General features: G+C 40.6%; 2 protein-coding genes across 2 annotated transcripts; one reads left to right on the top strand and one right to left on the bottom strand.

Annotated features, from left to right (window-relative positions):
* Nucleotides 1-5,943: 5,943 nt before the first annotated feature.
* LOC139461327 (multiple epidermal growth factor-like domains protein 10) lies at nt 5,944-8,966 on the bottom strand. The gene is made up of 4 exons (XM_071242945.1): nt 8,918-8,966; nt 7,257-8,345; nt 6,828-6,939; nt 5,944-6,682 (listed from the first exon to the last, which is right to left on the bottom strand). Exons 1-4 carry the CDS (start codon nt 8,964-8,966, stop codon nt 5,944-5,946), a joined length of 1,989 nt encoding a protein of 662 aa, XP_071099046.1.
* A 27,303-nt stretch (nt 8,967-36,269) lies between these two features.
* Nucleotides 36,270-42,001, top strand: LOC139461326 (uncharacterized). Its single transcript, XM_071242944.1, has 4 exons — nt 36,270-36,327; nt 38,447-38,506; nt 39,314-39,505; nt 39,955-42,001. The coding sequence occupies exons 1-4, from the start codon at nt 36,270-36,272 to the stop codon at nt 40,128-40,130; spliced, it is 486 nt and encodes a 161-aa protein (XP_071099045.1). The 3' UTR covers nt 40,131-42,001.
* The last annotated feature ends 30,088 nt before the right edge of the window (nt 42,002-72,089 follow it).

The following is a 72,089-nucleotide window of genomic DNA, read 5'->3' as shown; positions in this document are numbered from 1 at the left end:
CAAACTATTCAGCAGCACACGCTATTTGACATGTTCTTTTTTTTGTATTCTGGCAGTTTTCGCTAATGCCAGCTCGCTTCGAGTTCAAAGTTCACAAAACGTTTTGCATTCATGAACATGATTTTAAATGAACATTTAATACACACTGTGAGGCCCCACATTACCTTCACGATAACCGTATCGCATAGTCCTTGATACATTGTCGTGATCAGTGAGTATTAACGCCGGTCATGCAACAGGGGAGACAGCAGGACTGGCACAGTCTGACATTTGGGAGTAATTTTAACTGGACAAAATAAGACGAATATACGAGTCGTAGGTATCCACGTGAACATACGATAAACTGACCTTGAAATATCAGCTATGTGTACCTGGCAAGTTTCATACTTGGAACGTTGTTTGTCATCCGATTTGAATGCTTTGTCATTTAGAAGATGCACTCTATAACCTCTTATTCGATTGTTAGAAGTCAAACTGGATCGAGCTGCCTGCTGTGTGTGATCTTGTGGCTAGTCTGCTACACACTTGTCTTCAGACAGGAAACTAGTTAATATGACGAAACTAATGAGGGGCTCTGATCAATTAATTAGCTAAATTAAACTTTTCTCATTTATGATGAGGCCTATCTGCATTGACACAATACAGCCTTTCATATTAATTGACAACAACATGTCGGTTTGTGGTTTAAGTACAGGAGGGAAGTGAGCGGGAAACATTTTGTTTCAGAGCGTCATGACATAACTGACTTTCGCTGTGGTTTGGTGAATAAACGTTGTAACCTTGACCTTTCATTAACTCGGTACATGTATATAGACGATACGGAAACTGTTTTGTTTGCTATTCCTTTTCTAATTGGGTCTGTGGTAATAAATGAAAAACTACACATGTTACAATGTAATGTCAATTGTATGCCTCTCAATAAACGTTGGGCAAACTAAAAAGTATTTCTTGGCATAAACTTGATATTGACTAAAGCATGTGTCTTATCCTGTAAATACATTTAACAATACAGATAGCGTTCAAAGTCAAAACCACACAATGCAATATATCTTCAGACAATAACATTATCAATATTAGATAACGTATCTTATATCTTTATCTTTGGTTACATACATAAACAAAATGAATTCAGACAATAACATTAACATCATTAAATACAGTATTTTATATCTTTATCTGTGGTTACATACATGAACAAAATGAATTCAGACAATAACATTATCAACATTAAACATAGCATTTTATATCTCTATCTGTTGTTAAATACATGAACAAAATATTTCAGACAATAACATCATGAACATTTAATAAAGTATGTTATCTTTTTCTATGGTTTCATACATGAACAAAATGTATTCACACAATAACATTATCAACATGAAATAAAGTATCTTATATATTTATCTGCTGTTACATACATGAACAAAAAGCATAGATGTAATTTTTCGGTACGACATAAAGATATGCAATATCTGATCTACACATAGTAGTTGTTTCGTCATATACAGTATATACAGTCCAAGATTATTGCACTTAATGCTACCTCACTGAGATACCATGCCGCATTTTAACATGAATACCCCACTCAGACACAGTATACCACAGGGCCACGGATAGCCATACTATACTGACTGTACTGATTACATTAAAAAAAGAGAAGGGAGGACACCTCCGCTGATCGAAAACCGAACAATGTTTCCATCGAAAACTGTCCGATGTATTTCGTTTTACAACTGACTAGTAGTTTGTCAAATATAACTTTAACAAGAGTTTGCACCCGAAAAAGTATTTACCTTGTACATAGTTTAATCACAATTTCGTCTAAAAAAGTAAACGGCAATCAACGAACATCGAGACGCCCAGAAGCTGTACTCGCCTCACATACCACTCTCCAAAGATCGTCTCCGATTGGTCGAAAAATAATTGCTAATCGCCGTTGGCGTTTTTTATAACTTCGTCTGCTAAGCTTACCACTACATTGAGAAAATGGCAAATCCTCCGTTCTGCAAGATCGTCAGCTGGTAAAAATATTATTTACTGTTAGATTATAGCCCAATGTTTATGTCTAAATGTCAGTTGAACCAAATAAGTGGAGAAATATTATTGAACTCTGGTCTAGATAAGGGCACACATGTCATGTTTTTAGCATGATTAATCTTTGGTTGGGGAAATACAGCAATACATCAATGTATAGGGTTATGGGTTATTGCAGATTCATAATAAAATATTTATACATATATGTGTATATATATTCCACTTCAATCAATTAGATAAAATATTACTTTCATAGTTAAATTGTTCCCACCTTGGTGTTCAATGCAGCCATCAAGAAGTGTTAAATGTGAATGAATTGCACTAGTATACTATTCTACTCTTAATTTAGTAGCTCGTCATCTGTTGTACCCAATTACTATATCATGGAATTGAGATCACTGTGTACACAGGCCTACAGATTGCCAATAACAAGAAGCTATTCATGGCCCAGTGACTGTAAATATGACAGCTTCACATATTTTGACTATTTCTTGCATCATCATATCACAACACAACAGATTTATGACACATAAATGAGATATTTTATTAACTGCAAAACAATTAACTCATCAATATCACATCACACAATGTGAATTCATGTAAATTAGGGATAATGTAAATCACAGATACAAAAGCATCAATCTAAAAGTAAACTGTTATTACTTTAAGAAATTATGCAGAAATCCATTATTAAACAAATATTCACTCTCAATAATTGTCCTCATTATCAATCCATCAATAAGATTATTTATATAGCATGCCTGAAACTTTTGTATACCTTCACAGGGCCATGGATAGCCACACTATACCTATAGTCAGTATAGGCCTAATAATAATTTCATTTCCATCCAAAATCCCCGCGAAACGATGAATTTTAACACCCGGCAAAAGCGATGCCGCCAAACCCGTTGATGCACAAAGTTGAACGGTCTTTCCCTCATTTCCTAGTACAGATGCAATTTTACTTAGCTCGTGACTCTTGCCTGCCCCTGCCTGGCCGAAAATAAGGAAATTATGCCCAGAAACAGCCGCATTTATGATTAAGTCGCTTGGATCTGTCGCCATTGTTTTCGCATGTTTTAGTGAGTAACATACGGAGCAAGTAGCACTTCCGGGCGTCTCGGTTTTCGTAACGACAACATTGAACTTTCACATGAATTATAAGTCAAGGAAAAATAAATGTAGCAATAATTTGATATTTAACATGAAGTTAAAACACTTTTGTTTTAACCTAGCTTTTGTAAAAAAAATGTATTAACAGAGAAATGACTGAAATAGCGGTTGCAGCATAGAGGGGTAGAACATTGTTCGGTTTTCGATCAGCGGAGTTGTCATCCCTTCTCTTTTTTTAATGTAATCTGTACAGTCAGTATAGTATGGCTATCTGTGGCCCTGTGGTATACTGACTCCAAGCCGACCAGTCCTTGTTTTAGCCCCTTAATGCCGAGCGCCAGACAGGGTAACAACAAGTACCATCTTTTAACGTCTTTCGGTATGACGCGGCCGGGGATGAACCCCGGACCTTCTGCTGACGCGGACGCTCTACCACAAGACCACGGAGACGGTCTATGGAATAAAGATAACATTATACTATTCATAGCGCATGTAAAATAAGAAGGGGAAATCGAAACTCGCATTCCTTTTTCTTTATGTGATAACTTAACACCCAGATACATCAGTACACAAGACGATGGGTTATCAGATTTAACACTGTCATTCATTGTTATGAAAACTCAAAAAACTGTTTCAGATACACACCACACCACTTCGTCATTAGTTACTGTGCAAATAACAGTGCAAACACTTTCTATCATTCAGCATTGTCAGTACTGGTATTTCGGATTGGTACTAGTCAAAGTATTGCAGCCAACACAATTACCATTTCACCGGCTACGTTATAAATATGTATGGAATTCATTTGGTTAATGACATTGAACGGAAGGCCCTGGATTACACCCAGATGACATTGGGGAGACAGATGTAATGCAATGTCTAAATGATGATCACATTACACCCAGATGACAGTGGGGAGAAAGATGTAATGCAATGTCTGAATGATGATCACATTACAACCAGATGACAGTGGGGAGAAAGATGTATTGCAATGTCTGAATGATGATCGCATTACACCCAGATGACATTGGGGAGACAGATGTAATGCAATGTCTGAATGATGATCACATTACACCCAGATGACATTGGGGAGTCAGGCGTAATTCAATGTCTGAATGATGATCACATTACACCCAGATGACATTGGGGAGACAGATGTAATTTAATATCTAAATGATGATCACATTACACCCAGATGGCATTGGGGAAATATGCGTAATGCAATGTCTGAATGATGATCACCTTACACCCAGATAGCATTGGGAAAACAGATGTAATGCAATGTCTGAATGATGATCACATTACACCCAGATGGCATTGGGGAAATATGCGTAATGCAATGTCTGAATGATGATCACCTTACACCCAGATAGCATTGGGAAAACAGATGTAATGCAATGTCTGAATGATGATCACATTACACCCAGATGGCATTGGGGAGAAAGATGTATTGCAATGTCTGAATGATGATCGCATTACACCCAGATGACATTGGGGAGACAGATGTAATGCAATGTCTGAATGATGATCACATTACACCCAGATGACATTGGGGAGTCAGGCGTAATTCAATGTCTGAATGATGATCACATTACACCCAGATGACATTGGGGAGACAGATGTAATTTAATATCTAAATGATGATCACATTACACCCAGATGGCATTGGGGAAATATGCGTAATGCAATGTCTGAATGATGATCACCTTACACCCAGATAGCATTGGGAAAACAGATGTAATGCAATGTCTGAATGATGATCACATTACACCCAGATGGCATTGGGGAAATATGCGTAATGCAATGTCTGAATGATGATCACCTTACACCCAGATAGCATTGGGAAAACAGATGTAATGCAATGTCTGAATGATGATCACATTACACCCAGATGGCATTGGGGAGACAGATGTAATGTAATGTCTGAATGATGATCACCTTACACCCAGAAAGCATTGGGGAGACAGACGTAGTGCAATGTCTGAATTGTGATCACATTACTCCCAGATGGCATTGGGGAGACAGATGTAATGCAATGTCTGATTGATGATCACCTTACACCCAGAAAGCATTGGGGAGACAGATGTAATGCAATGTCTGAATGATGATCACATTACACCCAAATGACATTGGGGAGACAGACGTAATGCAATGTCTGAATGATGATCACCTTACACCCAGATGACATTGGGGAGACAGTCGTAATGCAATGTCTGAATGATGATCACATTACACCCAGATGGCATTGGGGAGAACATCAGAACATCCAGAGGGCGTCATGGAAAATGATAAATATTTTGTTTTTGGAATAACCTCGTTTACAGCCTCAGACGTATGACTCACAGGAAACTTTGTTTTTTATAAGTTAGCAACCTTTTCATCTGCATCCGATTGCATACAAAAGTCGAATATCAACGTTTCCTGATACTAAAGCACTGTCACATACAATTTAAGATGGTTTCATTAAGTTGTTTTGTGATGTCGCACCTGTTTTCATGTAACAGCAACAGAATGGCATAGTCGATGGTTTCAAAATGACCCGGAATATAAATGTGAGAAGACGTTTTCCCGCACGCGTGATTTTGGATGGTAAGTAACCTGAATAAGAAAAAAACCTTGTAAATAGGGAGCCTTGTAAACACTGAAAGAAGTACCTTCCTTATCATTCATATTTGCATCTTTATCAGTACATGACCCCAACGGGTACCGTGTTTTCCGTTTACTTCATTCTGTCGGGAAACCTACCAAATATGTGGTAAAGAATATCACATACATACAGTGATATATGAAATGCAATTAGTCAACAACTGGCGATATATAGCTCACGACTGTCTTGGGGTCATCTACAAAAACATCACGCAGGAGGTGGGTGTAGGATTGTGTGTCACTGGAGGAACTCTGGGATGTATCAGGATCGCTGTCTGGAAGATCCCGTGACATATCAGTGTAAGACTGGTTATCTCCGGCAGAACTTTGGGTTGCACCACTGTCTGCAACATCTTGTGACATATCAGTGTAGTACTGGTTACCTGCGGCAGAACTTTGGGTTGCACCACTGTCTGCAACATCTTGTGACATATCAGTGTAGGACTGGTTACCTGCGGCAGAACTTTGGGTTGCACCACTGTCTGCAACATCCTGTGACATATCAGTGTAGGACTGGTTACTTGCGGCAGAACTTTGGGTTGCACCACAGTCTGCGACATTCTGAGACATTGGAATGTAGGACTGGTTATCGCCGGCAGAACTCTGGGTTGCATCATTGTTCCTGTCTGCTACTCCACTTGCTGTAGGAAAACATTCCGCCAAAACAGGCATGGCAAGTCCGTGTCCGCGTTCCTCTTGCTTCACAATTGGCGGAACACAGGCCATGTCTATATCTTCATCTCTAATCAGCCAATATCTCTTTATGGCTTGACATTCTATATCTTCATCTCTGATCTGCCAATATTTATTTGTGGCCTGGTATTCTATAGAATATATATCATCCTGAGCTCCTTCATCGTTGTGTTGAACAATTGATGATTGTTGTGCTCTGCAATAGGAGAAAGATGCGTGTCAACACAAGTTTCGAGTATAATGAATACATCATAATACTATTCATGATCAGTCTCAGCATAAAACGTACACTCAAAATCTACTGAAAGAAATACGAATATATCCGACTCCGACATACGTACCTTATAGCTCTCCTACGTTTGATTACCAACAGATATGCAAGAATCACAATCACAATGACCACTGCTGTAAGGCCAGTTGGTAGTCCTATTGTCGTGTTCATCTCACTTTCATCTGGAAAGTCAAAGCCATTTCAGCGTAACCTATTCAAACTTTCTTCTAAATAAGTTCAAATAAATACAGGTAAAGTTGATACATGTACCTGGAATTGCTACATATGTTGGTACGAATATCAGAAGTACAAAGGGAGCTGGATTATTGTTACAATTACACAAGCAAACAACATCTCAACTTATTCGCCTGGCGTAAGTGTAAAACTTTACATAATAACTTAATCCTTACCTAAACGTACACTAACATACATATTAATCAACTGCTGAGAGAATGCAATGGACACATATTTGATTGCCTTTCCCTTTTGATTAACTCACCTTGACATGATTGGCAATCGTCAACAGTGCAGTTGTTTCTGCAGATAGGTGTGCATTTATGGCCGGTTGTGTTGCAGCCTTTGACACACATTCCTGTCATTTGGTCACACTCTCCATCAAGGCAGAATTCACACGTGTTGTTACACGACTGTCCATAGAATCCAGTGGTACATCCATGAACACAAGTTCCATAGCTTGTATGACATGTGTGGTCGATGCAGTTGTCAGGGCATGGTATACAGTTTCTTCCAAAATGATGAGATAAACAACCATCTACACAGTCGCCTGTATCATTGCATCTCCTATTCCTACAATTAAGGTTACATCGTGAGGAGCAGCGTGGACCAAGCCGGCCATCTACACATCCATCTACACAGTCACCTTCATCGTTGCATGTCCCATTCCTGCAGTTGACACTACACTCTGAGGAGCACTGTGGACCAAACAAGCCATCGACACATCCATGCAGACAATCACCACTGTACTGATCGCATTTAACTGTGTCATTATATACAGGTCGTGTGTCAGCAGTTTTATTGTCTAACATCATTGGGCTCAATCCACAGTTTGTACTGCATTCCTTCTCACAGGCAGCACCATAAAAGCCAGGTATACAGCCATCCAGACATCCAAATGAACACGTATCCCTACAGTGTTCACATACATACTCGCAGTTCGTCCCAAAATATTGTGGAAAACAGTCCTCACACATCCCTGTATAGCCATTGCATGTCTTACATCTACTTGAACAATGCTTACAGTCAGACCCATAGTAGGAACCACTGCATCCTGACACACAGGTTGAACTCACCTCGCAAAATGTTCCAGCACAACCACCAACACATGCTGTACAGTTACCTCCTGGACTGTCACATGGTATGTTGCACCTACCGCCCTGATACCCTGGGACACAACCGTCTGTGCATACTTCTGTGCCACCGTTCACGGATTTACATTTCTCATTTTTACAGTTCCTGCTGCAAAGAGACTTACACTTCAGGTCGAAATAACCACTGTCACACTCGGTCAGACAACTGCCAGTGTCGCTGTCACAGTCTCGGCAGTGTTGGTCTTCACTGCAAATGGCAGCTGGAAATCATCCAAAGAATACATCAGTAAACTAAGACAGGTATCAAGGATCTGAATCTCTACCAAGTCAACCCTAGAAGGACAACACATATATAGCTGGCCTGGATATGTTCATTGTTTTAAAAATATGATTTTAACACAAAAATATCATATTTAGAACAAGTCTCAATGAGGTATGATTTTTAACCATTTAACTAATACAGCCTCCGTGGTCTAGTGGTAGAGCATCTGCCCCGAGAGCTGAAGATCCGAGGTTCGATTCCCGGCCGCGTCATACCAAAAGACATTATAAGATAGTACTTGATGTTACCCTGTCTGGCGCTCGGACTAAAACAAGGACTGGTCAGCTCGGAGTCAGTAAACTGTGTCTGAGTGGGGTATTTATGTTAAACTGTGGCATGTCATCTAAGTGAGCTAGCACCATAAATCGGCATCAGTCCGGACTAGTACAAGCAGCCACACAAACACACACGCTTACATGCACGTCGCTGTATAAGTGCAATAATCTTGGACGCGACGTTAAACCCCCCTTTCACATCACCTCACGATTTAACTAATATCAGAATGTTTACCTGTAGACATGATCAGATAGGCAATGCGCACAACCACCAGAGTGGACATCTTCTACCTGTAATACAGAAGAAGTCATGAAATACAAGAATATACATCTGACACATACACTAATGTTACGATGCTGGTTGTATGTCACCAACGTAATTTAACTCACGTGTTTGATCAATGCAGCCAAAGCGAGCAATAAGTTCATCGGCCGGGTGTATGAATCTAACGAAGCTGATTCGTGATGATCTAATTTATATAATGGCCTTTTTCCTCATTACACGGAAAATAAAATTAACAAACTGAAGGGCAAATAAGAATCACATTTTTTTTAATGTCAGTAAAAGGAAACAAAAACAAATGTCCTTGGTAACATGAATGTGATTAATTAGGTCATCATCACACTCCAAGCACGAATTAACACGGCAAAGTTTGTTTTAGTTCAAAAGTGTTTTGATAGAGGGTTTTCATAGACATTTGTTATGAAACTGAAATTGTTCCTGTTAATGTTTATGCCGGGTGACTAAGAACGTTTTGTCCGCGATCAGCTTTAATGCAACCTCCCACGCATCGTCACCTTGATGTCGTCAACCGCTCGATTACGTCATGCGAGAATCTCCCCTACTCCCCTAAAACAGCCTTGTCGATCTATTATATGTCTGTTCATGTCGTCTCACACGTTTTCAATTCGATTCCTACCCGGTGAACATGCTGGCCAAGGCAAGGCCTGCACATTCCTCTTGTTGAGGCTGTCCATGGCAGTTCATGCACTGCGTTGTTGTTTTCCAGAATTTCACCTGGGATCGTCAACGTGAAATTTGCATTGCAACTGTCTGAGTAAGTTGATCTCTATATCCTTGAACATACAAGAGGCGATAGGTTGATATGATGGTGGATAGTTTGTACGATCTGGTCTGATATTATTATTAATTTGAGTGAATGATATTGACTGTGTATTTCTTCATTTTGATCGATTATGTCTGAAATGTCACTAAAACTGAGTTGCAATTGCGCCATTAGGTCTTCCTTTTAAATCAATTTATAGTGGCAAAAATGTTCAGGCCAATTGACATTGTGATATGTACTCGGCAGACGTTTGGCACTTTTTGAGAGAATATTTGCAGAAAAAAAACAAAATGTAACACATATTTTCTTTTTGTCCCAGGATTACAAAAAATATTGATGCATATCTCTCCCATAAGTGTTCTACTATCTCCAGAAAAAAAAGTGTTTTTTCTTGTGTTTTTGATTTCACACTCAAACTAAGTACAAGCACAAATCAATTTTGTTATGAATTTGACCTTGCCACTACCTTCAGTAAACTGAAAAGCAAACTAAAAACATGGGAGTTTATGCACTACAATATTCCTGTTGGATTAACATTCATTAGAACGTGTACACGTCACTGTAGGAAGACAGTAGAAAGTGGGAAATATATATCTGAGTGATAAGGACATTTCATGAATAGTCATAGTCAAGGTTTACCCTGCAAATTAAACACATGAAACACATAGAACTAAGTGGTCCTTCAGGTTTAATAGTTATATCACATAGTAAGTAGTTGACCGATAACAGCTCGTGTGAACTAATATTAAAATTGGGGAAATTAATATACCATACTTAGTCGATGTTTCCTTATGAGGCAATACTAGTGAGGCAATAGCAGTCATGTCCTCAGTATAGGGAAAGGAGCCTTAGCTTTTTAGTGTTATCAACATGCCAACAACTATGACCCGACGTGAAAAAGTTGTTTGGCCACAGGAGTTCAGGTCACTGACCAGACTAATTGAAATTGATGACCCAAAATGTAATTTAAGATGATAACGCTTGTACTCACTGCACACGTATTGATAAAGGCCAATTGCTGCATTGGCCAAACATCTCGAATTTACCTTGATGGGTTGACTCTGACCATGCAGAATTGCATAAACGAATGTTTGACCACTATTATTGCTGAAGCCACATCAAACGTTTTTTTTACTTCACACCCCTGTCGTCTTTCTTTGTTCTTTTTAATACACAATACAATGTTGTGTTGATGCCACTCCCTTTTCTAATACACACACTACCAACACTCAATGTGTCTTTACATTTCGGTATCACTTATTTTTCGATTATCTCCTACTTTTTTGGAGAATACATGTGTAGATATCCCAGATCGCCTGAGTTGTCAAGTTTTCAGTATATGGGACGGCTTTACGTAGATAAAATGCGTATCCTGACCCGACAGTGGCACCCGTCACCTACACATGCAAATATATTCAACTGTTCACCTTAAAAAAACATGGGAACATACAGGACAAGAGACAGTAGACAATGTATCGAACATCATACTCGTCACATGTGTCAAATTTGGGAAAGTCTTCCACGTGTCTGCCATACAACATTTTAAAAGCTTTACTGAGGCCTTGGATGTTGTAATATTGATAAAAAAGCAAATAAACAATCGCCTGAGCAAGAGTCACATGTAATTCAGTTATTTTGTTTTTTTACTGGAAATTATTTACTATGACCATGACATTGGGAAATATTATCCGGACGTTGATACACTTACAGCTCAAACGACCACTGTGAAGGAAGTAGTAAGTTCAAAGTACAACCGTGTCAGTGATTAAACATAGTTGTGTTATTGTAGAAGACACAATATAGAGGGTGGACACAGGGCGAGATGACTGATTTATAATGCAAATTCGCACACATGCGATGTCGGCATACATATACCATATATAAAATGTGTGTTATATGCCAAACTTATCTATGTTTTTATTGTATCCAAGCTACAATGAAAACGGACCCAGCACACATTGGATTGCAACTGACGGCGAGTAAAGTGTATGCATGTTACAGTCAATGTCAATTGTCAGGCAATATGCATTTTAACTGAAAAGTTCAGTCAATACGTGCATTGCCTGAGAAGAGGCATTGACTGTGTAATCTTGTCAATCTGTAATTTGATCTCAAGCAAAATTGCAAAGTATATACTTAGTAATAGTTCCTTCATGATGTATCACAAGTCTGGAAAATACAAGAATGCAAAAACATATTTAACAACGAAATACAATTTGTAACGAATTATATGTTTGGGATAGCATTTTCTTTGTGAAGTACTTTTTTGGTTAAGACCAAACTGGGATTAGAATCCACACTACCAGAGTTACCCAGCTAACACACGACGTTGTCACAACGTTGTTGAAAGGTTGTGGATTGGTAACGTCGTGATATAACGTTGTCATAACGTTATTTTAACGTCGACCTGCAACGTTATTTCATAACGTTATAACAACGTTGAATATCCACGTTGTGAAAACGTTGTGCATTGGACATCACACAACGTTTTGTAACTACGTTTCTGAAACGTCGGTGAAACGTTATTGAGTTTGCTTCTCTGTAGTCATAAAGGAATAGAACTGCTTTATCAAAATCAACATGAATTTGTCAGAATACCAAGGTAGTAATGCATTACCTTTCTATATATTCGGCATTTGAATTTTCATCTCTTAATACTAACATTTCCAGAACGTAATTGCGTATATCTATGACAACGTTATTCCACAACGTTACAACAGCGTTGCAAATTAACCTTGTGATAACGTTGTGCTTTGGACATTACAACACTTTTTGTAAATGATGTTTAGGAAACCACTTGTGGATCTACCATCTCTTAGTGTTATTTTTTTAAACATATATATCTATTAAGGAAGTTATCTGTCTACTAAATGTTGTCACAAGCAATATTACAGTTAAAAACACATTGGCGCGTATTTTTTGCGGCGTGAGAGCGACTGCAGAAAAGTTTAGCCTGTTGCCTCGTGAAGTGACGTCAGAATGACGTCACATTGTCGCGGAAGATTTGTTGTCACCAGCCATCTTAGCTCAAACTCACTCTGGACATAATATATTACAAGCAAATGATTGTGCAGCAACTGGAACTGGACAGATGATCTGTGAATTCGGATGAAGTAAGTTATTTTTTCAAAAGTAGTCTCCGCTTGTTGATATGTTTCTGTACATGCAGATCGTCAAACATGCAGATCGTCAAATGATTTAAATGTATCGACCGCCGTCGTAATGCTGGAATATTGCTGAGTGCGGCGTTAAACAACAAACAAACAAACAAACAAACAAAATGTATCGTATTGTTCAGAAGTGGCAGGGTTTAGAATGCAGTTTGCCGGTCACTTTCACTGAGCGTCAGTGTTGATATAAATGTGATACACAGAACATGATGATAGAGGTGAAGGGGGTCCAAGACTTTTTTCCATATTATTATTTTATGGATACCAAGGGTAATTACCAAGGACAAGCGGTATATGTTTGACCAGATTTCAGTCTGGCGGCGTTTTGTGGCCGTCATATTATGTTCGGGTTTCGATCGTAAACGTGTAGGTCTGTAAATAGGCCTAACTTATGCATCGCCTACTGACCTCTGACAGTTATCGCCATTTCTTCCGTGTTATTTCTGAAATCATTACTATTTAAAGTTTACATGTACTAATCTTCTGACTTTGATGTTTGTGAAACAATGTGGCTCATTCAGGCCATGGGAAAGGTTAAGTAGATGCCGATTTCTCTTATACAGCGAAAAGAGGGAAGCAAAACAATGGAAATATTTTCAGATCGACTCTCTGTAGGCTGCTAGTTATAGCCCTAGTCTAAAGCGCTGATGTTATGAAAAAAAATGTATTTTCGGGAAGAGACAGAAACATACTTGTTGTTTCCGAAAAGGCCTACGCCTAATTAGCACTGACTGAAGTAGCCTAAATGGGGATCATCAGGTTGTTGGTGCTGTCTATACAGTTTATAATAGCAAGGCGCTTGTCATGTGTATTTTTATTATTTCCAAAAAGAATCAATTCATCATTTTCCGATAACTAGATCTATGTCCGACTCCCTTCTAATGAAAACGAGCAAAAGTAAAACGAGTCTCTCGTCGTGCGCTATAACGGGGTGTTTGCGGTATTGTCCTCGTTGGTGATGATAAGCTAGTCGATAGACAAAAGTTAAATATCACCATATATTGTCAGTGAGTTGGTCATCGTTTGTTGATTATTAAGGTGAGATAGGTGTAGCCAATGTGCACCAATGAAAAATACAATGGAATTGATAGCAACGATATTCGTTCGGTTTTCGATCTCCATATGTTGCCATGTAGGCTACCATACTACAGAATTATATTTAACGATATTTAACTGTATTAGATCTATGTTAATAAACGTAGTGACAAATAAATTTCAATAAATATTTAGGGCTGTTTCAACTTCGTCTGGTATTGTATAAGCTATTACATTTTGTTAATTTTGTTTTGTTTCTAATCTTTGTAAATGTTAGAACATATATAACTATCCTGGAATATTAATATGGAAAATATTAAGGTAGATCTAAGTATTAAACAAAAATAATCACAGTTTTAATTAGGATAAATACCCCAATGTGTTAACACTTCTATCACTTATTGGTGGGCCAATTCATAATTCATATTCAACATTCTTGCTTCAAATATGGGAACAATTTATTTTATTTGGCAATATATATTTTTCATTTATGTACATATTTTTCAAATAAGGTTTTAGAAACTTGGCCATGATATTCACTTGAATCACTAGTTTGTGATGTACAGCAGAAAGGTAAAGTTACTGTTTTTGAACAACTACAGTTAATCTGTTGACTGATAAAACTATTTGCCAATATTACCACCAGTTACATCATACTCTATTAGTCTAAGTAAATGGGATTTATCTATACAGTACTGGTTTATTTAAGAATGTGATACTTTGTGGTTTCTGTTTTTCTTTCAGGTGGAGAAAACAGTATTGTGGGAGCATATTTGTTTAAAGTACATCACTGACAGAAAGGTATGTCTGATGCAATAATATATACAAACATCTTCAAGAATCAAGACTTAGATGATTCTTATTTAATTATTCCCACAATCTAAAAGGGCGGGTGTATAAAGTTACACCAATGATTCAGTGCTAAAAGCTTTTCTGCTTATGTGTGATCCAAGATATCATGGTATTACTGTCAGTGCCTTCGGACTTTCAGCAGTTTTTAACAGCTTAAAGACTGACATCAGACATCAAAACATTAATTTGGGGAATGCAACCATTATTTTGTTATGTCAGAAATATGTCCCTTGTGTCATTTTTTATTCAGTTACCAAGGCATAAGGAGAGACTATGGATACAGTTGAAGATCATCCCTGCGACTTTTCATTTTAGGACTGAAGAGGCTCCTCAGCCACTCAGCCCAAGTTCTGACTTGTCATTTAATAAATAAATAAAGGACAACCAGAATTCTATTGTCATTTCGTTTACTGGGGAATCGATCTTAGGACATCAGATGCATAGACTATTCTGTTTGTCACAGTGTTGCTCTCAAGGCTGAATGTATGATATAAGGCCAAGAAAATTTAAATGATTCAATTTGTGCAGGGCTTATTATTTGATGGTTTTTAATTTGCAAATTCGTGGGAAAATCAAATATCTTTTAATTGTGTTGAAACATTTGTGAACAATTTGCACATAGCCTTGAAAATTGTTTGGGAAAATAAATATTATATAACCAAATTGTACATGTAATTTAAAACAGTTAGAGTTTGATCTTGGCCGTATTTCAAACTCTGCCAAAAGAGAGTGCATTTCATTGACTTGCTGTTTCATAGATAGGGTTAAGTGAATTCAGTTTGCAGAATGTATTTCTTGGTACCTGACGTCTTAACTAGATTGGTACAAACTTTTCAGGCTGCGTGGGAGGTATTGAGGAATAAAACAGGCGTTAATCTACATGGACATTGCAACTACGTGCTGCAATGGCTGTAGTGTCGCCATTTGTAAACAGTATGCGATACCTACGTTGTTGCGACGTTTTGGTTAAACGTTATAGCAACGTAAAAAAATGGACGTTGTGACAACGTCTTGATTTGGTTGTATTTTGGTTTACGCACAACGTTGTAGCAACCAATCTGGGAGTCTACAGATTTACGTTGTGACAACGTAACATCACAACGTTGTAGCAACGTTGTCACAACGTTGTCACAACGTAGAATTGTTTGCTGTGTAGGCACTTCATCGCCAGCACACAAAGTTAGCTACCTAACCCACTCAACCATGTAAGCCGTGTCATGTATACTCGTCAGATGGGTACACAAAGTACGTGACCTGGACTACCAACTGTCGGACTTTCATTTTTGTGGAAGCCTCTGTGGCAGAGTGGGTAAGATCGCTGACTTTATGTGTATCGAAGATATGGAAGAAAATCAGAATACTTTCACCAGATTCTCCGGAAATTGTTGGCCAATTCGGTTGCCACAGACACAACGTTGTACCAGATCACATTTAAGACCATGTTGTGTGTATGACTTGGAATGTATGATAAATACAGATAGAATGTCTAAGAAGCAAATAACTCTTAGTTTCTATTAGCTACTCTCTAAAATAGCCCCCCCCCCCGTCTGCAATGTAATCAAGGACTTCGTTCGGTTGTGGATACTTACCTCAATGAACCGACAAAAATACACAGCCGATGCGTATAATTAAATTCAACAACGAAAACATGATTACTCGCCCGTGAAAAGATCACCAGTTTAATAAGCATACAGCTGTATTACACATGGTATAATACCAAAGCCGTGCTTATGTACTGTGGGAACAAGTTTCACTCACACATATTGAAAAATCACAACATCCCTGGTTTTTTTCAATGACAATGTGTGTAGAGATGACAGATCACTGAAAGGAGCTTATACGCACACGATGATCCCAGCATCCCTGTTGCTAGGCTGTCGTCACATTGCATTGTTTTGTCGCATAGGACATTGTGACTTGTTCTAAACTTTGTGGTGCAGGTCCCCGTTCGACATGTCAATCGTAGGGCAAGGCCAGTCGTAGGTCTCTGTTATGGTATGGGAGTTGTGATAACGCTACAACAGCTCAGTGGAATTCTAAAGGTTGTTGCATGCTATTAAATGGATACTTGTCAACTTTTGACATGCTTGAACTCAATTTGAATTAGCTGTGGATCGCGTAGATGTCTGCCAATTACACACGACAGTGGAATTAAAAACATTTAAATATCATAAACGGCAAGTCCTAAATATCATACTAAACTCTCTCCCGTGTAATACCAAATTCATGAAACTCGTGAATAGTTCTGGTATCTCATTCACTTTAGCTCGTCAGGTGCCAGGACTATTCTCTCGTTTCATAAAATTGTATCACACGGGAACAAGTTTAGTACTCTTTATATCTAAAGTCTAGTTTAACCAAAAAAGGTTGTATCCATCAAAGCAGACAAAAATGACAAGCTTGATAAACATTCAAGGTGTAGGAATACATACTCTGGCGTAATATTAAATAGGTGATTGTTTAATTAATACACACAACTTAACATGCCCAGTAGCCAATCAACGGATCAAAAACAATGTCCTTAGGACCTGTCAATCAAGGCAAGAGGCGAGAAGAAGTGCATCAGTCAGACTGTTACCTGAACACATATATCCGGGAGAACGTGGCTGTTTCAAATGACATGGTCAGAATAAAATCGGATACAATAATATCATCGCTCACCAACATCACGTCAGCTAAGGCAAGAGTAAATTCGCAATTTATGCTATTTAGCAGATAAACGTACTGTGTCTCGTATAGAGCTAGGTTTCCTTGGACATGCACAACCACCATAACGAAATTAATCGTGAAGTTTTTATTGTTAGCTAATATTTTGATTTGTATATCAAATGTTTCCAGTGGGATGTCTTTCTGAATTTGGGAAACACCACAACTACCTATCAAACAAAATCTGCTGCTGGTTAATCTCACAACTTTCTTTTTTATTTATGTCATATACTGGCACATAAAACAGCTTATTTCACGCATCGTGATGTGGGCTGCGGCTATATTAAATTAAGGTTTAGTTCTACATCGCATGTCAATCTTGAAGCCTTGAAATGCTCCCCCTCAGTAAAATCCTATCGCGGGTTCTGCCCAAAATATATCTCCACATATACTTGTAATTACTTTGCAGTAACCGACATTGCATTTTGTAAGATATATACTCTTCGCAAAAAGAAACGCAAATCCAGATTTGTGAGAGGTAGGCAAATACATTAAAATGAGGAACCGTACATGGTATTGAGCCAGAATGTTGTGGAGAGAACACATTGTGATTGTAGTCATCTCAGTTATCGGTCATAGCAAAAGGTCCAAGGTGAAGGTCAGCTACCATAAATAACGCGTATATCTCCCTTTGGAATCGATAGCAGCCTGACATCTGCTGCCCATGGAAAAGACGAGTATGCGAATCACATCCAGGGGAATGGTAGCCCACTCGGCCTGCAACGCAAAAGCCAACTGCTGCAACGTCTGGAGTTGTGGTTGACATCGTTGTAGCCCTCTATCCAATTCATCACACAAGTTCTCTATCGGGTTCAAAATCGGGGATTTTGAGGGCCAGGGGAGAACATCAACGTTGTCATTATGTGGATAGGCCCTTGTGATGAGTGCTGTATGCGGACAAGCGTTGTCCTGATGGAATACACCATTGCCGTACAATTGGGAGGACGAGTGGTATGAGAATTTCGTTGATTGTCAGTGAGCCGTAAGATTGCCCTGGATATGGACCAAAACAGTCCTGCCATGATGGGAGATAACAGCCCACATCATAACGCTATCCCCACCAATCCCGTCCACACCCTGTACGCGGTTTCCGGCGTAACGTTCTCCCCGACATCTGTAGACCCGTGCTCTTCCATACCCTCGACAGAGGAGAAATCTTGATTTGTCGCTGAACCAGACATCTCTACAACGCAGTTGAGGCCATACCCTGTTTAGACGACACCAATGCAGTCGTTGTTGACGATGATGTCAACTCAATATGATGCGTCGAACAGGACGTTTTCCTTGTATGCCTGCTGTTCTCAAACGGTTCCGTACGGTCTGGAGATGTTGCGCAGTCCGGGTATTTGGGATGTGGTTGAGGTGGCTGTGGTCGTCCTTTCACATAGGTGGCGCAGTCGGATGCAGCGATTTGGGGCGGGGTCGGTTACTCTAGGTAGTACTGACTTTGGCCAATCACGTGCTGACAAATGCTGTTGAAACCGATCTCACAGCCTTATGATGGTGCTGGGCGCTGCATTAAAAAAACCTGGCTACAGCTGACCGGGATTCGTCTGCCTGCAAGCGGCCTATGGCATTGTTTCGTTGCACTTCTGTTAATCTTGGCATGTTGTTGAACTGTCACTGTTCGATTGACGCAGATGCCAGGCAATCAAGAACCCTGCACTTTAATGCCGTTCATAGTGCTGCTGCACGTGCAGTGAGTGAAGCTACTTGGTCCTTGTGTTAATGCACTGGGTACGTTTTCCGACAGGTACGTGTTTCCCTACTCATGGTTTGCATGTCCTTGTGATCATTTTGCAATTCTATCTTTTTAAGAGTATAATATGATGTATCATTGTTTAAAAATGCCTATGGCCTACAATGTAATAAATCTTCAGCATCCCATGCTTGAAGTAGAAGGCGAGTATGCTTGTTGACTAACCGGATCGGGTGGCCAGCCTCGCTGACGTCTTTGACACATGTCATCGTATCCCAATTTTCTGGATTGATGCTCATGATGTCAATCATCAGATCGTCTGGTCCAGACTCGATTATTTGCTGACCACTGTTATATAGCAGGAATTTTGCTGTGCGTGGCGTTGAACAACAAACAAACCAACTATAAATGGTAACGTCCACGGTTTCAAACAAGAGTATGATTTCGTACCGCCGATTGAACAATCAGAATCAAGTTTTTTTCGATATTATAGAATATCATAGCATCAACACATCTCACGAACATTAAGGCTCATTTCGAAAGTACGACCTACATTTCTACTGGAGACAGATTTATTTGGGTGCGTCATACTCACACCATGTATAATACGCTGATACCCTGACTACCAGCAAATGCTTCCTTCTGAAACCAGATAGAAACAAATGCATACAACTCGAGCATGTTTGTCATCTAGGTTTCAGGTTATGAGTGTCGTGTGTGTCTGTCTGTTTTAGTCGTGATAACTGCAGAAGTCCTACTCTCTGTAACACGAGGCAGTCAGGGAACTGTTGACATTTTAGTGTTGGACCAAACAGGAAACAAACAACACGCGACTTGATGTCAGCTTGACCTACCCAGATACACAAGTACAAGGTCAAACAGTGTCCTCAATAAATACAAAACTGACCTCCTGCCTTTTGCCTTGGTGCACCGTAAGAGTGGCCTATTATGCAAAACGGGAGTGACCCGTGGAAATATGCATGGATAAGATACAAAAAAACATATACATATTTAAACAATGCGCAAATTGTAGTCTGTATTGTCCTGGATGTTGGTCATGCATGGGCTAACACATGATACATTACAACGCTTTGTCATGTGTTTAGGATTACAATGGCGACGTAGATCATATCACATTTGATTATTTACCTGAAACAAACATGAATTCGTCTTAGTTACGTTCACCTGCCGTATATTACGTCATGCTCGCCCACAAATATGGTGAGCGAGGGGATATGGGGCTTACCGGATCGTTTCAAGATTGTTGACTTGATAAAGCAGTGTGTGTGTGAGAGAGTATGTGTGTCTGTTTGTGAGTGAGTGTGTGTGTGTGTGTGTGTGAGAGCGTTTGAATGTGTGCGTGTGTCTATGGGTGTGTCTGTGTAACTTTCAGTGTCTGTGTGTGAGCATGTGTGTGTGAGTGTATGTCAGTGTGTTCTTTTGCGCATGTGTGTCTGTGTGTGAGTGGGTGTGAGTATGTGTGTGTTTGTGTGTGTGTGTTTATCTGTATGCGTGATTGTTTGTGACTTATGCGTGTACGTCCGTCTCGGTGTATGCGTGTGTGTGTGTGTATTTATATATGTATGTGAGTGTGGGTTTGTGTATATTAGTATGTGTGTGTGTCTGTATCTGTGTGTCTATCTATATGTGTGAATGTGTATGCGCGTATGTGTGAGTATGTGTGTCAGTGTGTGTGTGATATTATGTGTGTATGTGTCTGTTTGTGTATATCTATGTATGTGAGGGTGCAAGGGTGAGAATGTGCATGAGAATATGTGTGGTTGTGTGAGTGTGTGTATGTTTTATCACTGTGTGTATGTGTGTGTATGTGTGTGAGTGTGTGTGTCATTTTCTCTGTGTGTGAGTGTGTGTGTGTGCCAGTGGGTGGGTGTTTTTTTTCTCTGTGTTTGAGTATGTGTGCATGTGTGTGTCTGTGAGTGTGTATGAGTGGGTGCGTGTTTTTTCTCTGTCTGTGAGTATGTGTGTGTGTGCCTTTGTCTCTGTGTGTGAGTATGTGTGTATGTGTGTGTATGTGTGTGATTGAGTGTGTTTGTCTCAGTGTTTGAGTGTGTGTGTGCTTGTGTGTGTGAGTGGGTGCGTGTGTTTGTTTCTGTGTCTGAGAATGTGTGTGTGTGGGTGTGAGTGGGTGTGAGGGGGTGTGTATATGTGTATGTGTGTGTGGTTGGGTGTGAGTGAGTGGGTATGAGTATGTACCTGCCTGTACTGTTCTGAAGCCGAATGTAAAGTGCTTACGCACTCTGATTCCATTCTGCAGTTTAACGGATACCAAACTCAGACTTAGTTTACCGCAAGTCTACCAGTCCTTTTTATACGTTAGATAAGTAGCATATTTTAACGTCGTTAGATACAATGCGTAATGGTGTATCAGCTTAATGTGAGAGTCCAACTTAGTGTAAAATAGTGACAAGTGTAACATCCGTCACAGTTATGGAACAGATTGGCTTAAATGCCCTGTCTCATCCATCAAACTGTGTTACATGAAATATACTTTAACATGTACAATATGCTGTCCCTGAAAACCTGTTTGCGATCACTGGTATCAAACATCTGTGTGAGATCAATCTGTGGCTGGCTACTCAATGGTGATGAGCTCAGGTCAGCTTATGACGGACTACGTTCCTGGTTGTAGTTCATTGTTAAGTTTCTCGTGCTTCGGCCGAGTTCACCTACGTCTGTGGCGATACTGTGTGGTGTGGCGTGTTTAATACTAAGTTTATTGTATAGAAAGCATTGACCGTAAGGATGTATTATGCTGCAACAAATTGCCATTGAGATCAATATACATAAGGTTAATTTGTTAAATAATTAACAGTAAAACCCTGTGCGCACGCATCTGGTTTTATTGGTTGCATTGGCGCACGTGTGGGGTAGCTTAACGTAAATATTCCATCTACATTCATTAGCTATATCAGGTATGTTAAATGCAGATTACAGGAGAGCCGTGTGTGCATGTTTATATTGTCACTTGTAATCGACATGCACGTGTGTGTGTCTGCTGATACCAGTCCGGGCTTATGCTTGTTTTATAGTGATAGTCCACTGAGACGTGATGCCAAAGTTTGAAATCTATACAGCAGTCAGACACATTATACTGACTCTGAACCGACCAGTCCTTGTGTGAACCCTTAGTACTGGGTGTAAGGCTGCGTAAGTGTGAGTGACTGAGTTGGGTTTAAGGCCGCTTTTAACAGTATTCCAGTTATATCACGGCGTGTCAGCTTACTGTGGGAGGAAAGCCCGAAGTGATGCAGGTTTCAGACGTTTACCACTTCGATGAAACCCACGAGCACGGGTATGGTGCTGACAAACCTAGAAACATAATCGGGGCGAAACGGGATTCAAACCCACAATCATAGGTTTCTGGCGTGCCTAATGGACGCAAGGCAGCGTAAGACGAGTAAGCAACATATGTTGGTCTGACGTGGCCTGGAATCGAACCACCCACCCTCCACACTTACTAATGCAGGGCTATAACGCGTACCATATCTTATAGTCTCGTGGTCTGACGTGGCCAGTGGATCGAATATCACCGACTTTCGACTTCTGGGACGACGATCGATGAAAACACCGCAGAGGCGTTTGGAGATTACTGCTGACTGCACATGCACACCACACCCCACTATCGGGTCCAGCATGTTAACCATTTCCATATACAGAAACAAGTCACTACTCAAGATTATATGTCGCTTCAGTGTCTACCTTGGGCTGTAATTAATTATACCACTCGAGTAACTCTTCTCATTCACAACTGCACGCATTTATATCCATGAGAGCTGACTCAAAGAAGAAGAAAAAGAAGAAGAAGGCTGGTATGCACAAAATAATTCTCAATACATTTGTTCCATTTGCATAGTGTATTTTCAAAACATAAATCATATGACATGGCAGCACTTTCCTGCACAAAAAAATATCAAACGCATCAAAGGGCTGGTTCATCCCAGCCACCTACTATGAACACATAAGCAATAATCAACTCATCTGTGTATACTGTGTCCTGTCAGATTGGCTCCCTGTCTAATTCACTTCCGTGTCATGCTGCTACAGCATTATCCTTCAGTTGTTATTACCCAGCCTACTTATGTTGATCTCTCTCTTGCATGCGAATGTTGTAACTGTAAATGCACCATATATGTTATATCATATCCAGGTTATTCATGTTCAGCCTTGCTTGTGTATGTTTCAGAATGTTTCAAAACGTTTCAGAACGTTACAGTAACAAAAAGAAGTTGATTTCCATAAATTGTGTGTACAATTTTGTGTCTGCTCAATAGTGATGTATTACGGCTGTGTCTGCTCAATGTGATGTAATACTTTTGAGTTTTTCCAAGCCTCTATTAGTTGTTTTCGTTTTCGTTTTCATGGAATGGTTCAGTATGGCTTCATGGTATCTAGTATTACGATGGATACATCAACTACTGTTCCTGCTATGTATTTATATTGCCTTTTACGGCACACGAGTCGGAGGACTTCTCATGTTCTTTGCACCAGTATCTCAGTTTTCCCGGATCCTGTCATAATACACATTCACATCCCTGTCATCCGCCTCCGCCTCTCTCCTGTAGCCCTTCCTCGTGTTGGCGGTGTACCAGGCCAATGACCAACACAGACTACAGAGGTCATTGGCAAGCTGGCTGGTTACCTCTTTGCTCTTGAACAGTTCCGTGTGGAAATCCAACCATTTCTTCTTGTGCAGTGCAGCATCTTTCTTCGTGCCAAACCTCTCATTGGCTGCGCTCCAGGCTGCTGCCACGGCCATCTGCTCATATACAGAACAGAATTCGTTGCTGAAGACACCAGAGCTGCAGAGGCTGTCGTAGTGGAGACGAACTTTCGACTCGTTTCGCTGAGCCTCGACCCTGTACCGCTTCATGGTTTCTGCTGCACGCCATGATGCATAGTATGCTATTTCCTTCATGACCTCGGCTGCCGTCGCCGGAATCTTTGACAGGGGGGCACAGTTGACATCTGGGTAGACAAAAACAGGATGAACAACACTTAAAAATAATGTTTTCTCATATAAGATGTGACTTGCATTACCGGATGATTTATTTCACTCGCATTTCACATGGCCCAATATTTAGCTTTCTAAAAAACTTCAGCTCTCACAACTTCAGCAATTACAACGAACCTCGTCTTCATTGCCACATTCATAGCGATATTGACTCTCATGGCAATAATGTCGACGTCACCAGTCCCTCAATGAACATAAGAGTTCCCCTTCGTTTTGATTGGATGAAAGGATATGCTGTCAAGGGACATGTGGTGACACGGGAATTATACCTGTAAATACCACCAGATACAAGGTGACATCAACTTCAGGATTCGGCCGAATCTTCACTACTGCAGACAGTCTTAAACGTTTGCGAGGCATGCCACATAACTACTTAAACGACAAAGTACCAGGCTACAATAAACTGATACGTCAATTACGGGTCACCATACATGTATCAATGCAACACTATCGCAACGCATCACCACACAACATACCACTTGTGTCGTGGTTGGGTGTCAAGGCCCTCTTCCTGTTTTTTGAAAGGGTATAAATATTAATTAGTCTGATAAGTATTTCAACCTTACGTATATACCGTGCGTCACGACGGGCTCTCGCTTGCAGGGTTGACGGGCGGAGTGGGAAGTAGTTAGACAGATTGGAGGAGGTAGATTAAGAGTCACGACGGGCTCTCGCTTGGTGGGTTGACGAGCGGAGTGGGTAATAGATAGACAGACTGGAGGAGGTAGATTAAGAGTCACGACGGGCTCTCGCTTGGTGGGTTGACGAGCGGAGTGGGTAATAGATAGACAGACTGGAGGAGGTAGATTAAGAGTCACGACGGGCTCTCGCTTGGTGGGTTGACGAGCGGAGTGGGTAATAGATAGACAGACTGGAGGAGGTAGATTAAGAGTCACGACGGGCTCTCGCTTGGTGGGTTGACGAGCGGAGTGGGTAATAGATAGACAGACTGGAGGAGGTAGATTAAGAGTCACGACGGGCTCTCGCTTGGTGGGTTGACGAGCGGAGTGGGTAATAGATAGACAGACTGGAGGAGGTAGATTAAGAGTCACGACGGGCTCTCGCTTGGTGGGTTGACGAGCGGAGTGGGTAATAGATAGACAGACTGGAGGAGGTAGATTAAGAGTCACGACGGGCTCTCGCTTGGTGGGTTGACGAGCGGAGTGGGTAATAGATAGACAGACTGGAGGAGGTAGATTAAGAGTCACGACGGGCTCTCGCTTGGTGGGTTGACGAGCGGAGTGGGTAATAGATAGACAGACTGGAGGAGGTAGATTAAGAGTCACGACGGGCTCTCGCTTGGTGGGTTGACGAGCGGAGTGGGTAATAGATAGACAGACTGGAGGAGGTAGATTAAGAGTCACGACGGGCTCTCGCTTGGTGGGTTGACGAGCGGAGTGGGTAATAGATAGACAGACTGGAGGAGGTAGATTAAGAGTCACGACGGGCTCTCGCTTGGTGGGTTGACGAGCGGAGTGGGTAATAGATAGACAGACTGGAGGAGGTAGATTAAGAGTCACGACGGGCTCTCGCTTGGTGGGTTGACGAGCGGAGTGGGTAATAGATAGACAGACTGGAGGAGGTAGATTAAGAGTCACGACGGGCTCTCGCTTGGTGGGTTGACGAGCGGAGTGGGTAATAGATAGACAGACTGGAGGAGGTAGATTAAGAGTCACGACGGGCTCTCGCTTGGTGGGTTGACGAGCGGAGTGGGTAATAGATAGACAGACTGGAGGAGGTAGATTAAGAGTCACGACGGGCTCTCGCTTGGTGGGTTGATGAGCGGAGTGGGTAATAGATAGACAGACTGGAGGAGGTAGATTAAGAGTCATGATAGGCTCTCGCTTGCTGGGTTGATGAGCGGAGTGGGTAGCAGATAGACAGATTGGAGGAGGTAGACTGAGAGTCATGACGGGCTCTCGCTTGCTGGGTTGACGAGCGGAGTGGGTAATAGATAGACAGACTGGAGGAGGTAGATTAAGAGTCATGACGGGCTCTCACTTGCTGGGTTGACGAGCGGAGTGGGTAGCAGATAGACAGACTGGAGGAGGTAGATTACGAGTGATGACGGGCTCTCGCTTGTTGGGTTGACGAGCGGAGTGGGTAGTAGTTAGACAGACTGGAGGAGGTAGATTAAGAGTTACACATAGAAGGCTGCACGACCAGTGATGTTTAGTTCAGTATGTTTGTTGTTTTACGCCGCACTGAGTAAAAGTGCAGCGCCATGACCGAATGACCTAGGTTTTAAAAGATATGGTGTAACCTTTATTAATAACTTAGATAAACAAAGACATACATCTTTACAAGTACACTCACGACATACTTGTATGTTAAAGAGGCCATAATACGCATATCTCCAATACATCTCCATCGCCCTATTGTGTACACATGAGGGTTTTTTTTTTTGTTTGACTGTTGTTTAACGCCAAACTCAGCAATATTACAGCTATATGACGGTGGTCTGTAAAATAATCGATTCTGGACCAAACAATCCAGTGATTGACATCATGAGCATCGATCCACGCAATTTGGGATCGATGACATGTATGAACCAAGTCAGCGAGTCTGACCACCTGATCCCGTTAGTCGCCTTTTACGACAAGCATAGTCGTCTTTTACGGCAAGTATGGGTTTCTGAAGACCTATTCTACCCCGTAATCTTTACGGGTCGCACATGAGGTAATTCGTCGAAATTCAAATTTGTCTCGTTGTTGGTTCAACACATCCTTTTCTAACTCATTAGTTATCTCTTTGTTGGCTACACACACATAGTTCTTCAGTTGTTTTTTTCAAATACCAGATTCTTGGCTGATGTTAAACCTCACGGAGGTGAAACTTTGCATTCAACTGGATAACCTGTGGATGCCATTCTGCCAGTCAAGTGCTGAATGATTACCTACTTTGATTTAAAGGCACACCTTCAGGATCCCCGGAGTCACCCTCATCTGGAAAGAGGAAATAAAATGACAATTCCACTTGGAACACAATATTCCATGTTGTTATAAAAAAGTCAATATAAGCCTAAGCTAATTTAATTATATCTGTACAATTATTTTATGATCCAGTTATCAGTATCCTTTACCTACATATCTAACTATCTTATAGATAGATTTATATATCCTATTGATCTTATATCTTTGGAGACGTTATCTACAGCTGGACAACACTTATGACCTGCTCGGGACAGTCGTCCACGTTTAATGCAACGTCAACAAAACGACCATATTCTGTCAGTGTATCCATAGAATCCATACCATGCTTCCACATTAACAGCTCGGACAATTTCTGGGGTAGAGACTATTTGGTGGCAGAATCGTACGCAATCGGTTGAGGGAGCATAGCATCCGTCCCTACGTCCAGCGATCCGCCCAAGTTTGCTTCCATTTCTGAGGTTCAGGCAAGACTAGGACAGAATACTGTTCACTGATAAGTCCAGGGTTCATCTGAACAGCTCTCATGGTTGAGCAAGAGTCTACAGGCATCTCCTCGGCTTTGATGTCCTAATTCACAATTTCCACGTGCATTTTAATGAACAGCCAACAATTTGAATGTCTGCGTGTTTATGGGAGACATGCTACTTAAACACGTGGATCTATGAACAGCAGTGTTTAGCTATCAGGTGTTCCTAAAAAAAAACTTTTAACTGGAAATAAGGCTTATGCAATGTCATGCCTTGCTGAAAATCAACATCTATCCGCCGTCGGTATGCTGCAAACAGGATTTTCACCGAAGTGGTAAACGTCTGAGACCTGCATCACTTCGGGCTTTCCTCCCACAGTAAGCTGACACGCCGCGATATAACTGGAATAGTGCTAAAAGCGGCGTTAAAACCAAACTCACTCACTCACTCACTAAAGAGGCTGTACATGATATGGATATCTCATATAAGAAATAAACGACTCGTGGTCGTTGTTAATTGGAGACTAAGTCACTCGGGGCTGCACCCCACCTGGTTTATTCTCCCTGCAGTGTTTTACTGTACGCGGGGCGGCCAGGTAGCCTAGTGGTTAAAGTGTTCTCTGGTCACGCCGAAGACACGGGTTCGCTTCCCGACATGAGTGCAATGTGTGGAGCTGGAATATTGCTTAAAGCGGCGTAAAACCACACTCACTCACTCAGTAAGTTTTCTGTACGTTGGTTGGTTTGTTGTTTTACGCCGCATTCAGCAATATTCCAGCTTCATGACGGCGGTCTGTAAATAATCGAGTCTGTACCAGACAATCCAGTGATTAAAATCATGAGAATCGATCCACGCAATTGGGATCGATGACACACATCAACCAAGTCAGCGAGCCATTAGTCGCCTTTTACGACAAGCATAGTCGCTTTTTACGGTAATCCTAGATTGCTGAAGACCTATTCTAGCCCGGATCTTCTCGTCGCTTTTTTCTCAAACAGTCTCCAGGCTGTCAAAAACCCAACAACCTCAGAGCTGTTGAAACAATATATCACAAGGCGCTTATTAGAGTAACACCGGTCTGGTTGGAGCCAAGCGAGCTGGTCACCTGGGTAATATCTGAATATGATACAGAAGATATTAATGATGACATCACGTTATGTTGATTAGTCAGACTTGTATTTACTTTGTGTATCGTGATCAGTAAACATAAGTGTAGTAAACGGATGCTCAGCAGCCAGTGTATGACAAGAGTGATTGGAATAAAAACTCAATATTTCTACTTGGTTGTGTGAAAAATGAATTATACTCCACGAGGAAAACGTACGTGTACTGCTGACACGCCAGATCACACATCAACACAATGTAGAATTTAGGTGTCACTCGTGTTCTTCCAGAATTAGATATATTGAAATTAAATCATGACAACACGTATCAGGGAAGTCAGAGAGGTTTGACTGACACACTCTTTATAGCACCCGTGAAGATCCTGGTTAAAATCGATCTTCAGCATCGAATGCTTATCTAACGGGGTCGGTTTGTCAGTCTCCCTGACTTGGTTGATGCGTGTCATCGTATCCCAATTACGTAGACTGATGCTCATGAGGTCGTGATTCCGCCGTGATATTGCTTGGACAATCCCGAGTGCGGCGTTCAACAACTAACAAAATGATGTGAATCACTGGATTGCCTGGTCCAGACAAGCAGATATACAAACACGTCGTAAGGGAAATAGTGTTATGACAGATGTACAAACACGTCGTAAGGGAAGTAGTGTTATGACAGATGTACAAACACGTCGTAAGGGAAATAGTGTTATGACAGATCCACAAACACGTCGTAAGGGAAATAGTGTTATGACATATACACAAACACGTCGTAAGGGAAATAGTGTTATGACAGATGTACAAACACGTCGTAAGGGAAATAGTGTTATGACAGATGTACAAACACGTCGTAAGGCACATAGTGTTATGGCAGATATACAAGCACGTTGTAAGGGAAATAGCGTTAATATATATCTGTGTTTTTTTTTAAATGAATCGGCGATAGGACATATATACATATGAATGATCAAGATGAATATTGCTTTAATGAATACACATATATGTGATTAATGGAGTTCTGATAAATATACATGTGCTTTAGGGAGTTATGAAAAATATACATATATGTGATTAATAGAGTTATGATAGATATACATACATGTGATTAATAGAGTTATGATAAATATACATAGATGTGATTAATGCAGTTTTAATAAATATACATATATGTGATTAATGGAGTTATGATAGATATACATAGATGTGATTAATGGAGTCATGATAGATATACATATATGTGATTAATGGAGTCATCATAAATATACATAGATGTGATTAATGGAGTCATGATAAATATACATAGATGTGATTATTGGAGTCATGATAGATATACATATATTTGATTAATGCAGTTTTGATAAATATACATATATGTGATTAATGCAGTTTTGATAAATATGCATATATGTGGTAATTGTTATTGTTACGTGTAGTGGGACATTGCGGATATGTTTGTCTGCACTTCAGCCATGGTATTAGTCAGCATTGTAAGCCCCGTGAGGCTGTGACACCTGGATACATTTAGGTAGGAGGAAGAACTGTATATCATACGATGTTGATAACCCACACCGTATTTCCTCTAACACGCGTCTGGTGTTTTATAAACGTATGTGTTATGGGTGAAACGCAGTATCAGGGGGCTTAGGTAGATTATCACTGCATCAGGGGACTCGGGTAGATTCTCACAGTATCAGGGGACTCGGGTAGATTGTCACAGCATCAGGGGGCTCGGGTAGATTGTCACAGCATCAGGGGGCTCGGGTAGATTGTCACTGCATCAGGGGGCTCGGGTAGATTGTCACAGCATCAGGGGGCTCGGGTAGATTGACACTGCATCAGGGGACTCGGGTAGATTGTCACAGCATCAAGGGACTCGGGTAGATTGTCACTGCATCAGGGGGCTCGGGTAGATTGTCACAGGATCAGGGGACTCAGGTAGATTGTCACAGCATCAAGGGACTCGGGTAGATTGTCACAGCATCAGGGGGCTCGGGTAGATTGTCACAGGATCAGGGGACTCGGGTAGATTGTCACAGGATCAGGGAACTAGGGTAGATTGTCACAGGATCAGGGAGCTCGGGTAGATTGTCACAGCATCAGGGGGCTCGGGTAGATTGTCACAGCATCAGGGGACTCTGGTAGATTGTCACAGCATCAAGGGACTCGGGTAGATTGTTGGGGACAGCAAGTAGGGCACAAATGTGCCATCTACATATTAGAAATTGGCTGTACAGAGGTACTTCCCTCAGGCAGACAAACCGATGATGTATTTCAGTCTGTTTACATAAAGAGACATACAATACAGCATAGAATCACGTTCAGGTGTAATGAGAGACTCTCTACGCAGAGTATACACACATAGAGAGACATACAATACAGCAGTAGAATCACGTTCAGGTGTAATGAGAGACTCTCTACGCAGAGTATACACACATAGAGAGACATACGATATAGCAGTAGAATCACGTTTGGGTGTAATGAGAGACTCTCTACGCAGAGTATACACACATAGAGAGACATACGATACAGCATAGAATCACGTTCAGGTGTAATGAGAGACTCTCTACGCAGAGTATACGCACATAAAACAAACAAACTACAAGGCGTGGACCAGACATAAGGAGGACACTGGCATATAGTTCATTTTGTTTGAGCCTTGTAGTGAACTGCTGTTTGAAAGGCAGGTTAAAGAGGTTTATTGTCGACATAATGCATTGCCTTTATGTCTATATAGTGATCGTTCACGCTACTGATTGTGAGCACATTTGTCTACTCCATGCTGTGAATATAAACCGACAATGCCGGAGAAAAGTCAGTCTCTATTACATGTCGAGACAGACTTTATTGAGCGTCAAGGGCAAAATATTGGTTGATCACTGAACATCAGTTTAGGCACAAGGTGTTTGCGGGTAAAGGAAAGCATGCACTCCTCTACCAGTAAAAGTAAGTGTCTGTTTGTTGCCTCACGCCGAAGAGATGTAACCCTGATAAGGTATTCCCTGTATAATGGGCAGTGTTGAAAATCATAAAAAACGGGTGTTGGATCGTAAATATGTGTAAGTTTCCCTAAGATCGAGAACGGGTGTTGGATCGTAAATATGTAAAAGTTTCCCTAAGATCGAGAACGGGTGTTGGATCGTAAATATGTGTAAGTTTCTCTAAGATCGAGAACGGGTGTTGGATCATAAATAAGTGTAAGATTCCCTACAACCGAGAACGGGTGTTGGATCGTAAAGATGTGTAAGTTTCTCAAAGACCGAGAACGGGTGTTGGAACGTAAAGATGTGTAAGTTTCCCTAAGATCGAGAACGGGTGTTGGATCATAAAGATGTGTAAGTTTCCCAAACACCGAGAACAGGTGTTGGATCATAAAGATGTGTAAGTTTCCCAAAGACCGAGAACAGGTGTTGGATCGTAAAGATGTGTAAGACAGGGGGCGGACGGGTAGCCCAGTGGTTGAAGCGTTCGCTCGTCACGCCGAAGACCCGGGTTCGATTCCTGACATGGGTACAGTGGGTGAAGCCCATTTCTGGTGTCCCCCGCCATGATATTGCTGGAATATTGCTAAAAGCGGCATAAAACCATACTCACTCACTCCCTAAGACAGAAAACGGGCGTTGGATCGTGAGTCACCATAGCGTGAGGCAAGGTAACGGTAAAACGAGACAGCGGTCGCACTATAGCGCGGTAATTGACCGGATGGTAGAGCTCGGCTGCACCTGGTTAACTGCATAGTTGCCTATCATTTTGATAAGAAAGTTGACCTAAAACACTATTTCGTGTTTCTTGGAATTAGAGTACCGGGAACTTAATTTGCACCGAAGGAGCATTAGGATTTACAAACTGTCCCAGTAAGTGTTCCTTTTGATTTGATTTGTGAGTGTTTTGTACACACTGTTATTAGGCAGGGAGTTGTGTCCAGTGTGGTTTCGCCTCACACTGACAAGTGTTCAGTGTTTATATTGCCACGCCCTCCATGTATCTCACAGCGCCTTCCACATTCAGTTGGGTGTGTCCTATCTATATATACTTGGTAAACTGAAATATGTAGGCGAGTAAACACATTTTAGAAGGTAACGTGGGCGATTTATTATTCAACCAAAAGTTATCACTGATCCGAGCTTATTTCGTGATCAAATGTGCACAACATTGTCCTCGAAAAGCCATACCCTCAGAATAGACGTGAACGTTGGCGTTTGGTGTGACCTATTCACTTGCCTCTGAATGTGTTTTTCATCACAATACAGATTTGGGCATAGACAGAATATGTTATATCAACCATAGGGGCATGAGTATAGTCGGTACGTCGTATATCAACCATCGGGGTATGAGTATAATCGGAAAGTGTTATATCAACCATAGGGTCATGGTTAAAGTCGGAACGTGTTATTTCAACCATAGGGGCATGGTTATAGTCGGAACGTGTTATATCAACCATAGGGGCATGGTTATAGTCGGAAAGTGTTATATCAACCATAGGGTCATGGTTAAAGTCGGAACGTGTTATTTCAACCATAGGGGCATGGTTATAGTCGGAACGTGTTATATCAACCATAGGAGCATGGTTATAGTCGGAACGTGTTATATCAACCATAGGGTCATGGTTATAGTCGGAACGTGTTATATCAACCATAGGAGCATGGTTATAGTCGGAACGTGTTATATCAACCATAAGGGCATGGTTATAGTCGGAACGTGTTATTTCAACCATAGGGGCATGGTTATAGTCGGAACGTGTTATATCAACCATAGGAGCATGGTTATTGTCGGAATGTGTTATATCAACCATAGGGGCATGGTTATAGTCGGAACGTGTTATATCGACAATAGAGGCATTGTTATAGTCGGGACGTGTTATATCAACCATAGGGGCATGGTTATAGTCGGAACGTGTTATATCAACCTTAGGGGCATGGCTATAGTTGGAAAGTGTTATATCAACCATAGGGGCATGGTTATAGCCGGAACGTGTTATATCGACCATAGAGGCATGGTTATAGTCGGAACGTGTTATATCAACCATAGGGGCTTAATTATAGTCGGAACGTGTTATATCAACCATAGGGGCATGGTTATAGTCGGAACGTGTTATATCAACCATAGGAGCATGGTTAAAGTCGGAACGTGTTATATCGACAATAGAGGCATTGTTATAGTGGGAACGTGTTATATCAACCATAAGGGCATGGTTATAGTCGGAACGTGTTATATCACCCTTAGGGCCATGGTTATAGTCGGAACGTGTTTTATCATCCAAAACTGGCTCCCACAGGAGATATCGCTTGAACTCATCCAAGCGATATCTACACCACCTGTAGATATCGCTGCAATGAAATTACATCACTAATAGCTCTGCTACTGAAGCTGTTTTCAGAGGCATAGTTATAGTCGGAACGTGTTATATCAACCATAGGGGCATGGTTGTAGTCGGAACGTGTAATATCAACCATAGGGGCATGGTTATAGTCGGAACGTGTTAAAATCAACCATAGGGGCATGACTATAGACGGGAGGTGGTTTATCAATCATAGGGGCATGACTATAGTCGCAAAGTGTTATATCAACCATAGGGGCATGATTATTGTTGGAACGTGGTATATCAACCATAGGGGCATAGTTATTGTCGGAACGTGGTATATCAACCATAGGGGCATGGTTATAGTCGGAACGTGGTAAATCAACCATAGGGGCATGGTTATAGTCGGAACGTCGTATATCAACCATAGGGGCATGAGTATAGTCGGAACGTGTTATATCAACCATAAAGGCATGGTTATAGTCCGAACGTGTTACATCAACCATAGGGGCATGGTTATAGTCCGAACGTGTTATATCAACCATAGGGGCATGGTTAAAGTCGGAACGTGTTATATCAACCATAGGGGCATGAGTATAGTCGGAACGTGATATTTCAACAATATGGGCCTGGCTATAGTCGGAACGTGTTGTATCAACAATAGGGTCATGGTTATAGTCGGAACGTGTTATATCAACCATAGGGGCATTGTTATGGTCGGAACATGGTATGTCAACCATAAGGGCATTGTTATGGTCGGAACATGGTATGTCAACCATAGGGGCATGGTTATAGTCGAAAGGTGTTATATCAACCATAGGGGCATGGTTATAGTCGGACCGTGTTATATCAACCATAGGGGCATGGTTATAGTTGGAAAGTGTTATATCAACCATAGGGGCATGGTTATAGTCGGAACGTGTTGTATCAACCATAGGGGCATGGTTATAGTCGGAACGTGATAAATCAACCATAGGGTCATGACTTTAGACAGGAGGTGGTTTATCAACCATAGGGGCGTGGTTATAGTCGGAACGTGTTATATCAACCATAGGGGCATGGTTATAGTCGGAACGTGATACATCAACCATAGGAGATTGGATATGAGTTGGAGTGTGTTATATCAACCATAGGGGCACGGTTATAGAAGGAACATGGTAAATCAACCATAGGGGCACGGTTATTGCCGGAACGTGTTATATCAACCATAGGGGCATAGTTATAGCCAGAACGTGTTGTATCAACCATAGGGGCATGAGCATATTCGGAACGTGGTATATAAACCATAGGGGCATGGTCATAGTCGGAACGTGTTATATCAACCATAGGGGCATGGTGAAACACAACACTAGTCTCTCCTGAAAATGGCATCAGATTGTCCCCTGATTGTGTGACAGATTGTCCCCTGAGTGTGCAACAGATTGTCCCCTGATTATGCGACAGATTGTCCCCTGAATGTGTGACAAATTGTCCCCTGATTGTGTGACAGACTGTCCCCTGAATGTGTGACAAATTGTCCCCTGATTGTGTTACAGACTGTCCCCTGAATGTGTGACAGATTTTCCCCTGATGGTGTGACAGGTTGTCCCCTGAATGTGTGACATATTGTCCCCTTATTGTGCAACAGTTTGTCCCCTGAATGTGTGACAGATTGTCCCCTGATTGTGTGACAGACTGTCCCCTGAATGTGTGACAGATTGTCCCCTGAATGTGTGACAGATTGTCGTCTTGCTCTTGCATAACAAAGGGCACAATATATGTGGACAATATTGATACGCACAATAAAGACTTACAAAATGAGAAAAGGCTGACTTGTTGCTGCTTTGTGCCAACGGACGCATAAACTTTTACCTCCAATGTTCAGTCTAATTAACATTCAAATTTAAAACTTAAAGTTTCAGACAGCCTGGGGATGGCACAAGTGAGAGTCTATAACCAGCTTGATGATGACGGTAAGTTTAGCTGAGACATATATGACCAAATTAGACAACCCAGGATCAGCTGGGACCTTGATGTTGACGGTTAGGCTAACTCAGGTCTAACGCCACCATGTGTAACTGACCCTCAGCTGGTATCTTAGTGGTGATGGTAAAACGAGCCCAGGTTTATGAGCGGCTTTAGAAACACATTGTTAGTGGTGACAGCTAAACTAGCTAGGATATGATGTGAAATACTGCACAACATTGAATACACGCTAAGATAGTGACATTGTATGTTATGTTTCATAATGATGAGTGAAATATTCTTCATTTCAGGCCACACGGTTTATGACGCAGTAGAAAAAGGTGAGAATCATGGACTCAACATATCCGGAACTCCTTTGCAGTCATTAATGCCACATTTCAAATTTGATATTGAATCAAACTGACACACGCTACCCTGGATTTCTGGAGTGAAACATAGCAGAGATTATAATTATGGTGATTACTTTAATAACAACATAAAGGCTGTAAGAGAACATCAGCACAGAACAGACCCCAAACCATCATGTGCCAGTTGTACAAGGTCCACTATCAGAAAGGTCACGAGGAAATAGCAGGGCAAACTAGACCCCCAACCATCATATGCATCGTACATGTCCACTTTAAACAGGAAAGCACAATATGCAAAATAGAATCAGTTATCGTTCACTCAAGCTACATGTACCACCTGCATGTTTCATTCTTTAAATGATCCTGTGATGGAGCTTTTATATTGCTTTATGGAAAGAAGCAATCTGTTTTCTCAAACACAATTGGATGAACCGTGGGGATCTATAAATGCATAGTTTCAACGTATACCTGATTGCTGGAAATTGAGCACTGTCACAGCAATTGGTTTCTCAACCATCAAGATGTTGGCGGCATCTTACATGGCTTCTGGCTTGTTTGACATATGACTCGATGTCATGCAGGTCAAGGTCTACCACGCTTAACAAACTTTAAACAAAGTAATGGGAATTTAAAAACACGAATAATGCATTATATCTTAGGAGGGGCCTCCATCTCATCCACTGTATGGTCACCTCCCATAAGTTCAAGGTTACTAGATATCAACTTATGAAACTTCAATTCACCTTTGGATTTATTTCATTAACGATATATGCATTTACCAATCACGATTGAGAGGTATGAGTTATATTTTAAAGGTCTGTCATGTCAAATAAATGTGTCAAATAACAAGATCACGTTGAAGTTCATTCCCTCGTGAAATGACGCAAAATGTTCATTTCAGAAAGTATCATTAGCAAAGTATAGAGTAGTAATACTTGTAAACCACCTGAAGTTGAATCAAGTGGAGACGGGAACTTCTGTTTCAAAGTTGTACTGCAGAGGTCTTGTGTTTTTCCGAACCAGAAGTCCTGATGTTATGTACAGTAGCCTACGGTTATATCGAATTCGAGGGAACCACTGATTGTAGTTCGTAATAACCGTAGTTCGTTATAAGCATACATACAGCAGATATACAGCAAATGGTCGGGACTAGGAACCAGAAGTCCTGATGTTATGTACAGTAGACTACGGCTATAACGAACTCGAGGGGACCACTGATTTTAGTTCGTAATAACCGTAGTTCGTTTTAAACATACATACAGCATATATACAACAAATGGTCGGGACTAGGAATAAGTTCGTTATATCCGTCAGTTCGTTATAAGCGTGTTCGTTATAAACGTAGTTTACTGTATATACTTCTGACGCTGTAAAGAGCTGTGGAAGCATAAAGCTTCCTATTTCACAGCTTTGGACATGCATTGTTCACAATTGTAAGTGATGTTATTATACAGCTCATAGCTGTGACATTCTGTTTCAAATTCCGTCTGAGGTAAACTGTCATCTGATGTGGTAAAAGTTGTTATGGTCCATAAAAAATGGTTTCAATGGAATGTTTGGCGCAATCCGCAAATGTTGGGGATGTGGTCGCTTCTGCATTTGAGTATCCGCCCCCTTGCCAGCGCCGTAGTACATACCACACGTGAGATAGACACCTTAACAGAGCAGGCTCAGATCAGTAGTGCACGTTGGGGATATGGTCATGGTAAGGCAACAATAAGTACCTCTCTTTGCTTCCTACATTGTGTGCTTAAGATGGGCACATCATCTCAGATCAGTTGTGCACGTTGGGGATATGGTCATGGTAAGGCAACAGTAAGGACCTCTCTTTGCTTCCTTCATTGTGTGCTTAAGATGGGCACATCAGCTCAGATCAGTAGTGCACGTTGGGGATATGGTCATGGTAAGGCAACAGTAAGGACCTCTCTTTGCTTCCTTCATTGTGTGCTTAAGATGGGCACATCAGCTCAGATCAGTAGTGCACGTTGGGGATATGGTCATGGTAAGGCAACAATAAGTACCTCTCTTGGCCTCCTACATGGTGTGCCGAAGATGGGCACATCGTCTCACATCAACTCGTCTGTAATTTCAGTTTTCTACAACGTGTATTCTGTCCTGTGCATGTTGCAGTCTACAGCCATGTTCATCACAGGTAAGCAATAACACGAGTATGAACTGTGAAATGTGCATTCCATCGTTGGGTGTATGAACTTGTCTTGGTCCACAACAACACTTGTCAGATGACATATGTATCACACGCCTCACTTAAACCAATCTCAGAATATGCATTGCCCGCTTCAAGACCAATCTTGCCAAATGGGTTTTACATGTTGTAAGCACTGCGTAAAAATTATCAATGACGTTATGAATTCAGTATCTGTTGGTATGTTAAACCTTTGTATTGCTCCTTCTGCTTCTACACTGCTTTTACATTGTGGTTGACACTACTTTTCTCAAATCAACTGTTTAAAATGTCATAATTGTTACTCAAATTAGTAGAAAATACCTAGTTGAAAATCACCATCGAATTATCAGAGCCCATGGATGTTTACCTATGTGAGTATGCAGGGTCATGTTGTGATTACAGCCTGAAATAGGCCCCAACAGCCTGTACGTGATCGGGATTGTTGACTTGACAGAGTGCATGTCATTGTACCAATGACGTGGTGATATAATCAAACACCGCTTATCTGATGCAGACTATTTTCTTTAAACATCAACGTCATATAATTGGACCACTACTGAATCCGCCGATAAAGGAAACAACAAATATGATCATGAGCGATATGAAAAGTAATCAACACATCTGTTCCAGTTTTAACAAGCTTGACTTGAATTAGTCTCTCTCATTTGACTGAATTGATAATTCTGCAATGGATCAGAGTCCTGTCTTGGATTCGAGTCTTGCGCTTTTTTTTGAAACAGTGCAGTTTCACTCTCCACTTTTTGTATATTGCAGCTGCAGTGTACTTCAAGGACTGTCCTGACAATATCAAGCTAAGTATATATCTGATTGTGCAAGCTACACTCATCGTCATCATCCCCAGCCTGCTGTGCAGTGTGTTCAGATATGGCGTCAGTATGACGTGGGTGAACTACTACTCCGCATGTGTCATAGTAGGACTTCTGTGCACTGCTTGTTTGATCGCAGGTTCGTCAGCTAACATGTTTCTTTTAATAAGATGTAAGATCTAGGGTCAGCTGTATCACACTGGCTTGTTGATATTAGTGCCAAACTGGTCCCATTTTGGCTCTGACCAGACGCAGGAGGTACTGTGGTCACATTCTGACACAAAGCTGCTTTAAGTGACACGTGTTAAGATCTGTTTTCACATCATTGAAGCACATTCAGCGGAGATATCTCCCAAAAGCCATTAGCTTATTAAGACTTTAGGTTTCATACGTAGCATATGAGAGTACACATCATTTAACTCATTGATGATTATCCAATTAAACAGTAACGGACATTTTTTTACAACACCTTGGCATGCTCTCTTAAAGGAGTAAATATTTAAAAAAATAACAACTTGCCAAAATAGTTTCCATGAGTATTATTTCTATAATCATATGCCACTGATACATGTTGTGTTCTGATTCCAGGAAGTTACTGGCTTGACGTGGCTGAGTGCAAGTCGTCCACGTTATACAGCATTGCTCGCGGGTTCATTGTAACCACCTGGCTGTTTAATAGTGTCTTCTTGGTTTTCTCATTGGTATACCGCTGCTGTTGCAAGAGGTATAGGGACATTGGAGAACATTGTTACTTAAGATCCTGATAATAATATTGTGACGTATTTTCAGAAATAGCATTAAGCAAATCAAATGGTAATAAACCATATCATAAGTGCACTGATTAAAGTTTCACCACAAATACACGCTTTGAAGTGGTTAAGAAGAGGCAATGCAATACTACTGATTTTGTTCATTCTCTAAGAAATCATTGCAGTGTCCAAACAATCACAACAATTAATGAACTTGTTGCCAGTAGTCACTATTATGATTCACAGTATTCACCCTGTAAAAGAATACATAAAAGTGGTACAAAAACAAAATTAAGACTCCCATCTTATGCATACGAAATGCTATTGCATCAATATGGTGTAATCGTGGATGACAAAACTCATTTAACAACTGCAAATACCAGTCTCAAAGAAAGGACGTTTTGAGTGACACAGAAAGCATTTGAGACAAGTGAGTGAGTGAGTGAGTTGGGTTTAACGCCGCTTTTAACAGTATTCCAGTTATATCACCGCATGTCAGCTTAATATGGAAGGAAAGCCCGAAGTGATGCAGATATCAGACGTTTAGGGCTTCAGTGAACCCCACGAGCTTGGTGCTGACAAACCTAGAAACATAATCGGGCCGAACTGGGATTCGAAACCACAATCATAGGTTTCTGGCGTGCCCAAGGGACTCAACTCTGCACGGAAGATCGCGGCGCCTTAGACGACTGGGCCACCCGTGCCCCAATTTGAGACTAGTTGAATCAGTAGAAGTCAATGGATTTTTTCCACAAACTCATGGTATTACCACTGATTGCTAATGTTTTAAAAAAAAAATTATTATGGCTTGAATCGTAAAAGGGACTCTCTGGGAAATGACATTGCCATGTTTATTTATAGCAGTTGATTGACAACAAAACTCCCCACCATGTTTGCCTCAACATAAGGTTGAATCTATGTGGTAGGAAAATTAAAGTACTTCACACATGAATTCTGCAGAAATTTCAGAAAGAATGTCCTCAAATGAACTGCCCTAGGAATAAAAAATCAAACTGATGTGGATGAAGAGCAAAATGAGTACTCCAGAGTACCCTGGCGATAGTTTTATGTGGCAGTGGTTTTGTTATCAGCAGTAGTCCTGTTTGCAACTGGCAGCTATTCTTCGAGGGGCTCGTTGTACAAATGTATACTGAACCAAATTAAAAACTTCACAATCCTAAAATTTGAACATTTGGACCAGTTATCATTGTGGGCCCTTATTGTGTACTTAAACAGTAATGGCCACGTATTGTCTTCAGATAACACCCGTGTTTTTGCAGGTGATCAAAATCATGTGCACAGCACTATAGTGGCAAAATTGTTTTTTCACGTACAACTGGCTACGTGGCCATAATACCGCACGTGTTTTCAGCCACACCTTTTAGCAGTCATAAACAAAAAAAGAATAACACAAGAAAACAAACTTCTTTACGAACATTTGTCATGACACCCCTTTCAAATGTGCAACGTGAACGTGCCATCGGCATGTTGCAGACGTGAACGTCCGTAGCTGAAGTCGCAAGGACGATGTGTTGTAGTCGACGGACTGTTTATGATTTACAGACGCGTCTAAAGCAAACGGGTACCACCGCTGATAACAGCAATTTTGACAAGGAATTTCCTTCAGAATGCGGGAATCAATGTTAAAGGCTGGCCGTCAAGGTCCCCCCAACCTCAATCCCTTCGAACACGTCTGGGATGCTTTTGGCAGAAGTCTGTGCACTCTCCAGAACCAACCACAGAATTTGCAAGATCTCGGCACCGTCTTGCAGCAACAGGCGGAGGCGTTGTGTGGCAGTTGTCAACGCACATGGTGGCCAAACACGCTACTGAACTTGTGTGCCATCAGATTCTCGTGCTTGGGACTTTTGATTTAAACTGTTGATGTTATTACCGAATACCGTAGGTGCTTGGAACAAATTATGATTACCACCGTTAATTAAAATCCTTCTTTGGACATTAATGATTAAAAATTACCTTCTCTGATACATTTGTCCGTTGTTTATCATATATGGGATTACTTTAAAAAATGTGAAGTTTTTAATTTGACTCAGTATAAAATTATATCAAGCTTTGACCTTGGGGTTATTGTTTAACAGGCACACAGCGTTACGGAGAGTATATGATCAGCCATATCCCTTCTGGAGGCCGTAGGTCTGCTCGTAGGTGTTGAAGTAGTTTGAGTAGGTTGGTATGGAGTGTTGGATGCGTGTCACTCAGGGAGACGACACCTACGAGCAGATCCACCAGCTCCCCAGGGGATCCACTCTCTCTACCATTCTTACAGAAATCTACATGACCTATTTTGAAGAGCAAGCCCTCTCCACAGACCCTAACCTGTCGCCTGGTACAGCAAGGTAGACGACATCTATGTCATCCTTAGAAAAGACCAGCACCCCACCTCACTACTCCAGCACCGCTACAACCAACATCACCGAGTTACTTGGCAGATTGAAAGCAGCCCTCTCAGACCACCAGCAAAATAAATCCCTAGCAATCAAATACAGTTTGACAAAGTCCAAAATTTCGGAACCAAACATTCAGAACATCACCAAAGATACCCATCAGAAGCAATAGAAAGCCGCCGTCCCAAACCTTTGATCGACCAATCTAATCAGGCAATCAGCTATTTTAACATTGCTGTATATGTGGGTTCATCACCTGTGTGCTTACTGTTATTCTTTCTGTACATGTGTCTTCATCTTGTTATCTATTACCTGTTGTTGTCAATGTTGATCTCCTGCTTATCACAACATGTCAAGAATATATACTTCTCATCACTTGGTTGTTGCCACTTCAGCTTGATAACGGTGTAAGAATCTACATGGAAACTTTGCTATATGATATAAACCAGAAGTTGTTATCAATAAGGTTTTACGTTTCCTTACTTACTCACCAACATCTTAAGCGCCAATCAAAGTCACTTTGGCAAAGCTGATTGCTACAGACGGATATATCTTAATATGGAAAAATCACAGTGGTGACGTCCCGTGGTCTAGTCATTTCGAACGCGAAAACATTACACTGTCATATGCTAGTAAAACTTCCGTTAACGGGTCAGTGTAAAGCATTCATCATATATGAATCCATTCTTCTGTCACCTGAGGTTCGTTTCAAGTCACCTGTAGCGATTGTCTGATGGTGGTTGCTGTGCATAACGGACAGTTGTTGTTTTTTAGTGCACACGCTATTTCACCGAATTGAATGTAACCAATATTGAATGAATTATTTAGTAAACAAAACCTAAAACAGATTACAACCATAAGTCCCGATATATAAATGAGTTGTCCATTCCAAAAAAACTATACCGAAACAAAGTGCATTTGCGTAAAGGGCAAAGTTGCAGTGGAAATGATAGGAATTGACTGCTGTAAGTCAGTGATAACACCATACACGCAAACAGGGTAAGCATGTCCTGCCCTATCGTCGTAGAGTCATCGCACGTATCCGGTTTCTTTAATATGACTACAGATAATAGGCATGTGACTCTTTCGAATGCCGACATTGAGAGATTATGAAACATAACCCCAGACGTGAAACGGGGTTGGTTGCTCAGGTCTGCTGACTTGGTTAATGCGTGTCACCGTTTCCAATCACTGGATTGTCTGATCCAGACTCGATAACTCACTATTTTGTCCATATAGTTGGAATCTTGCTGAGAGCAGCCATAAAAAAACGTTGGAGACAATAGTTAGATATATAGGGTTATAACACTTTAACACATGATAATGTGGTATTTTTCTATTAAATACTAGTACCTGTTGAAAGAGGTTACTAACGGGATCGATATGTCAGGCATGTTCAGACTGATGCATGTCATCGTATCCCAATTGCTCGGGTCGATGCACATGATACCAATCTCTGGATTGCCTGGTCAAAAATTGATTATTTACAAACACAGCCGAAATAGTGGTAATTGGGCTATATTGCTATAAACGACTTCTTCTGTGAGGATTCAAAATTCTACCAAAAGGCGGGGCTGACCCCAGAGGGGCCTGAGGGCGGGTCCAAATATAATATACATGTACAATGCAAATGCATATTCTGTCATGATTGCGTAAATATCCAGGTGAGCCAAACAGGCGCTATGGCCTCTTTTTTTATTGTACGCTCTGCTGGGCTTAACCTGACAGGCAATACCTGACTATATGAAGTGTATGTTGTTCTGGGGAAAATACCTAACATAACATACATGCTACCATGTTCTATGAATCGCCTAATGCAGACACCAAAACCAGATCGGATTCTGTTGGGAATAAAGAAAGGTGCATTGACTGCTCTTCAAAGCGGAGTTAACTCTAACTCTAAGAAATGATACATCAAGCTACTCATTGTTTGAGAAACTAAGATATTGATAGCGGTTCATTTATTTGGAATTTAAACAATGAGACGGTCATTCAAAGAAGACAATATTTGTTTGTTGTTTAAAGCCACACTCAACGATGTTCCAGCTGTATGATGACGTTCAGTAAATAATCGAATCTGGACCACACAATACAGTGATTCACATCATGGGCATCGACCTCCGCACCTGGCATACGATGGCATGAATCTTTCAATGTATATATTAATACACTTTGGCTTCAAAACACTTGAAAGCCTATCATCAAGAAAGCCTATCAACAAGAAAGTCTATCATCAAGAAAGTCGATCAACAAGAAAGTCGATGAACAAGAAAGTCTATCAACAAGAAAACCTACCAACAAGAAAGCCTATCAACAAGAAAGCCTATCAACAAGAAAGTCTATCAACAAGAAAGCCTGTCAACCAGAAAGCCTGTCAATAAGAAAGTATATTAACAAGAAAGCCTATAAAACAAAAAGTCTATCATTAAGAAAGTCTATCAACAAGAAAGCCTATCGGCAAGAAAGCTGACTGTTGAACCCACACATTCCTTTACAAATGGTTCATTGGACTTCATGTTACACTTGCACCTCCCGCCCTGACCAGCACACAAACCAGTCCGAGTCACAAAATGTATGAATCTCCCGGAGAATCCAAGAAAACGACAATTATATTTAACAGTATGGGGAATTGGGCAGGTCTTCAACGGACCAGCATATAGACGGATAACTTAAGCATATATAATTTCGTGCTAAACGTAAATCTACTCGCTGCTAAAAATCATTTCTACAAAGCAACATATACTCTCATCGGGGAACACACTGCGTCCCTGGTCTCGAAGCTCCAAACTTGGCCCCTGTAATTCCATTGTGCATGTATTGTATGACATATATACATTTTAATTCATATCGAGATTTTGTGTTATCAAAATAGTTGAAAACATTTTAGTATACTTTCTTTTCAACATTATTTTTTAATCGGAATGTCAACTCTTTTAGAGGCATGCTGTTTTGGTAGATGGACGGTCGGACCATGGGATGCGTGCTGTGCAATGAAGCACATCTTATTTGAAGGATACTTTCATTCAGAAATAAATGTCAATAGTTCTTGCTCACGGCATAAATATTAACGTTCACCCTTCACCATAAAGGTTTTCTTTTCTCAAACAACATCAAGTGTTTTGGGGGGAAATAGATAGGTGTATCAAATTTAATCTAACCTGTGACATTTCTAGAATTAATTGGGTGAGACAAAATTAGTTCTTAATAACAATCTAAACGAATCATGGTATTTCTCTCACACTTTGTATTTTCTAGCCTGTGTTAGAATGAAGCTCCTCAGTGCAGGGAGTATCTGGTGCATGTGCGCCTTTGGGGCAGTTTACGTTCAAAGTAGTTTTCTTCACAAGTCCTTCAGATGTAGGAAACAACATGCCCATAAGGAAGAGGAAACAAAACCAGTATACTCTGTTCTTGACAATAACCTGATTTCCTGTGCTCTGACCTGCTTCTTAAACGACATATGTTCGTATTTCGTGTACAACAGACATAGCAAACGATGCGACGGTTACGGTGATGGTGAAGATAGTAAGCAGATGCACCTTTTTTTCTTCCTTTTTTATCCTTATTTTTTTAGGATGTGTGGAGAGGGGCGTATACCAGACCTGTGTGCCTCCTATTTGGAAATAGCAATTGTTCAGGATATGTGTTGTTCAGGTGTGTTACAACCAGCTGTAATCATTCAATAACTGTGACAATGACAATCTCTCCTTAAGTTTAAACATCTTGGTGAGTGTATAGCATCGTCAGTTTGGCATACTCGAAATCAATACAACACCAAGGTCAATCAATCATTGCAAAGTAAGTTTTGTTGGAGTATTTTAACATTTTCACAGTTATGCATGCCTTGGGCTGGTAAATTCGTCCCATATCCTACATTTACCTTTAAATCTACCTCCTAGGTCCCACACTCACAGTGCTCTCACCTGCACTTACTGGATGCTGTTTTAAACCCGTCAGCAGTAGTTCATCTAACTTAAAGTTTCTAATGAATAAGCCAGTATAGTCCAGAGAATCAAGGGATCATACACTGTCAGAATACGATGACATGCTCACGTATCATACTGAGCCTGCCTTTAGGATGTTTTGAGTCACCCCTGACCACAAGCAATTGGTATTGGGCAGATATGATGTCAATGTAAGTGTATACTAAATACTTTCAGAAGATTGTGATGATGGATCGGACGATGGGGCAATGGATAGAAGTGCTGATGGCCGGGTGCAGAAACACAAGTGCATGATGAGATGTGAGGCTGGAAGTAAGTACCCTTGTGTGTTTCAATGGAAAATACATCAGCTCTGTGAATAACCATAAGCACTTGGGTGTTATACTTGAAGCCATTCGGATATGGTCTTGTCATATGGATACCATAATAAAAACAACTTCAAAGATGATTTACTCAACGAGAAAACTCAAACATCTACTTCACAGAAGTACTATTAACAATACATATATTATGTTAATAATGTGAATAATATATATAATGTTCATAAGACCACAATCTGAAGACTTGCACGCATTGTAACTTGTCTACCTAAATATGCCCCAGGCATTCATTATATTTTGAAACCGTCAGGGGACCCTTAATTGAGCGTAGAAAGAAACCTCAACCTGTCTTTTCTTCCAAATCAATCATAATATGGCCCCTGCCTATCAAACATATATTCTACCAAAAAAAGTTCCTGCAAAAAACTCATATAGTCTCAAAAACTCTGAAAACGTCAGTGTTCCTCTCACAAGAGTCAGTAAGTCACTCTGGTTTAAGGGCGCTTTTACAATAGTCCAGCAATATCACGGCGGGGGACACCAGAAATGGGCTTCACACATTGCACCCATGTCGGGAATCGAACCCGGGTCTTCGACGTGTCGAGAGAACACTTTAACCACTAGGCTACCCGACCGCCCTATAGGATTCAGACTACATCGAACCATCTGTTAATGATTCACCAAAAACATGTACCATGGCATTGTTGAAAGAAATGAGGCTATGAGAAGTAGGAAACAGCAATACTGTTAAAATCTTCAAACAAACTTTACAGTTTTAAAAAAAAATCATAACAAAAGCACCACCCCACGTCACCTGCGTACTTTGCATATGGAAAAAGAAAATGTAATATCTTACACACATAATTTAGATACATGTGCAGTCAATTGAATTGTGGTATATATATATGGAATTGGTATCAAAGATCACCCCAACTTTACATGTGAAAATACAGGTGAAAATGCATATCATTATTTCATGGAATGTACATTGATTAGTCATCAGCATGCAAATTATGTTTAACAGCCTCAGCAAAATGTTGTTCATAACATACCTGTTGATGTACACCTACTGTTATACGGCAATGCAGATTACGGTGTTGCATATGTACAACTAAAAGTTTTGTGTAAAAGAACTGTTCATTCAACAATGCATATCTCCCCTTCAAACTCTCTCAACACAGGTTCAAATACCGTGGTATGTCGCGTACAACAGACGTAGCAAACTAAGCGATGTTAATGGTGAATGTGAATATAGTAAGTGGATGTACACAGTTCTTTGGTTCTTATCTTGTTTCTATAGATCTCATCTCTGACAAGACCAACTTTGCAGGTGTGCGTAGTTCAGGGCCATTATCAACAACTATACTCGTCACATCTTAAGTCTAAATTGCAATCTCCCCTGATGTAAAATCATTTAGTAAAGTGTGAATACTCAAAATCAGTATCCTAATATGGTGAATGTGTAACATCTCAAGTGAAGAAAGCTGTTGCCACCTCAGACCTCTGAAAGAAGATATACATTTACAACACAGTCAGCAATATTCCGGCCATTGTGGTACTATGTTGTCAGGGAGATAGATTTATCATAAACTTCAGGGTGAAAGACTTAGTTTTCATTGCATAACACTTCGACGCAACTATAGTCAAACAAGAATTACCTCCTCCTCAGATTGGCTCACTTTATCGTTATCGTCTGTCCCGAACACAAACTTGCCAGATATCGCTTATGCCGTTTGTTATTCTCATGAAAGCGTTTCATAATAGAGAGTCGAGTATGTTCGTTTCGCAAAGCAACATTTCTGTTACTTGGCCAGCGTGTATTGTTTCGCTTCCAACAACGTTCTCGTAGTTTTCAAGAGTATTGTTTGTTAAATTTGAATTTGTATATAATCATATATGTATGTATGATACAGAATATCCATGACTGTAAATAAGTTTTGGTAGTTTTGTTTATGTTTTGTAAGATTTTGCAAAAACGAAACTACTGGTTTAGTCTCAAATAGATGGGTGATGAACCGTCCCAGTGTGTTCGATAGGGATAATTTAAGCTACGGAACTCGTGAAAATATCTCCTTTTCCCCGTCACTCTATGAGAGAAACATGATGTTTCACTCGACACATAAAATATCCTCTAAATATGTGGCTGATGTTTTTCCCTGGTCTGACTGGGTGTTGTTGTAAACTAGTCAGCTGTGGTGTGATAGCGCAATCACTTTTCATACTCGAAATCATTTTCCAGATATGACTAATGCATAACACTTCAAATTTCCACCTCACTTTTTTTCTTTGATCCTCTGATCTGAAACAATTTACTTTTACGCCACCGTCAGCAATATTCCCGCTATGGCATGATGGCAAGTACAATATGAGTATCGACCAAAGAAAGCAGTTGCTGTTGTCTCCAGCAAAGTCCTACTCCAGGTACAATGAGACGCAATCACATAATATACCGAACCTGACAACTAATATATTTATTCGTCTCTTATGACAAATGTCTGTAACCGGGCAAATTCAAAGTGTAACCATTGCCCGTTTACCCTGAATTATCTTTAAGCGTGCGACAATGAGGTGGAGGAAGATGGAACAGTGGGTGTTCACGTGGTGTACAAAAAGATGTACAAGAAGAGATGCCAAAGTATGTATCCTCTTTGTTGTTGCTGTCATGACACTTTGGCAGTTGGCCAATTTTATACTACATATGCATATTTGCGCTCCGTATAGTATCATATAAAGTACATGTCATCCCGCCAACATGACGCATATGTTTGAAATATATAAATGAAATATGCAAGCAGTTGTGTCATTCAGTTAATCCTAGAGTTGAAACTGTTTTGAATGTGATGAACGGGTCCTTTGCATACATTTGTAGACGTTTATAGTATCACATGTACCCTAAAATATGGGATAGCTTGCGTGTGGGCATGTTGCCTGATCATACTCATATTGAAGTGCAAAAGACGCAATTTGGACATCCCCACCACACTTGACTGATGTGTTTTAAATGAAAGATTGTGAGTACATGCAATTTGCCAAATTTGGTGGAGATAAACATATTGTCTACCAACTCACCTGGTCATGCGCTTTGCCTAGCAATTCAGGCAATATAGTAAATATGTAAAAGAGTATAATCCTACATTTGACATAAAATAATATTGGCAATAAAGAATCCCCCGATTTAAAGTGCCCGAGAAACAAACATGTTTTGCTTTAATTCACGGGAACAATAAACTGTTCCTACGCTGATAAAATAGACTACTAGGCTTAACAGAAGTAATTGTATGTTTCATGTGATTTTCAAATACACAGAGAAAAAAGCAGAATACAAGATCAGCTTCAAGACTGGAGACGAGAGAAATGCTGGTACCAAAGCTGACTTGTTGCTAACCATCACAGGGGCGTGTGGAGAACTTGGTGCGGAAATAAAAAATGGGAAAACTATCACAACAATGAAAGGAAGCCTAAGTACATTGAAGGTAGATTAACTGTTGCCGACTGGAATGTAGCTGAAGGACCTTTTAACTTAATCCACTTAAAATAAGTTTTCTTGTCTGTTATTTCATTGAAGGTTTTCGAAACACTACCATGGAAGGTATATGCATCCAATTTGAATATAACTGTAATGTAACTGTACCCTACCGGCATATTGTTAACTATTCCTAACTGGAGTGTAGCTGAAAGACACGAAAACGCTCAAGGTCACCTAATTGATCCCCGCTTGAATGTAGCTGAAGGACGCCGGGGCACACACAAGGTAAGCGAACTGTTCCTGTCTGGAATGTAGGTGAAGGACGCCGTGGCACACACAAGGTAAGTGAACTGTTCCTGTCTGGAATGTAGGTGAAGGACGCCGTGACACACACAAGGTAAGCGAACTGTTCCTGTCTGGAATGTAGCTGAAGGACGCCGAGGCACACACGAGGTAACCGAACTGTTCCTGTCTGGAATGTAGGTGAAGGACGCCGTGACACACACAAGGTAAGTGAACTGTTCCTGTCTGGAATGTAGGTGAAGGACGCGGTGACACACACAAGGTAAGTGAACTGTTCCTGTCTGGAATGTAGCTGAAGGACGCCGAGGCACACACGAGGTAACCGAACTGTTCCTGTCTGGAATGTAGCTGAAGGACGCCGAGGCACACACGAGGTAACCGAACTGTTCCTGTCTGGAATGTAGGTGAAGGACGCCGAGGCACACACAATGTAACCGAACTGTTCCTGTCTGGAATGTAGGTGAAGGACGCCGTGACACACACAAGGTAAGTGAACTGTTCCTGTCTGGAATGTAGGTGAAGGACGCCGTGACACACACAAGGTAACCGAACTGTTCCTGTCTGGAATGTAGCTGAAGGACGCCGAGGCACACACGAGGTAACCGAACTGTTCCTCTCTGGAATGTAGCTGAAGGACGCCGAGGCACACACAAGGTAAGCGAACTGTTCCTGTCTGGAATGTAGGTGAAGGACGCCGTGACACACACAAGGTAAGTGAACTGTTCCTGTCTGGAATGTAGGTGAAGGACGCCGTGACACACACAAGGCAAACAAACTGTTCCTCTCTGGAATGTAGGTGAAGGACGCCGTGACACACACAAGGTTAGTGAACTGTTCCTGTCTGGAATGTAGCTGAAGGACGCCGGGGCACACACGAGGTAAGCGAACTGTTCCTCTCTGGAATGTAGGTGAAGGACGCCGTGACACACACAAGGTAACCTAACTGTTCCTCTCTGGAATGTAGGTGAAGGACGCCGTGACACACACAAGGTAACCGAACTGTTCCTGTCTGTGATGTAGCTGAAGGACGCCGGGGCACACACGAGGTAAGCGAACTGTTCCTCTCTGGAATGTAGGTGAAGGACGCCGTGACACACACAAGGTAACCTAACTGTTCCTGTCGGGAATGTAGGTGAAGGACGCCGTGACACACACAAGGTAACCGAACTGTTCCTGTCTGGAATGTAGGTGAAGGACGCCGTGACACACACAAGGTAACCGAACTGTTCCTGTCTGGAATGTAGGTGAAGGACGCCGTGACACACACAAGGTAAGCGAACTGTTCCTCTCTGGAATGTAGGTGAAGGACGCCGTGACACACACAAGGTAACCGAACTGTTCCTGTCTGGAATGTAGGTGAAGGACGCCGTGACACACACAAGGTTAGTGAACTGTTCCTCTCTGGAATGTAGCTGAAGGATGCCGAGGCACACACAAGGTAACCGAACTGTTCCTCTCTGGAATGTAGGTGAAGGATGCCGTGGCACACACAAGGTTAGTGAACTGTTCCTCTCTGGAATGTAGCTGAAGGATGCCGAGGCACACACAAGGTAACCGAACTGTTCCTGTCTGGAATTTAGGTGAAGGATGCCGTGGCACACACAAGGTAACCTAACTGTTCCTGTCTGGAATTTAGGTGAAGGACGCCGTGACACACACAAGGTTAGTGAACTGTTCCTGTCTGGAATTTAGCTGAAGGACGCCGTGACACACACAAGGTTAGTGAACTGTTCCTGTCTGGAATTTAGCTGAAGGACGCCGTGACACACACAAGGTAAGTGAACTGTTCCTGTCTGTGATGTAGGTGAGGCACACACAAGGTTAGCGAACTGTTCCTGTCTGGAATGTAGCTGAAGGACGCCGTGACACACACAAGGTAACCTAACTGTTCCTGTCTGGAATGTAGCTGAAGGACGCCGTGACACACACAAGGTAAACAAACTATTCCAGTGTAGAATGTAGGTGAGGTATACACAAGGTAACATCACTATTTCACGACTGGAACCTAGTTGAAGACCCTTTGCTGTAATGTAACATATCTTTGATGTTAAACGTGCAATGTTAATTAGTGAAAAATCAAAATGTGACACTGAACTAAAGTGGCTTTACTAGTCATTATTATCCAGATATGTATCTACAGAGATGTAGAATCAGCAAGATTAAAAAAAAATAACCTTTTTTTGTATACATTGTTTTGTTTCAAATTTGGGCTGTTTAACACTAATCCAAGTCGCAATAGTTTATTGCAAGCAAATTCAAGTATATCATGAGGAGGTCCTGTGGTTAAAGATTGGACACGGTGACATGCATGCAACCGATCTATATAGTCGATTGTTACGACTAGTCACAGGTCGCCGGGACTGTATCCTTGCCCGGGACTGTTCGGGATTGTGGGATGGTACTGTATGTAGTGATCATGGTTTGACTATTTAGAAGAAGATACATCGAAACCGTAAGGTTTGTTTGAAGATTTAAACAGTATTGCTGTTTCATACTTGTCATGGCCTCATTTCTTTCAACAATGCCATGATACATGTTTTTGGTGAATCATTAACAAATACTTCGATATAGTCTGAATCCTATAATGGAATTACGATTTCTACTGATTATTGAAGGGTCTTGTGGCTTTTATTTGTAATAGTACATTACATTTGTTTAACTTGTCAAAGAAGTATATACCTGTAGAAACTATCTGTTTCAGTTTATTACCGATTCCGTCTGCACTGTGGATACAGTCAGTGTTGCCTTTGTTGATTTCTGTCACACAGATGATTGGTTCATTGAATATGTGAGTTACTTTGCCAGCCATTATATGATTCAGTAGAGCCTCGGTGTGTGTGAATGGGTGAATGTGCGTCAGTGCCTGACTTTTATGTTGGAAAGACCAAGCATGATAGTGTGGGCGATCTCGGAATAGAATCCACAATCATTAGACCCTTGAGCGGGAAAAGGATGCCTCAAGGTCATCAGTCATGTTGGCGACTGTCAAAGTATTATATGTTTGGATATTTATAAATATAAAGCATCAACGCCAGAAAATAAACTTTGATAAATTGATTTTGGTTTTGAAACATTGTTGTGATCACTATGGTTATGGGTTCCAAGTTTCATTTTAACATGTTGACATCGTCTGTATATGTTTGTTCTGTTGTTTTACCCATGTTGTTAGTTTTTAATATCGACTTTCAGATTGAAGTGTACTATGAGGAGATGGAGACAGGCGAGGGAATCGTCATTCTGTTTGAGACATACTACTGGTTGACTGCACATGGTGATGAAGATCAGACAACCGGAATGACTTGTTTCTTGACTGCTGGTGGAGCTACTCGTTGCTCGTCTTGCCAGAGATGTGAATAACTGCCAATGCGTATTTTCTGTGGATATTAAACTCTCATTGTATTGATATTTACTGCGTTGCATGCTGGGTCACATAACTGAGAACGTATAATAAAGGCAGTCAAGTAGATGCCTATAACAATCTATAGTCCCCTAAGCCTGGGGAGTCATTTGAGACTCCGACACCGGCACACTTGCTTGTCGTCCAATTGGTACTCCACTACATCTAATCACACATTTGTCTTCGCATGGAAAGTCTGCAACTGGTAGACCAAATCACCCATAGGCTGCCTACACATTGGATGCCTGCGTTATGGAGCCAATAACATGTCAGCTTTCTGAAATGATTTTGATAAATTGCCTTACCATATAGATTAGGAGAGTTTGTCATGTCTTCACGCAGATTAATTGCCTTACCATATAGATTAGGAGAGTTTGCCACGTCTTCCCCCAGATTAATTGCTTTACCATATAGATTAGGAGAGTTTGTCAGGTCTTCAGGCAGATTAATTGCCTTACCATAGAGATTAGGAGAATTTGTCAGGTCTTCAGGCAGATTAATTGCCTTACCATAGAGATTAGGATAGTTTGGCAGGTATTCACACAGATTAATTGCCTTACCATAGAGATTAGGAGAGTTGCCACGTCTTCACCCAGATTAATTACCTTACCATACAGATTAGGAGAGTTTGTCAGGTCTTCACCCAGATTAATTGCCTTACCATATAGATTAGGAGAGTTTGTCAGGTCTTCACGCAGATTAATTGCCTTACCATACAGATTAGGAGAGTTTGTCAGGTCTTCACCCAGATTAATTGCCTTACCATATAGATTAGGAGAGTTTGTCAGGTCTTCACGCAAGGACTTCTCAGAGATCTGAATTTAATATTACTTCATAAGCATTGCAGTGTGACAGGTTAACGTGGAAAGTGAACCCGAAGTCCTTTGGTTCTCACAGGTTCAACACTTTGATAAAAGGAAGGATCAGAACCAGTTGCTCATGAATCATTATACGGAGAATCGGGGAGTGTGTGGAAGGGGCGCATAAAATGGCTTAATAAGCTGTCATGCCATCATCAGGAAACTTAACCCCCTGGATGCTGAGTTTTGTCTTCTGACGCACATTTTCTGCAGATTGGGAAAGTGAAGGTTGTGCGAGAATTGCACTCAGCCGGCACAGTATCTACCTATGGCTATAAAATTACGCAGATGTGGATAATATGAACTTTCCTATTTGATGAAGTAAATGTAACTGCACATATTAAACCGGTTTAAAAAAAATACACTTCTAAGTGTTGTCCGCGAATAGATTTTGTGTTGAAACCAGTAAATTTCTCCACTTTTTATCGTACACCGATAAAAGTAATCCGCGACGATTTGTTTTAGTTAGAAGCTTTACGGAAATGGTGAGGGAACAAAATACTGCCTAATATCGGAAGGACATAGCTACATATCTAATGGAGTTATAAGCGTATGTATAACGACATACATTCAATGCCCAAAATAGCATGCCGTAAATTACGAAAGGTGTTTTTTTTCTCTATGACGTCAAAAGGCGACAGCGAAGTTACACACATACACATAAGGGGGCATAACTCCGCTATGCTTAACACTATTTATTGTTAATCAGGTCACTTGGTGAGAATTAGCTATGGGTAGGACAATATTTTTTTGTGGTGTTTTGTTTATGAGAAACCAAACTATTCAAACGCAAATATCGATATTGAAACTGTATACGTTTAGTTATAAAAAAAGCCATAAGAAATGATGAAACCGTACTTCATAAATAAGAGGTAATAGAGAAATGGATAGCCCTATCTAACCTATAACTTAGTCCTTAGATTCCAAAATTCACCTGATTTTGTAAGTGTAATGTTGAACCATTATAATTGAGCACCTGCCTTATCATCAAATGTAATGAAATACCAAAAAATCACAACATTCCTTTTGATGTTTTGGCTGGAAAACGTCGGAGAAGACAACACTGGTATTTTGATTAATATATATCCCCCGTAATTTTTGTTCATGGTGTGGAAAATCTTGATGTTTAAAACGGAATGAGACGCTTTTTCGACACAACATAAAATGACTGCTTTCACTTAGTAAATAATGTCTTGAATATGTAAAAAAAAATCGGTGTATCTTAATTTGACAAGACACGCACCTGTTTGGCATCAATTTGCGTAATGAATTACCCAAAAGAATATTTCAAAACAACCAAAATTATATTCAGTATTCAACATTTATTTGTTCATTATTATGTTATTATTTCTCTTCATCTCGTCTCAGAATTACTCAATAAAAGATGCGAAGAAAGCTCTATTGGTATAGATTACCAGGATAATAGTATAAGGTTGAACCAACGGGGTACCTGGCATGGGTTTTGTTTTTATACTTTTTTACAATCCCTGGATAAATAAAGTTAACAGTTTAATATTCTGTGATTACAATATTGAAAAATGAATGAACCCATTGATTATATTATCCAAAACGAGAGAAATAATTCGTAAATTGTTTGTGACTAACGTGCACCTGGCGAATAGTCATGGCGTCACACAGGACGGTAACTTTGACAATTTCTGTTGGAAATATCAAATCATGGCAATGCATCTATTTTAAAGTCCCTAATTTTTCCTATAATCCTCTTCTCATGCATATTCTGAAAATGTTGAGCGAATATCTTGAACGAAAAGACGAATGGAAAGCTCAAAATAGGAGAAAATGCTACGCTGTGTAAAATCTGAATTGTTTACATTTCAAACAAGTGTTGTTTTATCTAGCACAGCGTTCGTTTTCACACCCAACTTATGTTGGTTGATTTCATCTAGCCACTATGTATTGGTGGCAAAGACCATTGGTTATTTGAATCTAAAATGTATGAGGAATTCAAGGATGTGTGTATGTCAGCTAAGTTTGAAACATACGTTCTTACAGGCGTCTCATAACTGGTGTACCTGAAACGTGATTTTGTAAACACTATCCAATATGTCACAAAGTTCTCTTCGGCGTTCGTGTTTGCGTATTTTCCAAAACATTCGAAACGACTCTAGGGTTATCTTAAACGTTTTGGAATGATGATTGGTGATTTGATAAAAGACAGATAGCCGTTATCACTAATATGCTATTTTCAAAATTAATTTTTCCGAGTAAATAACCAAAATTTAGATTTCAAAACATGCTGTAAATAACGCCGTGAGAGATGCTTTAGTAATGTGGGAGAAATGGCGACATTTACGATGTACCTAATTTTCAGTGGTCATTTTCAGTACTTTTGCGTGGCCTAAAGTGCCAGTGGATGATATTACAGAACAGGGAACACCCCACCTGATTCAAAACAGTGAAGTGTATTTGTGTGGATGATGTATTTTTAATTTTATTTGACTTCAAAGTGAAGGTTGTAGAGGACATGTATGTCTCTGTGGCATCCACAACTGGAGTAACCTTGCCCGGTGACTTCTTCTCACTGGTTATTGATGCTACAAACATGTCACCGGTAGAGTGTTAGCAGCATATAATAATACGTCAAAAATATAATGTCAGTGGATCTAATGCTGTTTTGTTCGTGTTACGAATTAGCTCAGCTGGTTGTCAAGCATATTAAGGTTGATCAAAGCATCATGCCCCGATGCTGCCATCACGTACTGTATTTTTTTCTGATTTAAATTATTACCATATTTACATGGTCAGCCACAGATTGGTTAATATTAATCAACACTAGGTCCACTCATCTGTCATATATATGACTGAATTTTTATAACTTTTCGACAAATGTTCTTAACTCTCCCAAAATACGCTCTGGTCTTTTTTCCAATTGCACCAACATTTGTTCAAGAGTATTGATTCATTTTTTTAGTATATTCGTCATGTAAATGCAAAAGTCATAATCTTAAACAGCCTTTTCTGTATGAGTAGTTGGTGCTGCGGCTTTAAACACATGTTCCTTTGTTGGCGATATTTTGGATGTTGACCTTGACTTGATATTTGACATTTGCTTCTAAATTGTTTTGAAATCCAATCCCTGAAACAATATACACTATATCCGAACATTCAGATACTTCTTCCTACTTCTTCCTACCAACACATAATGTTTTACTATGATGTAAATTGTGTAGGCACAAGTGGCACATTGGTCTAAGGCCCCACAATTTGCTGTCCATGAGCTGCGTCCTTGGACACGTTATAAATCTATGATAGCAGTTTCGCCCCGATAATGTTTCTAGGCTTGTGAGCACGATACCAAAGTATTAAAAGGTCCAAGACCTGCATCACTTCTTCATTTCCTCCCACATCAAGCTCACACACCGTGAAATAGTGTTCAAAGGAGCGTTAAAAACCCAACTCACTCACTCACTGGTAATCTTTCTCAAAATATATTTTTTATCATTAAACAGACAGACGGTGGGTATGTTCTTCATTCAGTGACATCATAATTGATTGTGTAGTGGCCGTCGTGAATGGGATGTAATATTGCTGCCAGTTACAAAACACAACGCTTTTCCCATATCACAAAGTAACAGAATATTCTGCTGCTCAAATATGTATCATGGTAACATCTGAATCTATCGCATATGTATACTTAAATGCAATAAAGTATTCTAAAACATATTTGTGACATCAATAAACACATTTGCTTCAGGTAATATTCATATAATGTATAAGAAATAAATGACGAGGGGGCGGTTTTTAGTTTTAACATATGTATGTATAAAGTTTGCACTCATGTGTAGTTTTAAATGCATATGTTTTTTTGTTTGTTTTCTATTTTCTATTTATTTTTTTATATTTATTTTTATTTATTTATTTATTTATTTATTTATTTATTATTTTTATTTATTTTTTTTAATTTATTTTTTTTGGGGGGGGAGGGGGGGGGGGTATTATATTTTAATGCTCCTATCTCTTATTTGGATTTATCAGGGACACCTTATAATAAAAAAAATCACTTTAACAAGTGACCATTGCGAAAAGACCGTATTTGCAACACAACAGGTTTTGAAACAGGAAGCCTGAATCCATGTAAACACTTCAGGATAAAATTTGAGAACTTCAGGCCTTACGAAAGTCTATTCAATACCGCGAAACGCACAGGAACGTCGGTAGACTTCAGATCAAAAGTTAAACAGAACTAAACACATATTAATTTTCCGTTAACCTATTGTCCCAGTAGTACAATGTTTGCATACCGACCGAGAATGGCTGCAATGACGTTGATGTTAATATTTGAGTGAGGAAGTACAAACAATTTATACATTAACATAAAACAACGAATAGTAAAATGGTAAACATCAGGAACAAAGTACTAAACAAACTAAATTAAGACAAGGATTTGAAATTTGATATCCTTAATTCAAGTTAGAGATCGTGCACACAAATTAATACTATTACTGTTAGCTAAGCCCAAGCTACATCAGGGCGCTGTACACAAGAAACTACACACTGCAACTATGTGTGGGAATCAAACACAAGCCTTGTGTGTGTTGAGCAAACGCTTCAGATATGTTTGTGTCCTATTTCTGTCGAAATATATGTAAACAAATTGTTTGCTCTACCCCAATGGTGGGGCACGTGTGGCCCAGTCGTCTAAGGCGTCGCGATTTGCTGTGCAGAGTTGCGTCCCTTAGGCACGCCAGAAACCTATGATTGTGGGTTCGAATCCTGATTCGTCCCGATTATGTTTCCATGTTTGTCAGCACCACACCTGTGCCCGTGGGTTTGACAGAAGTGGTAAACGTCTCAGACCTGCATCACTTCGGGCTTTCCTCCCACAATAAGCTGACACGCCACGATATAACTGGAATACTGTTAAAAGCGGCGTTAAACACAACTCACTCACTCACTCACTCTGCCCCAACGTGGAGTATAATAATAATGAAAGAAAAGCCCGGTGTAAGAAGAGACCTACGTGAAGGGACCTGGTATTCCTGGCATGTACACCTGTTTGTGCCACGTTGATGCTAACACATGAAATGTCATGTTCACGCCTATTTGCGTCGACTCATTAACTTGATGAGGAGTCATTTGTTTTAAACATTCATCAATAAGCGTGCTTTTTGAAATGACTTTAATGACAGCCAGCAGGGTGCCACGCAGACGTTTTGTGTCCATTGGAATATCTCTGAAACGTTGTTGTTTAGCGCCGCACATGGTAATATTCAAATTAGTTGACGGTGGTCTATAGATAACCAAGAATGCTCCAGACATGCCAGGGCACGGGCATCCATCTACGTAAGTGGTATCCTTGTGTCAAACAAGTCAGCGAACCTGAGCATCAGATTCTGTTAATAACCTCGTGTGACAAGCTGTTGTTGTAACCCAGATATTCGCGAGGGGAAACCTGAAAATGTGGAAGTGGTTTAACAATCGTGATTTCATAACACTCACTGATATTAGACCAACATAATCATATTTTCAAGGGCGGATTTTGCTTACATTGCATGGCACCCGGCAACAACATTATTTTCATTACTCAAATCTTCACACAATATTGTCGCGGAATATTTCAACAAATGCATTAACTCTTCCACTTGTGAGCCTCATAAAATTAATATATATTTGAGGTTAAAGTGAACCATGTTAGTTCTGCCAAGTCGAGAATGACACACCGTCATGCAATCCAATGTTTTTTTATCGACAGTGGGCATGGCAGGGGTCACTTAAAAATCACCCATGGGGAGTAAGAATAAATTCCCAGTCATCTCCACTAAAAAGGTGACGACTGACGTTATAGTATGATCCTCTTTAGTGACTTGGTTGCCTGTCTGTCATGTACAGCGAGGCACATCGTTCATCTCGTGGTTTGTTTTGTCTGCACTCGATTACCTCGAGGTCCTGGTAGAGTAGTGATGAAAAAAAAAGGAATGACGGATCTTAGCATCATCTTCTGCTCACATATTTACAATTAGACCACCAGCATCATGTATTTGTTTGAAACGGGTGCCCCCGATGGGACATCTAACGCTATCTGATTCGAACAAAAGCTAGTATCAACACTATCAGATAGTGAATTGTCAACGTGCATGTTGACGGGGAATTAGCTCTTGGGGGAATAAAGGACAAAATCGACATCACTGTCCCGGAACGCTTTATGCACAACATGTAAACAATAAACAACAATTGCACAATGAGCGGAATACCTGCTCTGACAACACAAACACAGCAATGAGCAGACTTTCCAGCTCAGGCGTACAAGAGGTGAACGGAGCTCCAGCTCACCTCAGGGCGTTTCCTACGAGCAGCATATCCTGCTCGAGGTCGTCCCTATGCCAGCAGTCGGAATACCAAGCCTGACTAACACCCCAGTAACTGTGTAATGGTAGCACATATATAGTAATGAACAACAATGGACACACAAAGAGACAACGACGTTGCTTTGGACATATGGGCGTGATTAACAAACATAGTTCATGGGATGATCAATTAGGGCAATAAATGCCATACTATAAAAAGCAGTAGTTAAAGGGAAGTGATATGGTAGTCCAGGCTGACTGACAGTCAAAATACAATGAAATGTTGGTGAGGATTAACAACGGGGATTAGCGCCTAAAACGTAATGGCAATTAAGTTAAGGAGACATGGCTACAGGGTAAATTGCCCTTGAAGTCAAATGTACTGCAGACAATGGTAGTCATAAATCAGTCGCTATGACAGAATCATTAACACGCAAGGACTTTTTTTTTTATCGTGGACAGTGTTTTAATCGGTTATCTTTATATTGAGGTGCTAAACCTAACAGAAAGATGCAGTTCTGAAATCAAATACGGAAACATACTGCTCTCTTAACCTTGCATGTCTGGAATCCTTGACATGTTCACACAGAAAATCCCAGGCGAGGGTCATTAAAGTGTCCTGCCATCGCTTTGCATTATTAACTCTAACAGAATAATTTAATTGGTTAAAACATGCATCAATATGCGTGTTGCTTGAGATCTGTGTGCCGAGTTGAGAATAGTTAAATGCTAAGGTTAAATGCATCATAGAAAATGTGGAATGTAGGACATGTTTTTTTAAGTCACTGGTTTGTCTGGTCTGGGGTTCAGATTTGTTCACTAGTTGTTATGACATATGGATATGTAGACTATGACAGTAAACTAACATTATCTCACTTCGTCAACGTTTAAGAAGAGATCAAAATATGCTGCATCAGAAAAAAACAAAAAAACATGAAAGTTTAAAATACATTTTTGAAATCCAAACAAGCGTCTTTTGAATGAACTACCTTTGTGACAAGGACTGTCAATAATAGGGAAATGTGACATATTTCCCTTTTTAGATATATGACTGGAATTGTGTGAGCAGTTCGTAGATTCACAATGTTGGAGTAATATGCACAAGATTCAGGTAAATAAATGTTAAAATAAGTGTTAGTGTCAACGATCACAATACCAGATATGATATTATAAAATATACTCTGGACATTGTTCACATATATGTGCTGACCATGACAACCCACAACAATACTCGCAGTCGTGGTCCTGAAGAACAATTCTGCTACCTTGGCGACCATGTGTGGTGTATGATCAGAATGTTAAGGGAACCCAACGTGCTGATTCGGATCGATGGACAGACTTTGGACCATGGCATATTTGTCGTGCGATGAAGCATATATTATTGGGGCTACCCATTTACACAAAAAACAGATAGTGTTTGCATTTAACGCTATTTTTAACATTTTCCTAGTTCCATCACAATGTGTCAGCTTCATGTGGAAGAAAGGCCCCAGGTAATATTGGTCTCAGACATTTACCACTTAAGCTAAACCACGAACATGGGCATGGTGCCACACACCTACACACATAACTGAACCCAGATAAAAACCCACAAGCCCAGGTTTCTGGCGACTCGTCAGTTTAGACGACTGAGCTTCCCGTGACCCTCATGCATACATAAATACCAATAGTGCAACAATAGAAAACATTTTATCAACTCAGCTTTAACCATCGATCTTAAACATACTGAACACGAAGAATTTGATCCATCAAACTGGAGTATCAATGTAGAATCAATTGTATGAGGAAGAGTATTAGTTCTTAATAACAGTTGGCACGGATCATGATAGTTTCTCACACTTTGTATTTTCTATCCTCTGTGCGATGTAGCTCCTCGGTGTTGGGAGTATTTGGCGCATCTGCGTCTTTTGGACAGTTTACGTTCGCAGCAGTGTTGATCAAACGTACTACAAATGCAAAAAACATGATGTGATCAACGATGAGCAAACGAAACCATTATACTCCGTCCTTGACAATAACCTGGTGTCATGTGCCGTGACCTGTAACAGAATTAAAAGCTGTTTGTATTTTGTGTACATTAGCCACAACAAGCGATGCGATGGTTACGAGGAAAAGCGTAAGTAGATATTCACGGTTCTGTCTTTTTTTAATTTTGGGTGTTGATGGTGAATGGGTAGGGATATGGGAATGTCAACATTTCAGTAAATGAGTAGTTAAATATAGAGTTCACACTTTAAATATAATCTCCATTTAAGAGACGCCTGGACTGTAGTGTTGGGTATTTAACTGTACAGCCCAGACTTAGCCCTCAGTGACTATTTCCTGTTCCGGCCAATGAAATCTGCCCTACGTGGAAGATGCTCCCAGGATGACGAGAACATAAAAGGCTGCCACAGAGGCGTGGTTAGAGGGACAATATGCGGATTACTATAAAAGTGGTATTAAAAGCTTGAAGGACGAATGAAATAAGTGTATTGAGGTGAATGGAGAATATGTTGATAAAATAAAAGTAGAGAAGATATTCTGCGACTATATAATTAAGTGAGACGTAGCCATCAGATGTAACGATCCTGATTCAAATATGAGTCATCATTCTTGCAGTTGTTAATTGAGCCGTCACGTTGTTGCAGCATTTGCTAATCAAGATGCATTGTTTGTTTGTATATGCGTCATTGATTGCTGGATCTGAAACTAAAGGCATACTCACACATCTACTGAATTATGTCGATGTTCTTTTTAATGATTCCAACTTGATTCTGTATCTACCTGACATGATACATTTAGCTTCTGCTCTTTATATCTGACTGGATGTAAGATTACGTCACAGTCAGAAATATTCCAGCTATGTCACGACGGTCTGGAATGAAACTGAGTATGTAAACTATATCAACCAGTGGTGGATATTTTCTTGAATGTCCTGCGAAAGGGAGTAAAGTTAAAAGAAACCAGCAGTGTCCTGCTAAAGGGTGGTACAATTTCAGGCAATCGTTGATGTCATCTTAAGGATAGTACAATCACAGGCAATCAGCAATGTCCTGTTGAAGGATAGGACAATTGCACGAAAATCAACAATGCTAAAGGGTAGTACAATCACATGCAATGTCCTGCTAAATGGGTGTCATGACTCCTCTGTTGACCGTTCACATTACATTTTCCTGAAGGTTATGACGATGGGGAGGACGATGGAACAGCGGGTACGAGAGTGAGCAGCATGCAGTACAAACAGACGTGCATGACGATTTGTGATAGTAGGTATCCTGTTTGATACCGCTGTCCTAATATTTTAGCAGTTGGGAAAATGGTATCAAATTTGCACATTGGCTACCCATATATGCTAGTATAAACTAAACGGCATCTAATCAACAAATTGGGGGCACGGGTGGGCCAGTCGTCTGAGGCGCCGTGCTCGTGGATTTCACCAAATCGGTGCAGGTCTGAGACCTGCATCACTTCGGGCTTTCCTCCCACATTTAGCTGACACGCTGCAATATAACTGCAACACTGCTAAAAGCGTAGTTAAACCCAACTCGCTCACTCACTCATCAACAAATCTTATCCATTTGAGAAAAAAAAAAACGACACGCAAACATTTGCTCCGTTCAAATGGTCCTCATAAATAGAACACACTGAAGGGGTTGAACGCCACACGCCCTCTCATGCCCTCTGAAATGTGGCCGTGGTGGTTGTACATCGTCGTATTGATGCGTACAATTATCAAAACATAGTTCTAAGCCAGAAGAGCACAATACACCAGTCAAGTATCCAACAGATTTCGGTGAGAAGTATCATTAAAACTTATGAGTATTTTCCATTCATGAAACAATATTTCCTGAAATCACTTGACTGTGCTTTTGAAAATAACAAAACGTGTTCTGTATATCAGTCTGCAAAAAAGTAAACACTTCCCAGGCTCATTGTTCTTAAAAGTGATAAGGGAGGAATCGACCCACCGCCCATATTGTCACAGCTGGGCACACATTGCACTTGGCTGCTTCCTTCAATGACAGTTGTTAAGCATGCAAAATCTGATCAACCATATAAATTGATAAATTGAAAAATGGTGAGGCATTGATGCCTGAGAAACACATATTTATCAGGGATATTCAAATACTGATCGATAAAGCTGATGTGGTGGTTGTTAATCCCAATGTATTTTCTAAAACACAGAACAAAAAGCCACATACAACTTATATATAAGGACTGGACGGAAACGAAATGGTGGTTCAAAAGCAGACGTGGTTCTCAGCCTGAAAGGGAGGTGTGGAGAAGGTACCAGACGCCTGACAAATTGGAAAGACATCATTCTAAGAAAAGGACGCGGAAGCATGTACAAGGTAACCTAACAGTTCTCGAATGGAATGTTTTATTAAGGTCGCCGCAGCATAAACAAAGTAACCTTACTGTCCCCGACAGGAATGTAGTTAAGGGATGCTGAAGCACACACACGGTAACCTAACTGTTCCCGAATGGAATGTAGTTAAGGGATGCTGAAGCACACACAAACTTAGCCAACTGTTCCGGCTTTGATGGTATCTAAGTGAGTGAGTGAGTATGGTATAACGCCGCTTTTAACAGTATTCCAATTACATCGCCGCGTGTCAGCTTAATGTTGGAGAAAAGCCCGAAGTGATCTAGGTCTCGGACGTTTTCCACTTCGGTGAAACCCACAAGCACGGGTATGGTGCTGACAAACCTAGAAACATAATCGGGGCGAACCGGGATTCGAACCCACAATCAGAATTTCTGGCGTGTGCAAGCGACGCAACAGTGCACAGCCAATCGCGGCGCCTGAGACGACTGGGCCACCCGTGCCACCGAATGTATCTGAGACTCGCCGAGGCACACACAAAGTAATACAATTCTTCGAGACTCTAATTTAGCTGGAAGTCACAGACAAGCACAGACATGGTAACCCAACTGTTCCAAACTGGAATATAGAGGAAGCAGCCGAAACACACAAAGGGTAACCTAACTGTTCACAATTGAAGTTTCAAATTTAAATAAAGAAACATGCTCTGGTACAATTGCCTGTTTTAAAGATAAGCAACCCTGTTTACCAAGCATGCACCACATCATATCCTGTGAAGATATCAAATATCCATATCACACAGGGATATTTTTATTCTCTTTTTTTCGAGTCATGTATCAACGTTTATTGTTCATAACTATACAACGGTGTGGTTGTGCATGCTTGTAATATGTTGTACTGACGCCCAAAGGTACCAATAAACCATAGGGTTACGTGTTGCAGAATGTATATAATCTTTTTCTTTTTTTTCCACAGCACACTTTCCAGACATATCCCTGCTGAGCATGAGAACCATTATGTATTGATAAGCCTGAATCACACATGGATCATGATCAGTAGTTGAATACATAACAGGAAATTACTTAAAGAAACAAAAACTGTTATTTATTTGTAGAAACGATTCCTTTCAGTTGACTGCCAATTCTCTATGCCGTTTGGAAGGAATTGGTCTTGCCTTTTCTGATCCCTGCAACAAAGATGATTGGTTCATTGAATACGTGAGTCTCTATGCTTGTGATTATAGGAGTCAGTACTGCCTTAGTTTGTGTGATTGGTTTTAGATGTAATCATACAAACATGAGAGCATATCGTATTTTCCGAAACCATAACAACAGCTTTGGGAACAACCATCTGGAAGCGTGAAGTTTAAGTACACTAGGCAAGAAACACAATGCCGAATGTGAACTTTTTTTTTTATATCAAGTAATAGTTTAATTTTGTCACAGTGCCTGATCGACTATGCTTCATTTTGGCGGCGGTGCGGTATTATTAGCAATTTCCACTATCCGGGGCAGAATGGCAGTAACTCTGCACGTTTGGGGTCAAGGTCACAAGTCATATTGGTTGTTATCAAATATTATTTATCAGAAACATTATATCTTGATTTTACAAAGGAAACATTGATGTCATCCTTAATATCAACAATTAAACAAAGGAAATATTGCCGCACACCATCGACGTCTGTGACCGAGGGTATGACTGCTGGATCATCCATGTTATTAGTTGTGAATTTCATTATTTCTGTTGAGTTTCAGGTTGCAGTGGACACTCACGAGGTGAACACAAACGAGACACACAGATATTATTTTAGGATAAATCGCTGGCTCAGTGCACATGGCAATGGTGAGGATGATGAACAGACAACCGGAATAACATGTTTCATAGTACCTCAGGACCGGGGTTTCGTCTCCACTATGAACAAACAACAAACTCAGTGCTGGTCCTACCAGCTATGTGAGCAATGATGACAACCAAAATAAGTCCTAGTTGTAACTACTGTAGGTATTGTTGATGTTGAACCTGTAAGACTATCACACTATTGATGTTTACAACCTGGTGCATGTTGCGTCACTCAACTATGATGATACAATAAAATATGCAGTGCTCATTATCTTATTACTCGTACCTTGTGTTTGCCTCTGGAAAATCTTCCCATTGACACTACTGGTGTACTACATGAAGTCATAGCTCCCTTCTCTTACCGTGGAGAATCCATGTCTGGTTGAAGTATGAGACCCTTAGTTGTCCTCCCATGAAGAATCTGGGCCTGGTAACCTAATCAATCTTTGAGTGTTTTCCATGAAACGTCTGGAAGGTCAAAGAACCCTCGGTTGTTTCCGGTCGGGGAATCCAATTATAACAGACCCAAACACACCTGCTTGTCTTCCTGTACAATGTCATGGCCGAGTAGATCTTTCCTTGTATTCACGTTGAAAATCAAGGTTCTCTAGGTCTAACACTTCTGCCTGTCTGTCACTTGAAAGCCAAACTCTCCCAGACTATTTTCAGGTCAGGTACCCAGGTTTGACATCAGAAGTAGCTTCTAGCTTCTTGCCAACTTGAGCATTATCGATGTAGTTAAAAGGTCTACCGATCACGGGAATGAAATAAAATAAATAAACAGAAGCTTAAAAAAGCATTCATGCAAATTCCAGAACACAGCAAGAGTATGATTTCTTGATGTTTGCTCGGATTTGAACCATGTACTGAACCATAAAAAAGATATGTCTGCACGTTGTCAATGTTTAAAGGGTAACATACAGTCACACATACCTAATGAGGTTGCTGGAGTAATGAAAGAGGTTCACTGCCATGCTTGTCTAAGAGACCTGGACAGCTTACCATACTTTCTTAAATTTTCGATTCTTGGAAACTAACATTCCTAACATTCAAAATGTAATAGGGGCGGTTGGGTAGCCTAGTGGTTAAAGCGTTCGCTCGCCATGCCGAAGACCCGGGTTCGATTCCCAACAAGGGTACAATGTGTGAAGCCCATTTCTGGCGTCCCCCGCTGTGATATTGCTGGAATATTGCTAAAAGCGGCGTAAAACTATACTCACTCACTCACTCACTCAAAATGTTACAGTTACAGTAAGTTTTGCTGGTGCAACATAACCACAGACCTCCAGCTGGAATCTTCAGACTGGTCATTCTCTTGTGGTGACGCTCTATTCTAATATTACCGATCTATTGAGGCCCATGTCACGATTTATGCTTGACTTGACAAGATACACGTTTATTCACTCGATCAAGATGACATATGTTTTATGCTGAGTTGATGTTAATAGATAGGGGATTTTATACTGGTGCCGCTCAGTCCGCTTTCGCGTGTATTGAAATTTCAGAACTCATTTGATGAGAAAGATATTTGCATCCGAGCATGCACACAACTCTTGAACGTTGCAATATAGTTGATTCCTGGTCGCAACGTTGATCTCCAATCAACGTTGAAGCAACGAAGCTTATGTGACCCGTAAAATTTGCAGAACTGACATTGTTTCAACATCAGGCAGATTTGTCAGTTGCCGTTTAAGAATAACTCAATAGCCATGTTATGGATAAGTTAAAATACGTGTTGGTTTACATCTTAAGTAATCATTTTCTTCAAAAAGAATAGTTGTAACAAAAAATACTTAGATCTAATTAAAATATTTTATTTCATTTTAATATTCTTCTGTGGAGGGCAGTTGACATGTCATATACATGTTGAGCTACATGTTTGGGGAAACGGCCATATACCCTAAGGGGTCACATACAGATAACATTAAATATTTATGCATGTCAACCCCAGCTAGCAGATGACATTCACGTTGTTTTGTTAAAGAGAACACTCAACAAGTCGAGCAATATGAGGCCGGGCGTTGTCGTGTTGAAAGGTAGTGCCTGGACCATTACGACGCAAAAACGGTAGAACAACAGGGCCGATGATCTCGTTGCGGTAGCGCTGTCCATTTAGATTTCCCTCTACCACTCAAACGGGTCCTCTCTCTTGCTGTAATCCCACCCTATACCATAACGCTGCCGCCCCCGAACCGATCTTCTTCCATGACACAATGATTGACGTAACGTTCACCTCGACGTAGGTACACTCGAATCCGTCCATCGCTGAGGCTGAGGTGAAAACGAGACTCGTCAGTGAATAGCGTAGACGCTGTCTGCACCACTGTAGACGTGCTTGAAGGTGGTTTCCTGTCAAAATGGGACGCCTGGTGGGTCTTCTGGGGACAATCCCCGCGCATCTGAGGCGGCGACGTAAGGTTTGTGAAGATATTCGTCAAAGACCAAGGATGCTTCTTGCAGTCACTGTTGCTGGCTGGAATCAATTTCGTAAGTGTGTTGTTCGAATCCATTGTCTTGTCGATTATTCTATACTCGTGGCCTGCACCTCCGAGTATGGTCTCTGGCTGCATTCGTCTGTTGCCAACGTTGCCAAAAACAACAAATTGTGTTTCTGTGGACGTTAAATTGTCTTGCAACATCACGTTGACTCGATCCTGCTTCAAGCATACGAATGGCTCGCGGACGCTCATTTTCGGACAGGCCTGGCATTTCGTAATATTGAATAGTTGCTTAATTTCTTCTTTTTTTTTGAGTGGTTGTCAGCACGATGCCAAACAATTCATATGGAATCCCGTTAACGCACATGTTTTTATACACATTTTTTGTTAGTAAAATGCATGGGGCTTGCATAAAAGTCAACATCTGCATGAAATGCATGTTTTTCAGTAGCAGTTGCGTTTTTATGACTTGATTCCACACATGTACTACAATGTTGAAAACCAAACTTTACTTGTTTGAAAAATACACTAAAATATTGGTGTCACAGGAACTTTTGTTGTTGAGTATAAATTGGAAACAAATCGTGTGCTCTACCCCCCTTTGCAGTATAATGATTTATGTTCTGCCCTGAACTGCTATAGTTGAGACACAAGGATGATTGGGTGAAAGTACTTTGGCGTTTTAATATATAAATATGTTTGGTGTCATATTGTGTCGGTCATACATCCAAAGAGGACAAATGAGAGACACAACGTGATAAAGGAAACACTTTGTGTAAGACGAGACCAACGTGAAGGTACTTATTTCTGTTTACCTGGTATTCCTGGTATGTGCGCCTATTTATTCCAAGGCAAATGAAGTGTCATGTTCACGCCTATTGGCGTCGCCCTATTACCTTGATCAGAGGTCATATGCCTTAAACATTCATCAAAATGCGTGTTATGTGTGCCCATTGACTGCAAGCAGGGTGATTTGTGTCCATTTGACAATAACACAATAATATTCTAGTTATGTGAGGGTGGTCTATAAATAATCGAGTCTGCACCAGGCAATCCATTGATTGAGCATCTATCTGCGTAAGTGGAATACGTGTACACCAAGTCAGAGAACCTGATCATCCCATGAGTCGCCTCTTATGACAAGCATGGGTTGCTGTAACCTGGATATTCACGGGCGAAAACTTGGAAATCGGGAAGTGGTTTGACAATATTGATTTGATTTCACTCGCTGAAATTATTTGATTTACATAATCATACAGCATCTCTGTACCAGGGCAAGTGATCACATGTGTATGTGGATGTCTGTTCCCTTTGGACAGTATTTAGTTTATAGCACTCCCTGAATTTGGATCTACGCAAACCTTTCTTAAATCTGTGTACAAGCATGACAGTTTGCATTTGTGGGCGCATGTGATGTTTTCCACAAGATGAATTATGATATCGAGTGTATGATGATGGTCAATACATGCAATTAAGATGCAGCGGGCTGTTATGCCTAGTTTAAAACTTGAACAAATACATAAATGTCATATGCTATGTACAGAATCTGCTTTAGTACCAGGTTGTCTGACATTTCTGACCCTGACTAGGAAGCGTAGAAGTGACCCTTGATTTCTTCTTGACTAAGGTGATCTGAATTGGTGTTGTGAGTATGTGTGTAACACCCTTAACATTGGAACGTATAAAGTGTCATACTGTCCAACCTCACGTGCTGCTTTGAAACATAATACACACACAACATATTAAACAGTCACTAAAGTGACTAGATTTTATATGTTGATAAACAATTAACAATTAACTGTTTTCCCGGTCGTCATGAAGTATCTCCAACTAATATACCCCCCCCCCCCCCCCCCCCCCCCCCCGTTCTAGTATAAAAAAACAGTAGTCAGTTAGTTGGCGTAATCGCAGGCTTACTTGCCATGTTTGTATGAGACGCTGATGTACCCCTACTTATAACATAGGGAGCAGGGGTTAGAATAGGCCCCCAGCAATTTATGCTGGTACAAAGAGGCCATCCAACGGCTTGGTGACTTGGTTGATAAAGTGGCATTGCCAACAACAGTCAGTGCAGCCTAAAATGTGTTCAAAGTTTGAACTGAGGTTGAACATACGTATGCGTGTGTTGAAGATCCAGCTGATATTATTTCTTGTAGCACATTTGCCTGATCATCTCAAATGTGGAACGTCAGCACTTTCCCTGAAAGCATAGTTTTCCCTTTCACTGGATGCTTCAAAATCCTGCGTGGATGTATTGTAACAGAATCGTTGCCCGTTATTACCAGAGAGCACAGTATTTGTCACTGGGGATAGCAACAATTAGAATTTGGTTGGTTGGTTAGTTGTTTAACGCAGCACCCAGCAATATTCAACCTATATGACGGTGGT

This window comes from Haliotis cracherodii, unplaced genomic scaffold (assembly GCF_022045235.1).
Source record: "Haliotis cracherodii isolate W230 unplaced genomic scaffold, xgHalCrac1.p SCAF_14, whole genome shotgun sequence".
Taxonomy (NCBI): domain Eukaryota; kingdom Metazoa; phylum Mollusca; class Gastropoda; order Lepetellida; family Haliotidae; genus Haliotis; species Haliotis cracherodii.
This window is presented reverse-complemented; position numbering and strand designations above follow the sequence as displayed.

What these genes read in the sequence shown, in the direction of transcription:
- LOC139461327 (XM_071242945.1), bottom strand. Translation starts at nt 8,966, where the DNA reads ATGTCCACTCTGGTGGTTGTGCGCATTGCCTATCTGATCATGTCTACA. An exon ending in CGATTGCCAATCATGTCAAG is followed by an intron (nt 6,940 to 7,256) that starts GTGAGTTAATCA and finishes TTGACTTTCCAG; the next exon opens with ATGAAAGTGAGATGAACACG. An exon ending in AAACGTAGGAGAGCTATAAG is followed by an intron (nt 6,683 to 6,827) that starts GTACGTATGTCG and finishes CTCCTATTGCAG; the next exon opens with AGCACAACAATCATCAATTG.
- LOC139461326 (XM_071242944.1), top strand. Translation starts at nt 36,270, where the DNA reads ATGATGAGTGAAATATTCTTCATTTCAGGCCACACGGTTTATGACGCA. An exon ending in TTATGACGCAGTAGAAAAAG is followed by an intron (nt 36,328 to 38,446) that starts GTGAGAATCATG and finishes CTGTAATTTCAG; the next exon opens with TTTTCTACAACGTGTATTCT. An exon ending in CACTGCTTGTTTGATCGCAG is followed by an intron (nt 39,506 to 39,954) that starts GTTCGTCAGCTA and finishes TTCTGATTCCAG; the next exon opens with GAAGTTACTGGCTTGACGTG.